Below are 60,948 nucleotides of genomic sequence, written 5' to 3' on the forward strand. Positions count from 1 at the left end.
TAGTTAAAATCTAACATTGAGTTCGTGGATTCAGGAAGTTAGCGGGGGAGTCACATGAATCTAAGCAATCAACAAAGATACCCAAGCCACACACACATTAAACGTCACCTTCGTTAAACGGCTGGTAGGGGTATTTTAATAAAACTTTAATTAAATTTAATACTTTATTTTAATTAAAGTATTGATACCCATACCAGCCGTCTTATGAATACATTTTTACTTCAAGTGGGTTTTCCATCATCATGGAACATCACTTTCGTTTGACGTCGGTTTCACGTAGTAAAGACTAAAATGGCTGCCAAACTCGAAACATTCTTTTGATTTCATATTAGTTTAAATTCGAAACTGAATCAGTCAATTTCTAATCACGACTTTCCACGTCAAGGTAGTAGGCGGTCAGCTCTGCTTTATATACAGAACATAAATAAGGATAAAACATGTTTTTCTAACATCTCTGTTACTTCACTGATTTTTAGATGTAAAGATACCATTATGTTAAGCTTAAAAATGTGTTCACTGAACAATTGAATAATTGTTTGCGTCATTAACAGTACAAAATTAGGATGTGTTAACGAAAATTAGCCTTGACTTCATAAAATAGAACTTAGAGACCAGCATTCCAAGACGAATGCAACATGTGTCTACAATTAATCCTAGCTTGTTCAACTTAGAAACCATGAAAACTGTGAAAACAGAAAAATTGAAAGCTGTCTATATCAATTCAGTGGATCCGCAAGAAGTTATTTTTTTCGCCGTATCCCATGTAAGTTGATTGGCTTTTACATGAATAATTCACGAAAGACCAGAAATGTGCAAAGTTACGCAAAATATCAGGTCATCCCATAAGTAATATCGGAAAATTTAATACAGAAAGTGCATCATCATTTCTGCCTTTGTAGAAGGCTTTAATGACTAAAATATGTAATAGGACATGCATAAAAATGTTTGGACAAATAAAAGAAACTAACCCAACTCCACTTTTTCAGATCGTTAATCAAATAAACCCTTATGTAGATGGATGTGTCTGAGGAGCACATTAGGCATATAATGTTTTATGAGTTTAAAAAAGGCAATAGTGCAGTAGAAACTACACGAAGCATTCAAGGTGTTTATGGCGTGGAGTCTCTCATAAAAGAAAATGTTGAAGGTGGTTTCAGAAGATCAGATCAGGTGACTATAGCTTTAGTGATGTGTCATGTTCAGGTCATCCTATTGAATTTAATGATGATTTACTGCTAGCTGCACTTGATGAAGATTGTGCTGTAACAGTTGATGAATTAGCACAGAAGCTTAATTCAACCCATTCAACAGTTCACCATCATCTGCAACAGCCTGAAAAGGTATCAAAACTTGGAAAAAAAATGGGTCCCCCATGATTTGACAAAAGCCAACCTTAGAAAAAGAGTGGACATTTGCACTTCTCTGCACTCTCATGAACGTCACTCACCTTTGTTGGACAGATTAGTGACTGGAGATGAAAAGTGGATATATTATAAATATGTTAAGCGCCGCAGACAATAGCTCAGTGCAGGTAAACTGGCTAAAGCTCAGCCAAAAATAGACCTCACCCTAAGCCCGGCATGGCCAGGTGGGTTAAGGCGTTCAACTCGTAATCTGAAAGTCGTGGGTTCGAATCACCGTCGCATTAAACATATTCGCCCTTTCAGCCGTGGGGCGTTATAATGTGTCAGTCAATCCCATTATTCGTTAGTAAAAAAGTAGCCCAAGAGTTGGCGGTAGGTGGTGACGACTAGCTGCCTTCCCTCTAGTCTTACACTGCTAAATTAGGGACGGCTAGCGCAGATAGCCCTCGTGTAGCTTTGCGCGAGATTCCAAAACAAACCTCCATCCCAGGAAAGTCTTGTTAAGCGTTTGGTGGGATATTGCTGGTATGACCCACTTTGAGTTGCTGCCACTCAATGTAACGAATACATCAGACTTCTACTATCAACAGTTAGAGCACTTCACTGTTGCACTGAGAGAAAAGAAGCCTGCTTTGATTAATCGTAAAGTTGTTATGTTACACCAGAATAAACCATTGCCCTATACAGCCAGGGTCACATTTGCAAAGACTGAAGAGCTAGACTGGGAAAAACTTCCACATCCTCCTTATTTTCCAGACCCTGCCCCATCTGATTATCATCTATTCCGAATTTTGCAGAACTATCTTGATGGAAAAGAGCTTAGAACACATGAAGATGTCAAAACTACCCTCTCTACATTATTTTCCTCCAAACCCCAAGAATTTCATAGAAGTGGCATTCAGAAGCTTGTGAATCGTTGGCAGGAAGTAATTAATGATGATGGAACATACATTATTAATTAAATATCATTAAAAGTGTTTGAAATCCTTTCTCTTTTTCTGAATCTAAAATCGGACATTAGTTAAAGGATGACCTGATACAATAATTCCAAAATTGCCTATACCTCTATTTAGGACTTGCAGATCGTATCTTTGTACGTAACACCGTGTACAGTGGTCAAAATATGGCCAATTAATTGTAAAAGAACCTTCAAATTACACTTTTTTTGTTGCATCTAGATCCAATTCCCCATAATTACTAAAAATGGGCAAGTCCACTATATTTATTTGTCAATATGTGAGATCGTGGAAAAGTATCTTTATCCCAAATTCCATAATCCCAAGTAAATTGGCCACAATATGGCCGAAGTATTGATCAAAATTACAGGGTAAATATACTTTTTTATAAGCTCTAACCCCCACCCTATATGTACTCAAACATGGCAAATGTAATGATTTTGTATATCACTATTTTAGGTGAAAGGAAAATTTTTATTTATACCGATCTCCACAGTAATTGCTGTAAATATTCTGCACAGGAGTCCAGAACATACATTTTTGGTACTTGGTCTCTAATCCAATAAAATACGTAAAAGGGCTTAAACGTAAAAACAAGTAATTGAAAAAGGCATCTGAGCATATCTTAACTAGGTATACTACTACCAAGATTCAAGTCAATCCACCGATAAATGAAGGAAGAGCAGTGGATTGAAAAATGTTTGGAAGAAGACTACACAATATGAAAATTGTATATCTCTCATCGTAAACATAATACCTCGAAAAAAAATTACATATTGAATAAAGGTTGCACGTGTATATGCAGAACGCTAGAGTTCCAGGTTTGTTCACTTATAATACGAAACTATTTAACGTTATTTCTATTATATAACGTGTAAGAAATTACGTACTTTATTTCGTCAATTGTTTGTTTATTTCTCATTTTCAATCACATTTTTCTAATTTCCTTTCAATGTCTCTCAGCTGCCAAGTTTGTTTGTTTTTTAATTATTATCATTATTTTCATGATAAATTTTTATAACTCGTTTACTTTTCTACACTCTGCACGCTATTTTACAACGACACGTGTTGACTATAAAGTTTAGACGGAACATTTATCACCTTAAAACTATGACATTCATTGTAGCGTTTCTGGTAAATTACAAGTTTGCTCGCTGTTGGCTCGTTGTCACTCCAGAATGCAGCTCCACAATCAAACATTATTCCCGTTAGGGGGAGGCGAGTTATTATTTCCAGGTTTGGTTTTTATGATATATTTCAGTAGCCTAAATCCTGATATTACGATAGTTTTTTTTCTTTTACTTTATAATTCCGTCGTTCCCAAAATTTATGTTTTTCTTATAAGTAGCAACAAAGTAATAAAATATAAAATAAACATTTTATTATTTTCTCTGAAATTATTTCATGAAATAAATAGTTTCTTGCATCTAGACTGTAAATACCAAGGCTCATGGTTTGCGTCCCGTTGTTGCACTTTGTGGTTCTGGGTGTGCTGTAAGAGTGACAATTCAGTTAGATACATTTTGGTAGTAGGTGCTGTTAACTAACTGCCATACCTAGAGTCTATCTGTTCAAAATTAGAGAATGCGTAGACAAACAGCCCTTGTGCGCGAAAGTTCTAAAAAAGTAGAAAATAAATCTATTTTATTTTAGGATTTATTAAGTGAAATTAAATAATTACTTTTGTTTAAAGTAGGAATATTTTTAATCAACGTTTCATTTATCCTTTATTATTTTTTTCATATTTAAAAGCCACGTTATTTCGATGCTGCTTTAGGATTTTTTAATGGATGAAATTTTCATCGTTTTTATTTCTATATTGCTTTTCTGTAATTTTAAAAATCAAAAGTTTTTTAAAGATTATAGCTCTTTTTGCTTTAAATAAATTACAATGTGTTATATCTTATAATAAAAACGGGTTACATAATACTAATAGTATATGTGTTTGTATATTAAAAGAACAAATGTTTCAAAATATTCTGGTATAGCGGTAACTCTACGGATTTACAACAGTAAAATGAGGGGTTCCATTCCTCTCGATGAAGTCAGTAGATAGTCCAATGTAGCATTACTGTAAGAAAATACAATTGTTCCTATTTTCCAAAACAAGAAGTAAATAATATTTGTTCGATAACATGAGACAGAATTGTTTTTTTTTTCATGTAGAAAAATATAAATATTAATTTTGCTTTAATTCTTTTGAAATAATTTTAACTGAATACTTACAGCTGAAATCATAGATATAAAATAGTTTTTATTTTAAAATTTCAGTAGCCGTGATCCTTATAAAGTAGGGGCAATGAAAGTACTGCACGATCTCACCTTACAGACATATTGTATTTATTAATTAGTTGTGGATTGTTTAACTTTCTATACTTTCCGTGCAATGAGAATCTGTATATTTAAATATATGTATGTATGACTGCTCTCAGAAAATGTAATTTCGTGTGTTCGACGCAAAAGTAAAATATTTGATGAGTAATAATATGCCTTGAATATAAAATATTTATTAGAAGGTCCTCAAGTATTGTTTTCTAAACTGAAAACAGAGAAAATATCACAAAGTTAATTGAAGTACTGTTGTTGTTACTGCTCTGTAGTTTAACTATACTAGAAAATATAAACGGTACACAGGACGATATAATAACCAAAAATGAACTTTTTTTTTCGAATAGAAACTTAAGTTACATCATTCATACAGTAGTAAATTCCTTACAATAGTTTATTAATCGATCTGATGTTGAATCCTTTCAATTAGAATCAATTATTTAACTCACTGATCAAAATGAACAACATTTCACTTAAATTGATCCCTCTAATAGGTTTTATCATTTGATAACATTCGAAATACGAATATAGATACCAAGATATATTTAACAAAATAAAAGTTATACTCTAAAACTCACAGAAGATTTACCTCGTATTTCAACTAGTAATTACATTAAATTTATTTTTGTTTGAGATGAAATCCAATAGAAAATGAAACTTATATGTGGAAATTTAATTTTGATAAAGCCAACATTTTATCTTCTCGAAATCATCTATTACATTAAATCACTTATTAAGATAGCTCCTCATTGGCTTTTGTTTTAATAGGTTCGACACCAAGACAACTTAGAGTACTTAGTTTTACTCATAAAACGTTTATGATCTTATTTCTACCGTTAACACAGTTACAGTGTTCATCGCGACAAAGATAGAACTTTATATGCGGTAGGTGGAGCACAGATATTCCATTATGTAGGTTTGTGCTTGACAAAAAATAAACTCAATCTTCTTAATATATTATTTTATATATTATAATATTTGTTTTTTATAATAACCAGGAAAGTCATAACGATGTACTTTGGGCTTCCTATTTCAAAGTGTCTAGTTGCAGTAGTTTATGACTGATCCCCTAGCTTCAAGGAACTATATCAGTGTATTTCTTTGTGATGCAATATTAAAGAATTTAAGGTAGCATACATATTAATTTCAATATAGTTGGTTCTATCTTCAGTTACAAATATTATTTTTATTTATGTATATTACATTATAATTCATTCAATTATACCATTTATTGATATTAGCCCTCGATGTCTCAAATATTACTAGATGTTATATATCCTAGTAGTCTAAATTATGAGTGTTTACAAGCGTTTCTGGTGACATACCTTCTATGGTCCTTAAGTCTTCTTTTTCATTGTATTATACCAGGGAATTGACTCTTAAATTATGTATGTAGATTCTGAGGCTTCAAATGCTCCAAATTTTTTCTTGCTCGGGATTCTCATGTCTTTGTAACCCTGTTCCCTCTAATGCTAAATCGCTAACTTTATTCTTCATCTTAAGTTCTTGAATGCTTGACAAACTTACTCTCTCTTGATCCTGATAGAGATTCCTTTACATTATCCCTCTGACCCTCTTTTGAAAATGCTAACACAGCTAATGAATAAAATTATGTAATGAAAAACGAATAACATAAGTTGGGAATAGCCTCCCGATTAAAGGTGTTGATGACTTTCTTGCTTTGGGTTTATCAATAGTTAACAACGTATTGTGTATCCACTTGTTATTAAAATAACTAATATAAATACGGTTTATTCGTGTGCTCTTGTGCAACATATTATTTTATGTTACTCATATTAAGCATGTTAAACGATTACGAATAGTGTGAGAGATACAATCGATCTCTAATATGGATTATGTCGTTGACTGTGTCTACAGCTTATTCAAAGTTTGATAATATTACTTGAGTACACAATAAATAATTGACAAAGAACATGCAGGACTCATGATGCATGCCTTCTGTATTGAGAGCACATAATACATAGCACTAGATACCAAAAAAGTCAATTTTGTAAGAGAACAGTGTGATAAGGTAGAACAAGCGGAAAAAATGGAGATATATCATTAAGGCACATCTTATTAACTTCATTGAAATGCCAGTTCTATTATGATACAGGTTAAAATGATAACAGTAACCAAATTTATTACATATAGAGAGAGTTAAGTACGTTATACTGAAACAATTTTGGAGATCTGCAGTGTCATCATAGTCTATGCCCTTACGTCCAATCATGCTTTGTCCGGACGACCATATAGGATAAGAGCGTTTCAGCAAATCTTCCATTGGAAAAGGTTCTCTCTTAAGGCTCTTATGTCCAAAGCGATCATTTCATCTCTATAGGTTTGTATAGACTATCTAACGGACGAGGACAATGGTTTTCCAGTGCCTTTTTCAACAATAAAATCGAACAGAAAACTGACTGCATTGGTATATCGTTGTTTGGAATAGTATGAATACCCTTTTTACTCTACAGATGCTTATGGATGCGATGGTTGAACGGATATGTCATGGAAACATACTATTGACTTGTTTCTCTTTTCCAAACGGAGATACTTCTTGAATATTTTCATACTATTGTCAGGAACACCTTTTTATTCGTAGATTCTTACCTGTTACAAGACGCTGCACTTTGCTTACTACAGCTAGTCTTTTTATAGGTATTTTTATGGATAGTCCAAATTCCCAGTTGATCTATATGTCTTTTGTCCAATGGCTGTAAGTATAAGGGATATACCCCCATGTTGAAAATTCTAAATTTCTAATGTGTGTAAATCTTTATAATCTAAGTGGATGAATATTTTTATCGTAAATTGATGTTATATACCCACTCAAAAGTGATCATTTTTTGGTGACATCACAATACCTACGCAACTCCAAACAATGTTAAAACATAGTTCTGATACATTCCGTTATCTCGCAAATTTATATTGGCCTTGACTGTCACACAGCTTGCTGACTTATATATATATATTCAAAATCGTTTTAATATAACGTACTTAATTCGCTATATACCTCTATAAGTCTTGTAGTTTACGATTGCTTTATAAAAGGATATGAACCTCACAAGACACTATCAGAAAAATCATAAGTAGTAAAGAAATCCCAAATGATTTTCATTGAAACACATACACCAGTACTATAAATTAGGATTGTACTGATCCATTTGATCTCTGGCTAGGTTCTTTCGTAAATAATTATCAACGATTTTGCATTTTTGAGTTATTCAAACACTTTAAAGATCTAAATGATAGGATATGCCAAAATTCCGAATGAACCGAGTTCATCTCACATATTTCAGAAATCTCTATTCTTCCCTGTATTTACATTGAAGACCACCTACAAACTTCCATGGTAATCTGGATAACGTGGAAAGTGATCAAGTTACTTTATCATCATAAGCTAAGTCGTTATTTAGTTCAATTTTTAACTGGTGGCTGAACTAGCGCTCTCTCTGCTTATGTGGTGGCCCAGATTCTAGAACATGTGGGCAGTTTAAATCAGCCGATCACTAGTCACTCTAATTCTTAGTCATCAGAATCGTCGGAATCATTTACAATTCCTAGCTTCTTTCCAAGGTTTCTCACTTTATATACGACCTCTTCCTGGACGAGATTGAAACACATGGCGATGAGAGCCATGCCTCCAAGCAGATATAGCGAACAGATGACCAGTTTCTCTTGTGATCCCGCAGTGTCCGAAACAACCGTGTCACCGGGTACTAGATCACCAAACCCGATAGTACTGAGAGTAACGAAACAGAAGTAAGCACCATCTAAGTAGTTCCATCCTTCCCAGATAGAAAATAGAAAAGCTCCCCCACATATGTACCCTGTAATTAAGGCAAGACACAGAATTATAGGTACATTGGCTCTCGGTTTCCCATTGTCCCCTTCTTCTGACAAATCATCTAGAATGGCTTCCATTTTAACTTCCTCGGCGATTGGCTGCTGAATCCCAAATTTACTAGGCAGAGACGTATCGAGAGAGCCGTGAGAATTAGGGGTGTTTTCTTGTAGTACAATGTGGTGAACACGGTAGTGTTCAACATGGCGATGACGGTGACGACTGTCCTCGGGCTTACATCCACACAACCTACGGTAGACGTACTTAAAAGACTTGGCTAAAAGATCTCCTATGTTTGTCAAATACAGGAACATTAAAGGGATTCCAACGATAGCATACAGAATGGTCACCACCTTTCCCCAGTTTGTCTTTGGTGCAATGTTCCCATAGCCTGTAACAAGGAATAAATTTGGTAAGTAACAGTAGTTCAACATTACATAATATGGTTTGCCATATCATTAGATACTATTATTTGCTTTCACTCATGAGATCCTAGAATTATATAATTAATTCAGCTTCTTCTAGTTGACATTCTGGTTGCTTGACCTGCTCCAGGAACAATGACACCAGTTTGCTGGTTCTTCAGTTCTCCTGAATAACTATAAAATTAATTCAGGTAAAGAAAACAAGTATTAACTTTTGCAAATAAATAAATATTTTTGTGCTAATCTTTACCGTAATTCTGATTTATAAATTACTTAACTAAAAATAGTAATAATAATTCCACTTCACTTACTTAATCTAGTTCACACCATAACAATAGATGTTAATGAATAATGATGATATAAATAGCGTCTAAACTACTACAACGTATTACGTTTGTCGTATACCATCCGACCGCTTCTCAATGGCATAGTCGGCATGGCCAGATGGGTTAAGGCGTTCGACACGTAATCTGAATTCGCGGGGTTCAAATCCCCGTCACACTAAACACTCTCGCCCTTTCACCCGTGGGGAAGTTATAATGTTATGGTCAATCCCACTATTCGTTGGTAAAAGAGTAGCCCAAGAGTTGGCGGTGAGTGCTGATGACTAGCTGCTTTCCTTCTAGTCTTACACTGCTAAATTAGGGACGGCTAGCGCAGATAGCTTCCGAGTAGCTTTACGCGAAATTCAAAAAACAAGAAACAACATGAATGGCACAGCAGTATGTCTGCGGCCTCCCACCTCTAGCAACCGATGCAGACCACGCATAGACTACTGTGTAGTTTTGTGCTTAATTTCCAACATACAAACCCCTTTGTCCTGGTGTTTGGTGAAAGGTCTTATTAATGTTGGACCTGATGGACCAGGTAAAAAAATATATTAAATCTACCTTGTCCGTTCTGTTTCGTTTTGTTAATTGTTATTAAAATGAGAGATGTAATTATGTATCTCAAATTAAATGAGCTCTATTATGATACACATTTACTTTTGAAAAGTTTAAATTTTATATCACAACAAAAAACCTCTGTCGCGTTTCAAGAGGAAATACAAATGTATACATAGCACAGGGATAGACATTTAAAGAGAAGAAATGTCCCCAGGTGTTTGATGCGAGCAGTAAGTGGACTGGGCACCCGGCCTATTAGTATCTTGAGCCGACCATGTATAGAAGAGCAATGCAATGAGCACTCGTTCACTTATGAAACTTCCTCTGACGTTTCAGGATAACAACTCCTAAAAAAAATACTGTTTGCAAACGGATATAACGATCCTTTTGCGTGACATCCTAAATTCAAGCTAGTTCGACTTCCATTATATTATAGAATTTCGGAAAACTTCAACAACATAGAACTTGGAGGAAGCAGACCAGCGGGGAGTGTAAAACCTTACTTTTATTACACTACAAGCTTTTAGCTCTTTACTCGGAACTCTCCGCTGATAGACTGCACCTAGCAACTATTATTCAGTGGAAAGATTCGATTATTGTTGCTTAGCAACATTTTAGCACAAAAGACGGTTCCTAGTTTCTAGTAATTTTACTGTCCAATCTTTTCTTATTGGTTGTTTTTTTCACAGAGTGCATTGAAATTTGATTTAAATTTATTTTAACCTGATATGGATTGGAAGGATTTAGTGAAAGTTGATTTTTAGACAAGTTGTAGATGTGTTTCACTTATAACATACAACACTATATTCTGCAAAAAACAAACAAACAAGAAAACAACTAAAGACGAGTTTTAGAAATCGTTTGCTTTTAATTGAAAGTCTAATTAGTGTGAAGCTTTGCAAGTTTCTATCTTTATTTGTTTTAGTATATTTTGTCTGATTCATGATACTAAGCATTTAAAAATTAGGTGAGTTTCAAAACGTAAAACACTGTAACTTTATTTAAGTAAATAACGTAACACTAAACAGCTTCAATTAGCTTGACTTAATGTTACCCCGAATATTGTCTACTGTTTCACTCCCGATTTTTTATTGTGAAGTGTCCTGATCTAGGCCTTTTTTATACTCAGGGTACCTACATTAAAGTTCTAGTAAATGCATTTCCGAGAATTAAAGCAGTCCAATTAACTTGACTAAATGTAATCGTGCACACTGTCTACCATTCATTGGTGCTTTTGTTGTATACTGTTCTAGTCTAGTGATTGTTATGTAACAAAACTTAAGGTAACTATTGTAAGGTTGTATCAAATAAGTAGCCAAAATCGGCAAGTACGAAAAGGAGCCTACTAAGGGTAACAAGGTCTGGCATGGCCAAGTGGTTAGGGCACACGACTCATAATCTGAGGGTTGCGGGTTGGAATCCCTGTAAACACGCTCGCCGTTTCAGTCTTTGGAGTGTTATAATTTGATGGCCAATCCCACTATTCGTTAATAAAAGAGTAGCCTAAGAGTTGGCGGTGAGCGGTAATAACTAACTGTCTTCTCTGTAGTCTTACACAACTAAATTAGGAACGGCTTGCGCAGATGGTTTTCGTGTAGCTTTGCGCAAAATTCCAAAAACAAAGAAACAACTGACGCTAACATATAGTGTCGTGCGTAGACCAGTAAGAAGTATATTAAAAAGCAGACAATTCGACAGTTTATATGTAAAAAGTATTATAAACCAGTGAAGTGTATTAAAAGCAACAATTCGACAGTTTATATGTAAAAGTATTATAAGCATGATCACACTTTAGAAATGTCTTTAGTTAAGAAGAAGGAGAAGACATTTTTCAGCGAGATACTGAGATGAAACATTAATGATTTCTGTATTTGCTTAGTGAATTATATTAGAAAAATCATATTTTTACATCTAAGCAGGCATAAAAACGTTCGCTAGGAAATTCTTATTTTCTTAGAAAGAGATAACAATAACAGTTGTAAATGTTGAGCCCCTCTCTGTCCCATAGTTAAAACACTTAATTATACAAACAGAGTTTATGCATTTATTGCTTTTATCATCGGTATTGCTCAAGTTAAACCTACAGTGCTTTATCCAACTATTCAGTCATGTATTTTCTTATTACCCATAAATTCAATGCATGTGTTTCACAAACTATACATGGACCGTTCTTTTGTAATATAAATAAAAATTTATTGAGATCTACTTTTTTATCTTTTATCCAACTCTTAAATCAATAAGTATCCCTGTAAAAATATCTGTCCAGTTACTTTCATAATCATGCTAATAAAACTACGAAAACTAGCTTTGTTACATCCTTCAGAATTCTCAGTGTTGTTGCGATGTAGCTGTCTCTCTGATTATTTAAAAGGAATAGGCAAGGAAATGTGGTTATCAACCAATGTTACATTTCAAAGGCACCGCAAACCATTACATGGAAGTAAATAGAGCGAACCTCCTAAAGATATTATAAAAAAGGTTGATAAACCCTGGGAAAGAGGAGTGGTCCTTATAATTTAGCACCACATCACTGGATTTACTTTAATTATATATACTGACTTATACAAATATATCTGTGTGGAACGTTGAACAGTAAGTTGAGTAGACTTAACTATAGCCTACACACATTTCTCAAGTCTTTTTATATGATCTAAAGCTTATGTAATTAACGATCATAGTTTAACATCAGAAACTGTGCAATAAATCAAAATGACCTAAGAACATATCACTGCATGTTGTCATTTGGCTTGCACTTTCTCTACTAACGACTACTTACTTCCCCCACCTCTTTCCAGCAACAATAAATATATATATAGATCACCATGAGACAATGGTAGCTGGACGACATGCTCTACAAACTGTCCTTTGATTGATGAGGGTGGAGCAGGTCTGTCTATGGTAATGGCACTCGTTATATTGGTCATACACAAACCCCGACGTTATATCACTGGTTGATGGTTAGACATTACATAAATCAGGAACTAAGCGAATCTGTTGGTGTTTGACGTGTCGTCATACACATATGTTTTCAATAGACGAGAACGCTTCTATACGTCATAAAGAAAAACTAGCTTCTAACTCTTCTGACAAAGTTCAAGTTAAAAACAAAAGCTTTTACTGTTCATTTCTTCAAAGGGAACAGAAGCGAACCATATTTTACGGAATGGTTACAATCATTTTGTTACGGCAATGGCAGATAAAATGTTTTTGTTTGTTCGCACAAACGCATACACAAGGACTGTTTGTGTTCGCCGTTCCTAATTTTCAACTGGGAGAACAAAATGAAGGCAGTTGCCAAACTCTCAAGCTATCAAATATCACATCGAATAGTGATATTTCACTACTACTCTTACAGTCCAAAATTTGGATCACGTTTTTGCGGCAAAATGATGCGAAACATTACAATGCAAAAACAGTAACTATTTGGCTACCCTCAGTGCTCAAGAGCAAGTGAAATGCATAGAACAATAGAACGAATATTCCGATTGTTCCTTTCATTTTTGCACTCAAGTATTTTAATCGTATCTGTGCCATGACTGTATTCCAAATTAAACAGGAATAAACTCAAAATATTATGTGTACAACACACCAAAAATATTTCAATCATTATATTTTTCCATTATTGCATTCCAAGTTAAGCAGGAATAAACACGAAATATTAGGTGTAGATACACTTAGAATTTAATAAACTAATCGAAAGTTGTTTTCTTATTCTTTATATGTGGTAATTACTTCCGAGTTTGTTAATTTTCCACAATGTTTGTTAAATGTAGACATCCGAAAACAATATATTAATATACGATACTACGTAAGATGAATCTTAAAACTTGGGAAATTAATGAAGTACATTAATGTTTTAATACACACTTATTTGTGTGTTATATGTGAGACCACTAAAATGTGTAACGGTCCCTTAGTGGTACACTGGTATGTCTGTGGATCTATAACGCTAGAAATCGGGTTTTGATACCAGAAATTGGTAGAGTAGAGATATCCCATTATGTAGCTTTGTGTTTAACTTCCAAAGAAACGACCAGTCCATGTAATGGCAACGAAATATTTGTCTTTGATTATCTGTTCTTCTGGATTCTGTGAATCATATCTTTGATTTTGAACAGAACATATGGGCCTTCCAAACACTAACTTAACTTTACACTTTCTTGTGCTGGGTATTGTTCAACCATAACGCATCATCATGTAGATATATAGTCTTATCAGTATGAACATCATAAGGACTTTTCATTTTATCATTAGCTGATTTAAGTCGCGTATTATCATCAATAGTGCTCCTTAGTCTCTCTGCTTATTCTGTGTAGGACTCTGCTGAGTAAGTATAGAAAAACATGGGGCTAGAAATTCTTTTACAAACATCAATAGTGATGGTGCGTTACCTGTAGTTTCATATGATGCCATTTAGTGACTCATATATGACAGTAGAGGATTTTTTAAGTGATTAAAAAGTGTATACTTTTATCTCACCACCATGCCGTTGGAATAAGAATGATTGACAGTTTTCCTGGTATATTTAATTTCAGTGATCTGACACGTTTCTGCTAACAAGGAAGATAATTCAAAGATCTGTCCATGATCTAGCGAAGTTCCATAAAAGTCCAAATCTTGGAACGATTGCACTGATGAGTTTTCTTTGCTAGAGCTTCTGCATCCTAATTAAATTGAGAAAAACATATGCTTCTGACCATTTGGTTAAATAATGCTTCAAAACCTTGAGTTATTTATCACCACAGTTAATGTGTATTCAGTCAGAAGTCTGAATACACCAACAGCAATTCTCTCAAACAATGCTTCAAAACATTACTGTTATAGCTGCGTGTTTCTGTTTTTATGGGCCGTTTCAATCATAGCATAATACACATCACTTACACCACTTCCATAGAGATCCTCAGCATCAAACCCAATAAAATCTTGCTCTTACTCTTTCCATTGTCTTCTTAACATCTAAGTATTCAGCTGCTAGAATCTCACTATGCGTAGTACATCTTTGTCTTTAGGTTATATGGAGTATCTTTAAGTCATGAGAATTTTGTTTTCTGCTCCTTTTATCCATTCAGTAATTGGTTTCAAACTTTTTTGCTTTAATATCTCTCAGTTAAGTGTAGGACCATATTAATTCTTCTTCATCGCTTTGAATTATACTCTATTGTATTTTTGATTGATGACCCGGCATGGCCAAGCATGTTTAGGCGTTCGACTCGTAATCCGAGAGTCGCAGGTTCGAATCCCGGTCGCACAAAACTTGCTCGCCCTTTCAGACGTGGGGCGTTATAATGTGACGGTAAAAGAGTAGCCCAAGATTTGGTGGTGGGTGGTGATGAAGAGCTGCTTTCCCTCTTGTCTTACACTGCTAAATTAAGGACGGCTAACGCAGATAGCTCTCAAGTAGCTTTTTGCAAAATTATAAACAAACAAACAAACAATTTGTGATTGACTTTCTTTACTATCGTTTGCTCTCTCTTTGTATGATGTTTACATTCTTCGCTAATACATCAGTACTTTTTTCGTTCCACTGAGGTCAACACACAATGTTAAAGTTATATTCTTGACGTTTATGGAGACATCCCATTATTTAACCTTCTGGTTTGAAAAAAAAATCACTAGACATTTCAATGCTGTATGATCTGACCATTAGTAAACATATGCCCAAAATATGCAATGATAAAAATGACTTAAGACTGGAACAATAGTCAGTAGCTATCTATGAATTATACAATATATCATTTCTCTAGTATTCATTTCTTTGCTATAGTAAGCAATCACATGTTCTTTCCCTTGTTACTCTTGTGATAAAATTGCTCTTAGCTCAAAATCACTCTTCTATGTATCTAAAATAAGTGGATCTTTGCGAGTTGGGTAATGTAATATAGGAGTAGAAGTTAATTTCTTTTTCAATTTTTTAAAAGCATCTTTATAATCAGCATTCTAATAAAACTTATTTCATTTTCTAAGTAATTTGTGTAAAAAACGCGTTATGTCAAAAAATGATTTTACAAAATTATGATAGTGAGAGCACAAACTGAGATACCCTCTTATTTCGTAGAGGTTCTTTGGTGTTGGTTAATTCTGAACAGATTCAGTCTCCGATGAATCTATAGACACGCCCTCTCTACTGACTTTGTATCCAAGGGACCTCATCTGATGACAAAAATTTTATACAATTCCATTTAATGCTCTCACTTCTAAACTGGTCCAGAGCTATCTTTAGCTCATGATAAGCGTTATCAAAAGTTTTCCAAGTACAATGTACGATATTTCAGGGTGGTTCATACACTCCACTAGTCATTGCAATGCATCAACCATCTTACATAATTCAAATGCAAAATACAACAAACTGATATAACCTGTTTCTTGTAGTAAATGACACCTACTTTGTATTTATTTGGTCGAGTTGCACTTACCAATATCCACTCTTTAGTTCTAATGTTCAAACTATTTTAAGCGAACTAAACATCTGAAGTATAATAAACCTTTATAATTGGTAAATATCATTCTTTATGACTTCATTAACCTTTCAAACGCCGAACTTGAACTTGTGAATACATCCTTAATCTTCACAAGTACAGTGAGAGATACCTTAGGCCTTTTACTCAGTTCTATCGCTCTTTGTTCTTACGTGCTTTCTATATATTTAAAGCTTCAGTCTGTTTTGCAAGTGAGAGTTTCCTGATTATCTGACACATTGAAACTGAATTTCAGTATTTGATGTAAAAGTAATGACTATGCAGTTTGTCATTTTGCAATGTGTCATCCAGACTTGACTCAAATTTTATGTTTGATTGTTTGCATGTTGATTCCTCACAATCATGATTCAAATAACCCTGTTTCTAAAAGTTACTTTTTTATGGAACATTTATGAGACGTTTTTGTTCTGTTATTAATTTTTCTTTCCAGTTCGTTGATCTTGCTGCTATAATGTTTTTTGTTGATTATTGATATCCTTAAACACTCCTTCAGTTTATATCATTACAGTCTTTCTAGTTAACTATTCTTGTTGTAGTAATCTCTCTGTACATCTCCAATAGTTTCATTCCTCGTTTCTTCAGTTACATTTATTTTTGTTATTACTTATTCTGTAAATGTTATATATCTTTTACTTCCTTCATTAAATTCATTGCACGATCTTCTAATTTTTGTTTCATTCTTCTTCATCCTCCTTTATTCTTCTGTCTCATCAACTACAATAAATGTTTGTTCTCGCTCTGTGTTGTTCTTTTTTTATGTGAAACAAAATAATCCCACTTCTGACACCAATATTTAAGCAAAATAAAAAAGGTTTTTCTGTTCATACGTGGATTCTTTTAAATTATTTGATAAAATTAATGTCAATTACAATTAACGTAACGATAAAAAAACTGGTTAATTCTTCAATAATATTTGCTAAGGCCAAGTTTACTTTGAGCACTGTGTTTCAATATACGATGCGAGATTAATAGTATGCCTAACTCACAAATAAGCTTAGTTAGAGAATTTCTTCGATAACAAAAACGATAAGTCTCGCTACTGACACTGAAATTAATCACTTATTAACTTTTCACTCAACTAAAGAATTTTCGTTGAATCGCAAAGCTAGCTCAATCAATAACCCACTAATATGTTAGCAATGATTTTTTTGTTTTTTGAATTTCGCGCAAAGCTACTCGAGGACTATCTGCGCTAGCCGTCCCTAATTTAGTGGTGTAAGACCAGAGGGAAGGCAGCTAGTCATCACCACCCACCGCTAACTCTTGGGCTACTCTTTTATCAGCGAATAGTAGGATTGACAGTCACATTATAACGCCTCCACGGCGAGCATGTTTGGTGCGACCGGGATTCGAACCCGCGACCCACCGATTACGAGTCGAACACTTTAACTCACCTGGCCATGCCGGGCCCAGTTAGCAATGAATTGACATGACAATGTTTTCTGATCACTCATGCTTATATCATACTTTTGTTTCTACATATTACATGAACTTTCTCGGTTCTTAATTTTCGTGTACTTCTTATACACTAACGTTATCATTCAAATAGACTTCAAACCATCTAAAATATAGCTTAAAAGAATAAAAACAAAATCCACTGATAAAGGAAATTCATAACAAAAATATCCTGGATATCCTCAAATATTCTCTTGAGGTCACCTCCCTTTCAAAATTTCTAAAAGTTTCCCTGAGGTTACACGGTGTATTGTGCTCACTTCAAGTATCGAAACCCAATTTTAGCTCTCCATAAGATATTCCTCTGTTTCAATCTAATTGCATTTTCCAAATCCTAATATGTCTATACACTGTATTCGTTAAAAGTTGTACCGTATATATTGTCTGATATGTTTGTTTGTTTTTTAATTTTGTGCGAAGCTACAGGAGGACTATCTGCACTAGCCGTCCACAATTTAGCAATGTAAGACTAATGGAAAGGCCGCTAGTCATCTCCAATCACCACCATCTCTTGGGCTACTCTTTTATCAACGAATAGTGGGATTGGCCGTCACATTATAAAGCCGTCACAGTTGAAAGGGCGAGCATGTTTGGTGTGACGAGAATTCGAACCCGCGACCCTCAGATTACGAGTCGAGCGCCTTAACCACCTGGCCATGCCGGGTCTTGTCAGACATGTCTCATATTCTTAAAGTGCTGTTGTTGTTCACACTTGCATCACACCTCATTACATACTTTTAGGCCTGGCATGGCCACGTGGGTTAAGGCGTTCGACTCGTAATTTGAGGGTCGCGAGTTCGAATCCCCGTTGCACCAAACATGCTTGCCCTTTCAGCTGTGGGGGTGTTAAAGTGACGGCAAATCCCATTATTCGTTGGTAAAAGAGTATTCCAAGAGTTGGAGGTGGTGGTGATGACTAGCTGCGTTCCCTCTAGTCTTGCACTGCTAAATTAGAGATGGCTAGCGCAGATAGCCCTTGCGTAGCTTTGCGCGAAATTCAAAAACAAAAACAAATATACTTTTATTACGTTTATACATGCTTCTGGGATAATACATTCAAAATGAATATTTATATTATTTGTTCATATAAACCTAATTTTAATTCACAGCATATAGTTTACAGAAAGACTGTTTATTGACCATAAAAATCCATTTAGTAACTGTAATGCTTCTTACGTATCTTTTGTTATTTCAAATATATAACTAAAAGTAAAATTTCAAGAAATTCAGCAAATGCTCTATTAAAGTGAATTCTGTCTTTTCTTGGGACTCTTTTACGCTACTTGTATTTTTGTTCTGTTAAAGTATTATTTCATTACACAAATAATTTTTTGGGGTGATTGATTAGCCATTTAACTTTTAATTCTTAAGAAACGAATTTATTTCCGCAGTATTAATATCATTCTTATAAATATCAACAAGTTCCTCTGAGAACCTAGGACAAGGAATAATTATTCTAAAGTAACTTAAACTAATTGATTGATTACGAAGAATCCACTTTCTATTAAATAAAGTTTGGAAACAGATTGAATGAGTAGCGAAAATTACAAATGTACAACGTTTAGACAAGCCAAACCTGAGAATAACAAAAGCTTTTCAAGACGTTGTATATTTGTTATGAAGCTTCTTTCACAACCATTTCGAGCTGTATCCAATCTTTATTTAAACCTATTTCTGTTTCTTAGTTTTCCAACTACAAAAGGAATTTATACATTCTTCGAGAACAAAATAGCTGCACTGTATCCATTGTTTAAAATTCCAATGTGTATTTTCATAATTTGTGTATTGTAGTTTTAAATCTCTATCGTGAGTAGTCCTAACGGTTAGAGTACCAGACTGCGGAGTAAAAGGGCATTGGATAGAACCGTGAGGCTATTGAACATGCTAAATACGTAGTGAGGCTATTGAACATACTAAATACGTACGTGAGGCTATTGAACATGCTAAATACGTACGTGAGGCTATTGAACATGCTAAATACGTTTAATTATGGGCGCCTTAAAGTCAATTCAATTAGCTCCCCAATGGCACAGCGGCATGTCTTCGGACTTAACAACGCCAAAAAATGTCCCTTTCGAAGCTTCGTGTTTAACTACAAACAAACAATCCTGTTATTTGGTTCAAAGAGTCAAATAAAACATTTGTGGTAATAAGTGCTCGTTAATGGCTTCGTTTGATAGTTCCCAACAAGAAACGATTCTACTGAACACTAGATGTCTCTTACTTGTTTCTTTAGTCCATGTGTCGCACTAAATATAGATCTGTTTGAAAATTCCAGATTTTCTGTTATATGTTATGTCTAAACTTGGCATGCCCTGGTGATTCGAATAATCGACACCCAATATGCGGGTCGCAAGATTGGAACCTCTCACCGAACCCGCTCGTTCCTTGAGCTTTGAGCGTGTTATAATGTAAAAGTACATTTCACTATTCATTTATAAAGAGCTAGCTGTGAATGGTATTAAATAGTTATCTTTCCTGTATTCTATCACTTCAAATTGTTTCGTTTGCTTGTTTTTAAATTTCGCGCAAAGCTACACTGCGCTAGCCGTCCCTAATTTAGCAGTGTAAGACTAGAGGGAAGGCAGCTAGTCATCACCATCCACCGCCAACTCTTGGACTACTCTTTTACCAACGAATAATGGAATTTACCGTCACTTAAACACCCCCACGGCTGAAATAGCGAACATGTTTGGTATGACAAAGATTCAAACCCGCGGTCCTAGGGTTACGAGTCGAGTACCTTAACAATCTGGCCATGATGGGCCTATCACTTTAAAACTTGGAATGGCTAGCGCAAAATTCAACAACAGACAGACTTCAAATAGTTGTGTTTCTGACCTCTTCTTAAGTTTTTATATCGTTTTTTTACCTTTTTCTCCATTATTTCATTTTCAAAAATGTTCAGTATTTTTAATTAATTTCACTTCTTAATTACTTATTAGTCTAAGAATGGGATATTTCCGTGAAAAGTGTTTCGAAAATCATAGAAGTTATCTTAAAGGACTGGCCACCATTTTGAAGCATATAAAAAGTAATCATTTTTATACTGTCATAATAACAAATTCAATAGGACAAGCTAAACTCTCATATTATTTTAATGTGATAAAAACATCAGTCCCTTAAGGTGTAACGTGTGTATAACGGATGAAAATCATACAGGATGCCATTACAATATAACATTTTACTGTGTAATTTAAGTCCTATGCTTAGAGACTTGTTCTTGGAAAATTAAGAAATCTATCTTGATTTAATAAATTTCTCACAAAGAGATTTAATTATATCTTTGTTATGTACATTGCCTTTTTAATACTAGAATTGCTTTAGCTTGTAATGTATTTTTAAAATAGAAATCGGTAACTAATCCTCCTTTCTTATGCTTGCTACGACTAAATATTATGTTCCAGCTTGGATCTTCTTAAGTTATATAAAATATCTTTAGTGTTTGAGCTCCTTTTCAAACAGCATGTGACAAAATTGTAAGTGATACTTTTACGTTAACTTTAACCAAAATCAGTGTTCAGTGAGACGTGATTAAACACTCATAAAGCATACGCATTGCAAACAGTGATTCTTGGAACGTCTGGAAACTAAGAAATGCATTAATGCAGCCTGTTATTAGTACTAGTCAGCATAAGGTTTAATCCATGCAATTATCTGGCCAAAAAGAACAAAAGAAAACTTAAGAAAGAATGAAATACATGAAGTTTTGGTTTGCTAAAAACTGGGCAATAACCAGCTCAGCGACAGGACAAATCGGCGACAGTACGTTATATCGAAAAACAGGTTATCGACCAGACATAGCCAAAAACTCCATTTGTCGACAGCAGTTTGTTTTGTTTTGAATTTCGCAAAAAGCTACTCGAAGGCTGTCTGCGCTAGTCGACCCTAATTTAGGAGTGTAAGACTAGAGGGAAGGCAGCTAGTCATTACCACCCACCGCCAACTCTTGAGCTACTCTTTTACTAATGAATAGTAGGGTTGGCCGTAACATTATAACGTCCCCACGACTGAAAGGGCGAGCATGTTTGATGTGACGAGGATTTGAACCCGTGATCTTCGGATTACGAGTCGAATGCCTTAATCACCTGGCCATGCTGGGCCCATCAACAGCAGATTGTCAACAATTGTGTTGTGGAGATGGATTTTTTATAATTTTTAAGTTTACTTAGGGGAATATACGCATGTCTAGATGTACCTGTATCAGGTTTACAACGTATATGGGTAATTTGGTGCATTTTGAATAGATAAATACAAAATACAATTATTTCGTACAAACGAAACACTTTATCAATGGAACAAAATTAACATCCGCTCTCCTGAGATAGAGTAGAATCTGTGCATTGTTATAAAATTCTTTAGTGTGTAACCACATTCCATATTCGTTTATTCCTTTTTACAGTCCTTTTACACAAGTTTTGTTAGATGTTTCGCTGGTCAGTATTTACCTGGGTTATAACAGCTTCAGTGTCGTGCTGATCCTTCTGCATTTCGTTCAATAATGAAAACATCAACACTCTTCTATTGTTCACCATTTTGTTAAATATGTTATGTCATTCCTCTACAACATTTTTAGTCCTAATAATAATTTATACAGTAAAAAACAAACTACTGTCTTACCAAAACGTTGATCTAATTATTTACTTTCGATAGCCATAAACACTCGCCAAGACCTGGTATGGCCAGGTGGTTAAGGCATTCGACTCGTAATCTAAGAGTCGCAGGTTCGCATCCCGTCACACCAAACATGTTCGCCACTTCAACCTTTGGGGCGTTATTATGAGACGGTCAGTTCCACTATTCGTTTGTAAAAGAGTAGCCCAAATGTTGGCGGTGGGTGGTGATGACTAGCTGCCTTCACTCTAGTCTTAGTTTGCTAAATTAAGGACGGCTAGTGCAGACGACTCTCGAGTAGCTTTGCGCAAAATTAAAAAAACAAAACAAAAAAGAAGCGCTCACCTAGCTTACTATCGGTATATTCAAAACATTGGTATGTCAACGAATCTCTCGACAAGTGATAATATTGTCAGCAAACGGTTTGTCGTCGACTAGTAATAGTGCCGACGAATTGAATGTCGTCGAATTGGCTATCGCCCACTTGACCCTGAACCGAAGTTTCTGCTGTGAAAATATTCCATCAAAAATTGTCTTTTTGGTCAAAGTTCACGCAAAGGTACTCGAGAGCTATCTGCACCAGCCATCACTAAATGTGTAGTGACAAACTAGAGGGAAGACAGCTACTCAACATCACCCACCACTGAACATTAGGCTACTCTTTGTCAACAAATGGTGGGATTGAATGCCACATTACAATGTTCCAAAGGCTGAAAGGGTTAGCAGGTTCTGTAGCAGATTGGAAACCTATTCATCACGTTATACCGTCCCCCTCGCACCTACAGTTTACTCTCAAATACGTATCGAAATCATTGAACAATGCTTAAGCTTTAGACAGCAATAAGTATGAATAATATAAGACAGCAATATAAAAAAAAAAAGTATGATACAGATTTATTACGTTACACTTTATTAGAGCAGTGGTTGTCAACCTTTCTACCACTTAAATAAACCAAAGTACCACTATGTCAAATACCCATACAATGCAAAGATATTCAGATGTATTATTGAGTAAACCATTTATTACCAATATTATTAGGGTTTTTCACAACCATTCTTTGTATACCATCAGATGAGAGTTGCTGTATTTTAGGGCATCTTTTGAGTCAACTAAGATATTTATCTCTAAAAGAATACTTCATTAACAAAGCTCTCGTATGTCTGATATATTTGTTAATAATGTATTCATATAAAGCTTGAGCTGATTTCAGTGGTATCTTGATCCTTATCTCTGAAACTGACAGTTTGCACCAGTATATAAAACTTAAGGAACATAATTAAATAAAAATATAGCTTATATCTAAACAAATAATTATACACAACTCAAACTCTGCTATTCCGTACATTATAATTCATTGGTATATATATATATATACACTTATACTGGTGTCGGCCCGACATGGCCAGATGGTTAACCCACTCGACTCTTAATATGAGGGTCGCGGATTTGAATCCCCGTTACACCAAACATGCTTGCTGTTCAAGCCGTGAGGGCGTTATTAAGTGATGGTCTATCTCACAATTCGTTGGTAAAAGAGTAGCCCAAGAGTTGACGGTAGGTGGTGATGACTAGCTGCCTTTCCTCTAGTATTACACTGCTAAATTAGGGACAGCTAGCGCAGATAGTCCTTGAGTTGCTTTGTGCGAAATTAAAAACAAAAAAAAACAAATATATTGTTGTCTTTCTTTCGATATACTTTCTCTGACTGGTTATTGACTGGCTGATCCTGTTTCCTGTTTTATATTCGACGGTCATGTAATTGATCGGTTTCCTTTATCAGTTATTGACCGACTGTGTGAACATCATTTGTGTTTTTTTTACGTATAGCTAAGACATTATTTTTAATGTCGAACTTGGTAAGTATGTATTGCAAATTTATTCGTTGTAAAACTTTCAGACTATTGTTTCTGAATAATAATTAAGGATATACAGCCAGAGTGAAAAACATTGTTTACATAACAATACCCCTGGTGGGTAGAACACCTATAACCCATTGTATAGCTTTGTGCTTACTTTAAACAAGCAAACAACCAATATACAACTCCAGTTAAAGATATGCCTATTTTGTCAGGTTCATTTTCAAACTGCTGATTACATCTAATGATCGGCTATCAGTTTTCAGTTGTAATCAAACGTAGGAAATTTTAATGCGATCATTATTATGTGTGTCAAAGTTCCTGTTGTAAATGCCACATCCTCGAATCGTAAAATGAATTTCATATTTCAGTAATTAACATTTACTTTCTTCTCTCTATGATATTTTATAAGGCTTTAGCTTTTTTAAGGTTCAGCATTACCACTAAATTTCACTCAGAATAAAACTAATAGCGAATACATGGATGATTTTTAAAAGGTTGTAATAATAATGAGTTTGTTTTTTCTATGTGTTTTTACATACAAAATAACTGATACTACTGTAATACATAAATACCCTCTCCTACAGTATATAATTAATTCTTCTAAATGTTTTACATTTTTCCAGACTTTGGGCTCAGATCATGTTAAAACTGTTCGAGGTTGTATGCCAATTTAACCCTAGCTATTACTTTCTGCAGTAGGATTCAGTTAAGGACGCTGTTTATTGTTCCATGTAACAGTTGTATATTGTGTCCTATACTATTTTATTTACGTGGGACTGCTCTAGAACTATCAAATGAAACTTTTCTCCATAAAATCAATTTTTATTTTAGTGTATTGCCAAATTGGGGCGTTATAATGTTGCGGTCAATCCCACTATTCGTTGGTAAAAGAGTAGCCCAAGAGTTGGCGGTGGGTGGTGATGACTTGCTGCCTTCCCTCTAGTCTTACACTGCTAAATTAGGGACGGCTAGCACAGATAGCCCTCGAGTAGCTTTGTGCGAAATTCCAAAAACCAATCTTCCAAAGAAAACAATCTTTTTTATTTTTCTTTCAACTTCACATCTTATCTTGCCACTTTCATTCCACCTGCAGTAAATCACTGCATCTGTTCTCCCACAGTGCATGCATGGCTCATCCAGAGAATGCCAAGCTACTATAAAAACCATCACTAGATGTCTGAATTGTATAATAAAGATAAAATGGTTAACATAATCGTAAAATTTTACATAAGTAATCATCGATATCAACTATTGGCAGTGACAAAACCATACTGTAATATATAATAGTAAAATATCCTGCTGTTTGTTTGTGTGTTTATATAACCGCTATAGCTCCAAGAAAAATAACATATAGACCTGGAACTTTGCATGCATACTAAGGGGATCCTGAGGGTGTGCACCTGAGTATATTTTATTAGATTTGACTCAAAATGATTTTGGCCAAATGTTTGCTCTATAGTCCTTAAGCTTCATAGTTCTACTTCCTGAAAATTTATAGAAAAGTTTGCTTGTTTTTCTTCTAATTCTCAGTTACTGAATGAACAAAATCTGCAGGTTTTCCTTCTAAAAAGAAAAAGGGAACGAAAACTATAAATCAGAAAATTAAAAAAGTTGAATTCAACTAAATTTGGAAAAAATATGAATCAGAGAATTTTTAAGAATTCGGAGAATGGAAATAATTCAAATAAAAACAGGAAAAACGAATCTAAGAAACTAAATGAAAGCTATTTGTTTTGTTTTTTAAAGTTGAATTGAATTATAATAGATGCTGGAAATGCCAACAAACAAATCAATTAAAGAAATGGCGCATTGGGTTAGCTATAGAAGTAATTAAGATGGTGGAGACGCTTAACTGGTACATTGAGGCCTTTATAAATCATGAATCCCAGAGCGGAGTGTAGATATTTTATGTTACTGTAAAAATAATGAGAAATATACAGGACCAAAATTGAATTATAATCTAAATTCCTATCAGAAGTTTACAGTGCCAAAATCTTATTATATTTGGAAGTTTACAATGAATAAATAATATTATAATGTAATATAATATCGGAAGTTTACAGTGACAAAATCATATTATAATGTAACATATTTTAACCTGTGCAGTACCAAAACCTTATTATAAGATTAGCTGGTAACAAAACTAATATTAAAGCGATATTAAATAATCTCAACGTAAATAAGCATTAAAATCAAAATCTTTAAAGTAAAAAATCCCTAAAATCCATAAACACTGGATGTGCAAAATAACTAACAGTGTTTTCCTTTATGCTGCGTATTAGGTATATCATTCCATGAAATTCATATGTGTGTGCTTACTTTTCTTCTTCGCTGTATTCCACTTTGATACTTACGGTTAGCGAAGCGTCGATAAACAAACTATAGCAGATCAGAGAAAGTATATGTGGAATCAGCTATATCAGCCTTGTCTTTTGTTTACATGAATGACTTAGTTTACAAGATGTCCTTACACCAAGTGACGTGTTTGAAAAGGCTTGAATTTCACTGTTTTTATAACAGAGGGCAAAGCAAACGAATCGGATTTTTTTTTTTTCTGTCAAGGATCTTATACCTCTGTTTACTGTCAAGACTGTTGGAAAGGAAGCGAAACGAAACACAGTGTTGCTTTATCTGGGTTACACACCACGTGAGAGGAGATTTTTTTTATAATAGGAGATAAATTGTTAGTTACAGATTTTGGATATATTCCAGATGCATGGGTAAATAAAACTTCTTATCTTTGATCACGCAACAAATGGAAATGAGATTAGCGAATTATATCGTCATAAGATAAACATTTCAGATGCTTGGTCCACAAGAATTATTCAATGTTTTTAACAAATTGTTAATCAAATTGTTGAACTTATACATTGATAAATACAAAACTTTAAGGTTCTTTGGATTAGGCATCTGTTTGAAAGACAACAAAAACACAACCTTGCCTCAAAATGTTAAATCCTGAAAATGATCAATAAAAATGTTACATGCGTTGCAGATAAATACGTATTTTGAGCCACGGCGTAATGGACTATTTTACCTCACATAATAATCACATACTCATAATTTTCGTAATGCTTCTAGTTGTAAGTTTTAGTTCCCCTTCTTTTCGGCTCGGCATGGCCAATTGGTTAAGGCACTCGACTCGTAATCCGAGGGTCGCGTGTTCGGATCCCCATCGCACTAAACATGCTCGCCCTTTCAGCCGTGGAGGCGTTATGATGCGACGTTGAATAGTGGTAAAAGAGCAGCTCAAGAGTAGGCGGTGGGTGGTGATGACTAGCTGCTTCCCTCTAGTCTTACACTGCTAAATTAGGGACTGCTAGCGTAGATATCCCTAGTGTAGCTTTGAGCGAAATTCAAACTAAATGTTTATTTTAACTAAAACTATTCACGTTTTTTATATTTCTCTCTATAAAACTTTATAATAGAAATTCTTTAAACTTTTGTTTTGAAACCAACAGTGTAAACAGTCGATGTATAATAAGTTTTTCATTTAGCACTAAATGTAAGTTTACAACAGTTATTCGAAGATTTCAAGCGAAACTTGACTACGTTTCATTGATTTAATTATCCATATCAACATCTTGATGGTCCAACCTACATTCCACAAAAGAAATAAATCAGGTCAGATTAGAGTAGATCATTTGGTGAACAATTCAGTCTTCTCTCTTGTTCACATTGATGTTTATGGTATTCCTGTTCTTGTCTACGAGTGTGCAGTGTGCTTACTGGAACAAACAAAACAAAAACCATTTCGCAGAGAAGACCCAAATGCATGTCACATTCTTTTGCAAGTACCCATCAATTCTGATTTCACATATTTTACGCTTATGCGAAATGCAAAGAGTAAACTCTCACGTCTAGGAGAAAAACGATTATTTTTACTTATTTATCCACTTATCACTGTAATGTTTTATAACGTATGTGGGCATCATTTTTAAAATATAATTTTTGTTAAAATATTATAATATGATGACGCACTATTTACCGATTGCGCCATATTTGTCATTTGAATAGAATATTATAATCAAATAACGTCCTATTGAGTATATAGAGGGTTACATTCATCGATGGGTGAATTGTTTGTATTTGCTTTTTATGAAGAAAAAACTTAAATATGATTAGTATTCTTTGATATTAGTATCGTCAGTTCTCGAGAACAAGGAACGAGCCGACTATGAGTTGGTTGTATCTCCACGTTGGCCATCAGTTGCTGGGCTGTAGCTGTCGCCAAGGCTAAGATCTATACACCTTCCAGTTAAAAGTTAACGCAAGCCAAACAAAACATTCTTCACCGTGAGACGTCGTACAAGTTCAGAAATTACTTTAATCACTTGATTGTTTCTTATCTTAAACTCCCAGTGGCATAGTGGAATATCTACAATTTTACAACGCTAGAATCAGGTTTCTATACACGTGGTGAGCAGAACACAGACAGTCTTTGTGCTTAAAGTCTAAACAAAAAATCATATTTAATTGTTATTGATCAAATCAATGTGTTCCTCCCATGTATACTTATAAGTTGTATTTTCAAGATTTTTTGTTTTGTAAAACTATATTTTTCCCCACATACGTCATACACTTCCTGATTCACCAAAGTGTAATAAATATTATTTTATGAAAAATATTAAATATGGCTTAGTATTCCGTGGTTATAAAAATGATCTCCACACTTTGGAGAAGTAAATGCATTTAAGAGTGATAATCAAATCTCAATATAACATAATGTTTAGGGAAAACAAGAGACCTGTTGGTCCATCTCAATCGTCCGTTTCATCCTCTATTATAAGTTTAAAAAAAAACAAACCTAAAATTAACCTTTATCATTCATATTTATCAAGCTTTCTCTTAAACTCATTTAACTTTACTTCCTTTTCACCATCGGTATTTAACACATTCCAAAGACCAATCACTCTGTTAGAAAATAAAAACAAAATGGCCTAAACGATAACAATGAGTACAAATGACTAACTCATTTTTATTTAGATTATAAAGTAAAACAAGGAACGGCTAAGCGCAGATAGCCATTTATCGTGTAGGTTTGTCCAAAAGTTTAAAAAACAATCGAGCGATTAAATTATAGTTTCAGATCTATTATAAGTGCCGTAAGGCATAACTTGCGGTTGTAATAAACTCAATTCCAGCACGGAATTAGCATTTCGCTGTTTAATGCAGTTCGTGCAAAAGTGTTGTGTGAAACTTCTTCACAAACTCTATGGAATCCTTCAGTGTTGTTGAGGTAGTTTCCTTTTTAATTATGGTTCCATATACTCCAAATTAGTAGTGTAAGACTAGGATAAGAGCAGCTAGTCATTACCACCCACTGCCAACTCTTGGGCTACTCCTTTACCAACGGATAGTGGAATAGACCATCACTTAATAACGCCGCTATGGCTGAAATAGCGAGCATGTTTGGTGTGACATGGATTAGAATTCGCGATTCTCAGATTACGAGTCGAGTGCCCTAACCACCTGGCCATGCCGATAAAAAGACTACTTTTTTATCAAAACCTTCAGCGAATTAAATTGAGCTATATCTCAGGTACTGGCAAAAGTATTTTGTTGGTTTTCTCACTTTATAACTTACTCTATTGCTAATGGGTGAAATAAAAACAAATTAACCTGCAAATGATGTGAATAAACAGGATGATTATAAAGTTGCGCAATTTAATGCGTGATATCTCATGAACGATATGGCATAGGAAGATTAAATATGACAGCGATGTTGAGATTACCATGAGGATGCAAATGTCACTGTTGTCACTTGTTGCCGCAAGAGGTTCAGCAACTGTTCAAAATGTGTTATTACAGCAATAGCGTACATCTCATCTAATAATATTGCGTAGATTGAGAGTCAAACACCCTAACCACCTAGCGGCCATGCCGGGCCACCTATTTAAAAACGAATAGCCATCAGTCTCAGCCGTTGCGGTACCGATCGATACGCATCTTGTACGAAACGACAGTGCTTGCTGTCGCAACAAATAAATTCATCCTTTTTGAAATTATTAAAACTTTCTATATATTAAACGGATGATGAGCTGCTTTGGGCATATAATTAGATTTGAGGGTACGTTGGCAGAGAGATATTAATAAGTAATAAAATCGAATGAAGTATATGTGTGCCCAATGACTGATGTTGCTGGCGCACTTAAAACATAATTATTGGCCGAAATTCCTAGTAAGTTTGCTTGGTGGTCTTGGAGACACGTTGAAGCAATATCACTAACTTTTGTCTAGACAGAATCCTCGGCTACAATTCTACAATAATCTACATGTTTTGCCCCAACGCATTTAAAGTTTTAAAATGCCTAAAGTAAAGCTCGTTTCTTCAATTCAACCGACTAACAAAGTCAAAAGAAAGAAGACAGTCCAAAGACAATACCTCGAAATTCATAATAAAACTAACTTCATTTACCATCACAATTATTTTCAGGGCCATAAACTTCACAAAGTAGGAATATGTCTTTAAAAACTAGATTTTTTCGCATGTTTCAATCTATAAGGATCTATTAGCAAGAACATTTTAAAATATACAAAGTCAAAATTCTAATCAAGCAATTCTTAAAGCTGTTTTCTTGAAATACTAGAAATATGTTAGTTATCCTCCATATACGTATTCTTATTATTTTATAATCATTTTTTAGGAAACAGGTTCATAAAACATTTATTTAGATATAATTTTAGAAAAAAAATAATCATTATTTCTTGTCATATGACGAGCATTTAGCTTGTGTCTTAATATGGTTCGTTTATAATCACAAGCTCATTATTAATTGTGTATAAATAACTTCTCTATTCAGACGTAGTTTTATTATTGTGATTAATATTTTTATTCTAAACTGCTAAATTAAATAGAAAATATCCCGGATTTCTCTATGGCCCAAAATATACTCTTCAAAAAAAAAAACGCAAAAGGGATATATTTTTTATTTTAAAGAGAAATATATGTAAGAACGTTACAAGCTCAGTGTATGTGATGTTACAAGTGTTAAGGCACTGATTGTCAGACCAAAATGACAATAAAAGTTGTGCACTTTGAAAACAGAGGAAAACAACGGATTTTTCGCCAAAGCGCATTCGTGTCCAATAAATATGTTTGAGAGATGTGCATGTTCTGCAAGTGCAACATGTACAAAATCCCTATAAAAGTGACGGGTTCTTGGTTTCCATAGCTCAGTGTTAAGCCACCGACACGCAATACAATTACACCAAGACTGACTGAAGCACAACGCAACAACGCCATTGGTCGCTTGGAAGCAGGCGAATCTCGATCAGATGTTGCCAGAGCTGTGAATGTCCACCCAAGCTCCATCACAAGGCTATGGAATCGTCACCAACAACATGGAAAAACTCGTGACCGTCCACGATCTGGCAGACTTCGTGTGACCACGCCCGCACAAGATCGCTACATCCGGTTACGTCACCTTCGGGATAGAACCACCACTGCGACGTCTACTGCCTCAACCATACCAGAGCTGCGTAGGATTTCCGATCAGACCGTACGCAACCGTTGACGAGATTCTTAGGCCCCATGTGCAACCCATCATGGTGAACGTCAAATACGTTTTTCAACATGACAACGCCGTCCTCACACAGCCCGACTCACCACTGTCTTCTTGAGACACCACAACATCAACGTTCTTCCCTGGCCCTCCAAATCACCAGATGTAAACCCCATCGAGCATCTTTGGGACGAGTTGGACCGACGTCTGCGACGGTGACAACCTCAACCGCGGACTCTACCTCACCTTGCAGCAGCTTTGCAGGCTGAGTGAACAGCCATTCCACGGGATGTGATTCGTCATCTCATCGCTTCCATGGACAGAAGATGCCAAGCAGTTATTGATGCTCACGGGGGGCATACTCGTTATTGACGTTGAGTGACGTTAAACTTCAACTAGTGAGCGTGGACTTCGCCTTTGCAGACTTTGAACGTTCAGCAGTGAATGTGCAAAGTTTCACACATGTCATACAGAACTACTCGGAATAAACTTGTTAACGATTTGTCTCAAATTTTGCCTTTTGCGTTTCTTTTTTTGAAGAGTATATTTGTTTGTGTGTTATATCATTCGAGTTGTCAAGATCATATTTTATAATTCTCTTTCTGCCCAAAATTAAAATTGTAGGTGACACCCAAGTGGTTCGCCGTTGTTAAAATATATTGGTTGAAAAGGGAATAATTTACGTGAATTGATAAAATTGCAAAGGGAGAAAGACAACTATGTTCCCCAGTGGCACAGTGGTATGTCTGTGGACGTACACTACTAGAAACCGGGTTTCGATACCCGTGATGAGTAGAACACAGATATATCTTTGTAAAGCTATCTCTGTGCTTGTCACGATATAAAATATTGTTTGTTTTGTGACTGAATATTTTATTATTTTTAGGTTCCTTTCTAAGAGAGGAAAAACAGACGAATATTGAAAGTTATGTAGAAAATATAGTGAACAGATGATATGATAATAAGTATATACATAGTTTGAGATGAGCGAAAAACAGCAAAGGAAGAAGTGCAGACGAGAAAGTAACGTTACGATAAGGAGCTCAGACAAAGTAAAGTTAACTGCCGTGGGAGAGAAAAGCCTAACCGTTAATGTAGGCCTAACGATTAATATGTTAGAAGGAAACTAACAATACAACAAAAACAGGTAAGAAGAATATTTATTTCGCCAAAGAGAGTTCTAACATAACTGAACTAGCCTCGGTGAAATTCGACAAGTAGGCAGACAATTATTAGAAATACAAAAGAAAATGAGTTTAAAACTATAGGATACAACTGTGGTAACTCAACGATGAAGTACGTAAATTATACTGGATAGTTTGATGATAGCAATAGTAGTTCGGCTTCTCAACTGAAATTGTAAAGCAATTTAATAGGCCTAAAGGGATTTTTTTACATAAGGAAAATAACTATATACATTAATGTATAGTGTTTATGAATACGCCTATAATCTCTATAGTATGTAGAGTGAGCTGTACGTACGTTTAACTTGTTGTGAATATATATATACATTATTTTGAAAACGAGTGAAGAGGGTGATGTTCATTCATCGTTGAATTTATCATCTAGTACAAATACCTACTACAGAAGAATGCAACTCACAACAACAACACAGTATATATTTACAATATTAAGAAATATAACTAAAACCCTTTTTATTCTGACAACTGAAAATATAAATGTAATTTTAAATTCCTAAGCGCTTAGTAACAGACAACATAAACAAATATACAAAATAACCACACCCGAAAATACTTAAAACCTCGAAACCGTGAAATAAATGAAATAGTGTTGGACACAGTTACTGGTAGGCCTAGTTAAATAGTAGCCGCGATTTAAATTCTAAACAATTAGACTTACTTGGATAGTGTACATATAGCAATGATACAAGCCAAATATTGAAAACTTCATTGATCAGATGTATGAAATAAGTTATTGTTTAAATGGTAATAATCGTACTTCATTGAACAGGTTTATAAACTGATCTTTATATTGCATTTGTAGTAATCAAACAAATATTAATTAAAGAAATATCATAAACTTAATATTTCAGGTTTACAGATTGACATTAATGAACCATCTATAGAAATTAAACAAATATCATTATCTAAATATATTAGGTTTTTAGACTGATCAAAACATAACACCTACTACAATATTTTACTCAAATATTAAATTACTACATTAAATGAAACTGTGGCAATTGATGTAAATACAGTAATTTCTCTGAAAGGGAACCAAAAGCCGTCTGGAACTGTCGTCTGTTTTAACCAACTGCACCAGTATACAGTAGTGTGTTGTCTATCACTGAGTCAGTAGAGTTTAAAATAACATTACATGAGGGATGCTTAGCGTTGCAACTCGTACTGTCGTGACGTTAGCAAAACATGCGCATGCCATGAATCATGAGAAAAATTATGCATTCTACAGGCTAGAACACAGCATGACAATACAAGCAAGAAATAAAATTATCTTATATTCTTGATTTTAGGATCTTATGCAAGTGTGTGTTTCTTATAGCAAAGTCACATCAGGTTATCTGCCGTGTCCGCCGAGGGGAATCAAACTGCTTATTTTAGCGTTGTAAATCCGAAAACTTACTGCTGTACTATCGGGGGACCTTTACGCACTTCCTTCTAACTACTTATACGTATCTAACGAAAGTAACTGAATAGATTTAAAGATTGGCTTGTATAAAGCGTGTATCGTAATCAAACATATCTCAACTAAATCTGACGTATTTATAGACTAATATACATACTGCACTTATATTGAATTAAAATATAACTAAGTGTTCCTAGTTTTAAATGTAGTTGAAAGCAATGTCTTTTCCCAACTAAAAGGGATTTTGTTCTATTCCAATAAAAGAAAATGAATTGGTATTCAAACGAAACTACTAAATAATATTTCCATCAAAAGCTTGGATTTGTTCAGTTGTATATTACTTAAATAGGATGTATATATTAAAAACAAAAATAACAGAATTACACCAGAAAACGAACATTTTCACATAAGGATTTAAAATATCAGGCGACGACACTATTTTACCGCTGAAAGTAGATCTGATCTAATGCACGCGCTCATATAACTCGTCATACTAACAGGACAAGTTTTATTACGATAATGCAACGGTTTTCTACATCCAACCGTTATTAGCCTTAATAGCAGCGTCGTGTTATGTAATCAGAATTAATGTATAAAGGCAATTTTGTTAAAAGCATTAATTTTTTTATTATTAATTCAATTTTATCCTTGTATAGATCAACCCCTCTGTATGTTATGCTTATACAGCTTACGGAAAAGCGGTACCTATGATTACTGTAATTTTATGCCCCCAGGAGTTTTCCGTCAATGGATGAGAGGAAATTCTTAGACCTTATAACGCTATAATTTAGGTTTCAATACCCGTGAGATTAGAGCACAACTAGTACATTATGTAGCTTTACGCTTAAAACAAACAAATCCATAATGGCTCAGCTGTAAATCTGAGAGATTATAATGCTAAAATCACGTTTTGATACAGAGCAGAGAATAGTAGCTCATTATGTAACTTTGTTCTTGACAACGAACAAATAGATGTCATTTTACACAATATTACGTAGTAATGGGAGAATAAGCAACCTCGCAGGATTAATAAGTAGTGATATTGAAGAGATTATTATGGAAGACATACGATTTAATTAAGATTACACTTTAGTTATTATACACTGTATAGCTAAACGTAAGTGTAACTACTTCTACAAAATCCATTAGTTTGGGCCTGACGCAAAATCAGTTTTTTTCTTGTAAGGCTTTGTACAAAATACTGTAAAATTAAACAAATTATGTGTTTACCTAAATTACCTAGTATTTGATATACTCGTAATATCTGTGATTGTTTCTTTTAATTATTCCAAGCCTGCATAATTTGTTACTTGAACAGATAAGCATGACAGACTTGATGTCAACAAAACAATAACATGAAATTGTAAATAAAAGTTGTCAGAAGGATATGTTTTATTTAAAAAGTGGTTTTCAGTGCAATCGTTTCAAGTTATTGCCACATCACGTTTCAGTAACGTACGTTTGTGTCATTAATGTGTTGTGTACTTCCAATAGGAAGTCAGTGTGGCATCTCTCGTTGGATCATTCTATATATGAGAGGTTATGGAATAGATGAATACCATCACTCATAACATATTACCAGTGTGACCCGCAAATAACACATAGTGATGATTATTAAACGTTAAAATTATGTGGCGAAAATTTGTATGCTCCTCTGATTCCTCCTATAACACATAATTCCATATTATTACATTCCTGTTGACAAGACATTAATACCCAAAGGTTGATATGAGTAGCGAAATTTACATTGTTTATGTACGTTAAAGTACGTTATATCTATCTATTCGTTTTTCTCTGACATGGGAAGTATCCGTAGTTAGGAGTCAAACACCGACTTAGGAAAGCAGTTGGTTTAGTTGTGGGCAATATCACGAAATTTTTGTGATTATAAATTAAGCTATAATATCAGACAATACGTGTTGGCATTTCAAATAAAAGCTAATTACTAAATAAGTTTTGAAGTGTCATAGATCATGTGGCTTTTTATTAACATGTTTTTTTTTCACATGAACATATTTAAAATAATCTTTGAATAACCAAACGTTTAGTTAAAAATAATTTGGGCATTAAAGAAGCCGATTTGATTCATAAATAAACTTTGAGACACATCATGAGCAGGTACTTTTATAGGATTCATGCAATTAATACACAAATCTCCATTTTATAAGTAAACATGAAAAACATCTCATTATTAAAAAATGAATGTACTCGGGTAGTAAAAAGTTACAGTTAAAAAATTCATACATACAAGAGTAAGGCTTTTTTATTTTGGTTGATTATACAACTAATGGGTTAATTTTAAGGTTGATTTGTATGCTACAAAATTATCATAATATGGGGTTAACATGCTCATTTATTATGATATTTTTAAGCGCGCTGAGTTTGTAAAGTCAGGCATTTCAATTCAATAGCGACATTTTGACGACTGTTGAATAGTGGATGAAGTTTCGAAGTAGGAATAAGAGGTTTTTATCTAGTTCACATTGCGTTGACGTAAAGTCGAGCTCCACACTGCGAATGTGGAGCCAAGAGTGCGTTATAACAGTAACAATCAAATTTAGGAACCGTAGCGTATATAATCCATGTGTAATTTTGAGTAAATATCACAAATAAATAAATAATTGACATATTTTTGAAAATTTTACACGCAATTGTCTTAGTAAATTTTTGATGTATTATTTTTAACTGGTAAGTTTAGAGGTGAATATGATAGGAATTGTATGGAAAAACAAAAAGTACAATAAATATTAATTTCCACGACCTTCCTTTACTAAACTTGTACGTAAATAACAAAGAAGCACGATATATTTTCGTAAACACAAGAAGTAACATGTTATAACATTATGTTATTTGCTTCATAGTATAAAATTTTAATCTAAACTCTGAACATACATATCCATATTTGAACTAAAGGGCAATGTCAGTGATCCCTAGATTTTAAGCACAGCCGTCCCCAGTGTTGAACTATTCACCAGAAGAGACATAGTCGTAACAAGGGTTTCATCTGGCTTTTAGATTGGGCTGCTCTTCTACCAACGAATAGTGGGATTGACCTTAACATTCTAACGCCCCCACGGCTGAAAAGGCAAGCATGTTTGGTGCGACGGGGATGCGAACACGCGACTCTCAGATTACGAGTCGCACGCCTTAACCCACCTGGCTATACCGGGCCATCTGGCTTCTTGAACCAAATAACAGGATTGACTGACACTTTTATAACGTATCCACAACTAAACGTGCGAGGCATATTCAGGAGAATCACGTCTCAACCACGGACCCTTCGATAAGCAGCCCGTGGAAAGTTTATCTACTTTTCCCTGTAGATAAAAAAAATGTGCTTCGTTGTTTAGTATTCGTCATTTTGAAAGTGATGTGTAATTTTTTATGCTCATTTTCTAGTAGATATTTCTACCGAAGTCCTTTTATAGCTGCGTTAACCCTGCAAAAAATTTTCTTGGAACGAAGAAACGCGTCGTGTGTCATATGAGTATCCTGGCAACAAGAACAGATGTTCAGTGTTTATGGATTGAAGTGTTAAGTTGAGATATGTTTATAGAGATCGGGGAGCAACGACAGGGGTCTAATTTCTTTTCAGATTTAGTATTCCTAGATAGTGGTGCGGATGATGGCTTAAGCACATAGAGTTATACAAAAACAATGGCTTAAATTATTCTTCTGTGGTGGTATAATTTTTATTCTCTACAACTACAAATATACCTTTATCACATTTTCTGAATTTTATATTTGCACTCAGTATAAAATTGGATTCCATTATTCTTAAAAGCCTAATAAATCCTGTATTAAATAAAACCTAACGAAAATGTTTGGTTTAGGCTTGTTTTAAACTTCGCGCAAAGCTACTCGATGGCTATCTGCGCTAGCCGTTCCTGACGCTATCCGTAATGAGGAAGACATAAGAGCCTTTAGGGGTGACATAGGGCGAATGTCGGATCTGAGTGCTGAACTCACATGTAAGGTCTAAGGATATGTGTGCCAGGTTGGTGACAATTGGTTCACCAATTCGCTAGATATAAGGTAGAACACACACATATTACACACTGGTTTGACTTATCATTGTCTCCCATCATTGTTTCTTAAATAAGAATACTTTGTTCATTTTTCCACCAGTCACAATGAAGTAATTATTAATTTGTGCAACAGCACTCGCAGTTGTATATTTCCAAGATGGTTAATTTAGCATATATCTAGAAAAGGAAGGCGCATCTCAGTCTCCACAGGTTTAGATCTTAACATTTGACATATAGTGTTTGTGTTTGAATTTGGCACAAAGCTACACAAGGGCTTTCTACGCTAGCTGTCCCTAAATTAGCAGTGTAAGACTAGGATGAAGGCAGCTAGTCATTACCACCCACTGCCAACTCTTGGGCTACTCTTTTACCAACGAATAGTGGGATAGATTATCACTTAATAACACCCCCACGGCTGTAAAAGTGAGCATGTTTGGGTGACGTGGATTCGAACCTGCGACCCTCAGATTACGAGTCGAGCGACCTGACCACTTGGTCATGCCGAGCCCAAGATATAGTGAAACCAACATAGCATGTGCCATAGCCTTACTCACGCTACATACAATATACGTTTCCACTTAACAACTGTATCATGTAACAATTCTTCATGTAAGAAATGCATAATTCATAACGTTGTGTGTTGTACCCAGTACAAACATGATACTTAAAACTCACAATATTGATAGTAAGACATCGGAAATTATAAAACTGATCTATTATGTCATTCTAGGAAATCACTTCCAGAATTTAATATTGTAGAGCTTTCGTTCTTCCTCTCTTCTTGAAAGGAAACAAAAATATAGGCTCGTGCATTCGACTCTCTCCAAGTCAAACGTTATTCCTATGTTAAAAATGAAATGGAAACGCCATATCTCAGGCGCTTTCGAAAGATGGATCTTTCGAAGTTTGTAATTATATATTTTAAGCTGTTGTCCTTCACAGTGACTCATAATCTTAATTTCCAAAACGAGAGAGGGCTGAACACTCCTAAAATCTGATTGTGAGTTTAGAAGTCCCGTGTTAATAATTTTGATAGTTAAAAATACGGCAATACATTATGTAGTTACTATTAAGCGTTTGTCATCTGTGTGTCTCCCATATAAATAAAATAGGTTTAACTTCAAGGAAAAAATTTAATTGCCTTGTTAGAAAATAAAAGGAGTTATCAAACTTGCTGACACAGGTCCTGAAATTTCATAATAGATATAGTAGGAAACCCTTCAGTGGCTCAGCGACGAATCTTAGGATTTATTATGCTAAAAAACCGAGGTTCGACATCTGGATTTTACAGTTGCACTTTAAAAAATGATAGGAGTTAAAGTTAACATGAAGTCATGTTATCAAAATAATGTTTATTTTTGTCGTTTTCTCAAGGGCCCAGCAGGTCCAGGTGGTTAGGGAATTGGCTTGTAATCCGAAGGTCGCAGGTTCGAATCCTCATCGCATCGCGCGAAATTCAAACAAAACCAAAAATAATTGTTTGTTTTTTGATCCATTCATATAGAGTTTTGGTGGATCTTTTTTCAGCTTATTCAGTCTGCTGAATACTATGACTTGGGTTTTTGGAATATTAACTTTGATTCTGTATTTCTGGCAGTATTCTTCGATGTTATTTAGGACTGGTTGTAGGTTCGTTGCTGCTATTGACGGAGTGGGGGCACTTTTCCAGACTGCTACATCGTCAGCGAACTGTGATGCATAACCTAAATTTAGGTCCGACAGAGGCATATTACTCACGTACATGATAAATAATATAGGGCTAACAACCCCTCCCTGCGGGACTCCTGCTTCGGGTGAAAAGGACCCTGAGTGGGCCCCATTTACATTTACTTTACACATTCTGTTATCCAGGAAGTTGGACAGCCAGCGAATAATTTCCTGGGGTAATGCCATTTCAAGCAATCTATGTCTTAAGCCGTTATGCCACACTGTGTCAAATGCTTTCTCAATGTCGAGAAAGCAAGCTACAGTGCATTCTTAGAATTTAGGCTCGTTCCCCTCGAATTCTACGTGCGAGTTGGATGTCTTTCGGCATGATGGTCACTCTCTTTGCGTGAATGGCACACAGGTTAGTGTCTTCGAAGAGACCCACCAAGTACGCCTCACTGGCCTCCTGAAGAGCCATGACAGCAGAGCTCTGGAATCTAAGGTCAGTCTTGAAGTCCTGGGCAATTTCTCTCACCAGTCTCTGGAAAGGTAATTTTCGAATGAGCAGCTCAGTTGACTTCTGGTATCGACGGATTTCACGGAGGGCTACTGTTCCTGGCCTGTAACGATGAGGTTTCTTTACACCTCCTGTTGCTGGAGCGCTCTTTCGGGCAGCTTTAGTGGCCAGTTGTTTTCTTGGTGCTTTTCCGCCCGTGGATTTTCTTGCAGTTTGTTTCGTGCGAGCCATAATTTCGTTTTGTCCGTGCTATATTACAAACGTACGTAGAACTACAATCCTACTACACTCTTCGACTTCCGTGCTAAGAATGATCATCGTTCCAGTTTGACTGTGTGGGTATTTGGGTATTGATGTTGTTAAATACCCAGGAGGGTCAGGTACATTTGACCTCTTCCTCCTTCAGAAATCTGAATAACAGTAAGTTAGCTGTAAGGATCAGAAATTAAATAACTTGTATATCAATGCGTCTAAGCTGGTTGTAAAATAAGCAGAGATATTGAGTGTTATAATTTAATATAACAAAAGTTTAACTGTTAAGTGATTCGGTTCTATCAAATTTCTGGTTGGGTACCCTCGTTCTTTGTAGTGTTTTCGGCCGTTATCCAAGATATAGTGAATCAGAAAAATAACAATAAAAAATGGAATTTAGGCTACGCTAAAAAATTATCTCACCAGAACTTGTTGGTTTGTTTGTTTTGGAATTTCGCGCAAAGCTACACGAGGACTATCTGCGCTAGCCGTCCCTAATTTAGCAGTGTAAGACTAGAGGGAAGGCAGCTAGTCATCACCACCCACCACCAACGCTTGGGCTACTCTTTTACCAACGAATAGTGAGATTGACAGTCACATTATAACGCCCCCACGGCTGGGAGGACGAGCATGTTTGGCGCGACTCGGGAGCGAACCCGCGACCTTCAGATTACAAAGCGTACGCCTTAATGCGCTAGACCATGCCAGGCCCCGAACTTCTTGGAAAGTGGATTAATTTGAAGCTGTATGAGTTGATAAGAAGAGTACTTTACCCTTCTGCGATAAAATCACATAAATTTTATTTTTAGTTAGAGGAAACAAGAATTTAAGAAATTTACTTTGATGAGCGAGAAAGCTAGTTCAGGGCTTTCTTTTTTCCCTACAAATATCATGATTTTACAATACTTATAGCCTTACCGATAGTAGTAATGACAGTAAGTGAATAGAGAAAAGCTCCTGAGAATGACCACTGATGACTAGCCTCCGCATTCTTACCGTCGTAACCATCCCTGACCGCCGCTATTAGAACCGACTGGAATTCCCTGATTTCAGAGGTTACCGATTGGGTCCAGTTTTCACGGTAGAGCACGTTGTAATTGTTCGTGATATCCCATATGCGTTTCACTATCTTTTCCCTCATGGCGGTCACTTCCCCCGCCTTTTCTTCCTCGTAAGGAGCCTCCAACGCCTGAAACGCGAAAGCGCCTAAGATGCTGTAACCGACCACTAGACCACACAAACCAACATGCGAGAACATGAAGGCCGTGAACTTGCGGCAGCACGTCTTACATTTGTTGACTGGTTGCCGTTTCTTCGTAGGATGATGTCCTTCTCTCCTACTTCTGCGAGAAGACCTTTTTCTCTCTATTGGCATCACAATGACCGGTCTAAAAGCAACTTAATTTAGTCTTCTGTGAGTCCTTTTTAACAGATAAGGTGGAAATCGACATTTTTTACCAACGCAGACAGAATACTTAAGGAGCTCATTAACAAGACACTCACTGTACTCCAGCCTTCAGAGAACAAACCACATGGTCTGTGATAGCAGACAAACATCGTTCCGAAGTGTCGTCAACGTGATTGCCGTCGTTGCTGCCGCCATCTGTTGACTAAATATGTAGTATAATATTGCCATTATTTAATCTGTATGCATCTTAACACAGTGCCTCTTAGACTGCAGGGAAAAGCAAAATACTAAAAACATCCATGAAGAACATGACACTTAATTAACGCATGTTTAAGTAAACTGTTTATTGCAAATTAATTTTTAATTTTCTGTTTAGAAACACGGCTGTTGAGTTGAAGATCTTTCCATCACAGCCTTAACATTGGTCAGGTGGGAGAAAATATTTAATTTTTATCTTTTAGATTTTGTATTTTTCTGAAAAAAACTGATTACGAGAAATTCTGAAAGATGTGAGTTATTATCCTTAGAAACATATGGAAATTATGCTTCTATAACAAAACTATAACAATTTTTTATAATGATTAAATTTTTTATGACATCAATAATGTTGTTTTAAATGATGGAGGTCAGCATTGCGGTTTAACACGAGCTTATGGGAACCAGGATTTGTCTTGCAAAGAAATGCAAAATTTTTCTCCATCTCTCAAATTATTTCATTGGAAAAGGAAGTTTCAGAATATTATATCGTACACGGTGTAATACCTGCCCCTGTCCGGAAGGATCGAGTTTGGAGTTGAAAGTTGGTAGTCCTGTAATTCGGGGTTCGAGTTAGCCTATGATATTAAACAACAAGCGAAGTATAAGATTCATTATACATAAATATTGTTATTAGAAAATTACTTATTGTTAGCACATTTTCAAATGTATTGATTTAAGATAAATGACTCTTAGATACAAATTCACATTTTTGCTTTAAGCCCCTATAAAGCTTTGATGTTTATACTTCGACGTTTCATAGTTTACATAGTTGTTTTTATTTCTACAATCGACCAAACACTAATATGTAATTAAGCAAAAGAAAACTAAATTTACTCCTATGCAGTTTCACTATGGTCAATCATCGATGAGTTTACAGATTTACAACGATAAAATCGGAGGTTTGATGCCTCGCAGCAGATAGAGAGCATATAGCACATTGTGAAACCTTGCATTAAAAATAATAATAACAATCTTTAAATACTTATGATTGTTTGGATTTATTTATAAAACAACCATATATGGTTTTTATATGTTACCAGTATTTTATTATTAGAAGATATTGTTATTATCCTTCCATACCATAATTTCCTAGAATATCCTAAGAATATAAATAATTAAAAGTTATGTTTGTGGATTGATGGTTGCTTATTGAATTTTTGCGCGTAGTTACTCGAGAACCATGTTCACTAGCCATCCCAATTTTGAAGTGATAAATTAATGGAAGGCAGCTAAACAACACCATCTACCGCCATTTATTTTCCTACTTTTTACTAACGAAAAGTGGGATTCATCATCATTTCTAACTTCCCAACAGCAAGGAAGGCAAACATGTTCGGTGACGAAAGTTGAGCCCACGACTCACATATTGCGAATCCAGTATCATAACCACTAAGCCACGCCAGGCCACTATATGTGTAAACACATAATGTTTTCTTTTTAGAATGTACACATCATAGCTTTGATTTTTCTGCATTTTTCTCTTGTACCAGTTAATCCAACAAACTTCAAAATGCTTCTCAAGATGTGAGAACAAAAGGCTGCAAAAAATGAACCATTTGATTAACAGTTACAGAATACTAATTAGTATGTCGTGCAATACAGAGCATCTTTATAAATATAATAGTATTGTCTGTTTATGTAACTACTTCGCAGGATTTGGGTAGATCTTCACCCAAATTGGTATATAGGCTCATTTTCAGTTTTGTGGTTTTTGCCACTACTTCGTGTTCTCCGCTGGTACAGCAGTAAGTCTACGAATTTACAACGCTAAAATCAGGGGCTAGATTCCCCTCAGTGGGCTCAGCAGACAGCCCGATGTGAGTTTGCTGTAAAAAAACACACATACGCCACTACTTTGCCCTCTGTTGATCGATTTTCACCAAATTAGGCATGAAGTTTTATTGGGTCCATGTGGAAATACATGCAAATGTGTTGTTTCACATTTACTGTTTTGTAGTTTGTATGGGCGTTTTGTTTTTTTTAACTTAGTCGTAAATTTACATAACCTCTGTTCCTGGGACAATTACTCACTTAGTTACTAATATAATTTATTTGAAATCATATAAGAATGACTATTATTTTGTTTTGCGTCATCTATTGAACATTAGAGGAAGCTAAAAATCAGAAGGTCTTCAGATGTTTACTTATCATATATCCATGCAATATCTTATTTAACACTAATATAATTTTTTCATTGCCCAATGAATTAAGAAAAAATTAAAAGGAATAAAATATTCTCATGGCTTGCTTTAATTGTGAAGTCACTATTATTTTGCAGTTATATAAGTTTATCGCCAAAGCATATTTGATGACAGGAAATAGTTCAAAAGTAGGGTAAATCCTTACAAAAACAACTTAAAACTGTTCATAATGACATAAAATGAAGAAATTTTGGTCAGTATGTTTGTTATTTATATATTAGTGTAGGCCAGAGAACCGTAAGTTTGAATATTTATTTGAATACTGTAACAACTCTTTTAGACGTAGTAGGACGAAATGTTGGTCATATTATTATTACATAATGAAACAGTTCAGTGAGATTTAGTAGGAACAAACGTTGGTCAAATTAACGTATAATGATGAAATAGCCCTGTGAGATATTAAAGATCAAGTGTAGGACATATTCATATAGAATGATGAAACAGCTCTGTCAGATTTAGTAGGAATAAATGTTGGCCATATTTATATAGAATGATGAAACAGCTCTGTAAGATGTAGTAGGAATAAATGTTGGAAATATTCATATAGAATGATGAAACAGCTCTGTAAGATGTAGTAGGAATAAATGTTGGAAATATTCATATAGAATGATGAAACAGCTCTGTAAGATGTAGTAGGAATAAATGTTGGACATATTCATATAGAATGATGAAACAGCTCTGTAAGCTGTAGTAGGAATAAATGTTGGACATATTCATATAGAATGATGGAACAGCTCTGTCAGATTTAGTGGAACTGAATGTTGGATAATGTATGTGACTTTGTTCTTACTTTATGTCAACGAATCTGATGTTACTAGAACAAAAGTCTGAGGAAACTGAGTAAATGTGAGCTCACGACTTGAATTTATTACTAATTCTTACTTGGTCTGATATTTCTTGTCGTATCCACTTTATGTGGCATCACACTTCCCTCTAAAACCGTCAGTGGATACATTAGATAACCCAATGTGGTTTAACTATAAAAGTCTACTATCTAAAATCAAAACTGAAATTTTTTATTGATTAGAAAAACACGACACCTTAGATACACATATCATCACGGCTTTCAAATACCAATAAACAGCTTAAAATCACATTCAAAAACATTTCATGTATTTATTCGTTATATAAATAAAGGGATGGCGGATAATATTAATAGTACAACACTATAATAGTGACACAATGTGACACAATTCATTACAATTCGTTTTCCTTTAACTTCCTGTTGTTGACTTATCATAGTACTCGGAATATTTCAGTGGTACTATGAATCAGTCAATAACCACATCAAAGCAATTAAGAAATGTTAAACACATTTGAGGAGTGTTTACACAAACAATATATAATTACAATGATAAGCCTATAGTTTGTTGGGTTACTGTGAGGCTACTCTGTATCTCTGGGCGAAACCTTTTAAAAGTTATTTCATTTAGCATTTTAAAATATCATCCTAACTTATATGCAGCAGAAAAACACTTTGTAAACCGTTTCATCTTACACAGGACTGCTGAAAGTTAAGCCTTTACAGATGAGTCATATGCAAAAGTACAGCCGAATATTACATACCTATACGAAACTCTTGACAAATCACAGCTAGCGTATCTCTCTGCACAACGATATGAGATTTAGTTTGAATTTAGCGCAAAGGTACACAAGGGCTATCTCCGCTAACTGTTCCTAATTTAGTAGTGAAATACTAGAAGGAATACAGGTAGACATCACTACCAACCGCCAACTCTTAGGCTACTCTTTTAACAACGAATAGTGAGATTGACCATAACATTATAACGCCCTCACAGCTGAAAGGACAAGTATGCTTGGTACGACGGGGGCTCGAACCCGCGAACCTCACAATAAGAGTCGATGGCCCTTACCACATGGTCATGCAGGGTTACCCACTGAAATATACACACGAAAGTGTTTTACGTCACAAGATATAGGCTTCATTTACTGTATCATCGCCCTCCGCTGTTACAGCGGTAAGTCTCCGGATTTACAACGCTAAAATCAGGAGTTCGATTCCTCTCGGTGGGCTCAGCAGATGGCCCGATGTGGCTTTACTACAAGAAAAACACAAATACATACTGTATTATTCGTAGGATATTTTTTTAAAAATTCAAACTACCACACTCCTAACGATAATTTTAAAAAAGCAGGGGGTAAAGGTTATATTAATATGCATTCTATTCATTTCCTAGTTTGTTATGCCCTCAACCTACTGGAAGTTAATTGAAGAGCAACTAAAGAAGTTCATAAACTTTATTTGGGGTTCGATTCCCCTTGGTGGGCTCAGCAGATAGTTCGATGTAGCTTTGCTGCAAGAAAAAACAAGCAAACAAACTTTATTTTCTTAATTTTAAATTCGGAAGCGTGAAATTAATTATGAGTGACGTTGGTGTAGCACTGTTTTATCATGACAGCGACAAACCAATGAATTAATTTAATAAAAAAATATCAACATATTTGTTTCCATAAACGTAAATAAAATCACGACCCATATTTTCAGTAACTCCATTAGCTTTATAATTCGCTATCACAGCTTAGTTAGGAGATGTATTCGCGAGATATTGAACTAACACCTTATACAAACTCAAGATACGTATTTGTTGACGTATGAATATGCGAGTAAAGTATCAGTTATAGGTGAGTTTAAGAATCACCGTAAAAAATAACGAGTATTCTAATAAATAACGTAAATTCCAAAGTACAAACCTTTCTGCCTAAAATCATGAAACATCAGTCAACTTCTCTCATAACTGTCATCATTATAAGACACTGAAGGACTGATGACTTCCAGATAACCTGTCTAGTGACGACATCATAATAACTGAAAGGTTTGGATATCTTTATCCAACCTCAACATTTTCGCAAAGCACCATCTTGAGTTGGTACAATAAAAGGAAGCAGATTAGCTTTATGAGCAGTAACATTTGTTTATAGATATCGTGAAAACTAGTAACGATTGTAAGATTTATGAACTACCTGTACGTAAATTGGTGTTATCCATTAATCTACGAGTTGTAACAGCTTTCGTCAAAGATTAAAGAAACTTAGCACGAGTAACAAGCCAGACTGTAACATCTTTTATGCATTGTGTGTATCTTAACTGTCCGATACTTGTATCACTCTACTTGCTATATCTTATCAAGAAAGATAGAGTAATAAGATATAAGAAAACGACGCTAACCAGTTTTATAACGTGCAGAGGTTTTCCTTACAAAGAGGAGAATTCACTTATAGTATGTAAAATAAAATAAAGAAAATTACCACGGTTTACAAAATATATATGTGAGAGAGATTCTAGTTGTATCAGCTTTAATACGAATAACGTTTCAATAAACAGTATAGCATGCTTCGAACTGAATAGAAAACATTAACAAGACCTACCTAAATTTTTCAGATTCAAACTAAGGGCAGTAAGCTGTTGTTGTTTGTTAGTAAACACAAAACCACACAAAGGGCTATCTATGGTATAAAACCTGGTTACTAACAGTATAAGTCCGCAGACATGCTGCTGGGAGGCAGACCAAAAGTTGAACTATGCACATGAAAACCTGGTTACTAGTAGTATAAGTCTGCAGACATGCTACTAACCAGAAGTTGAGCTATGCAGATGAAAACCTGGTTACTAGTAGTATAAGTCCGCAGACGTGCTAGTGGTAGGCAGGCCAGAAGGTGAAATATGTAGATGAAAACGTTTTTAACAATAGCATCAGGTGAAATTCATCCAGTGATACTCTTCGGGCCAAAGCAGTTGAGAAATAAACTTTTTGTGGTGTTAAACTGGTTAATAGAGTATAAATTATTCGCGAGAATCAGAGAACCATGGTGAGTTCCAAACACCTGGTCTTTACAAAGAGGTATCTGAAGAAGAGACAAAAGCAGGTAAAACTGAGTTATATATTCATAGAAGAGAAGGTGAGAAAAAGAAGAGATAGAACGCTCGTATTATACCTATATTAAAACAGCCTTAACAAAGAATCAGTTCTCCACGGTCTTTAACGTAGTACTTGTGTTTACTAAAATTTATTATTATATATTGTCATAGTATGTGCTTTAACATGAACAATAATTCCTTTTTTCGATTTTAGTGAAGAAAGAAGATCTATAATAGTTATATGAACTAATGTTCTTGTTTCTTAATCTATCTTTCCACAGGTTTTTCTTACTTTATAGTCTGAGTTAGATCGTAAATTAAATCCAACAGCAGACTTCAATAATACTTCGACCTTAAAGTATATCGAAAATTCAATTATAACTATTTACATGAACATAAAAGGCTTAGAGCAAGAAAGATTTCTCTAACTGCTAACAGTTGTTAAATTTGTTTGAAATTTCAAGATATTTCCCTATAAATAATTTTATTATTTTACGTTTCAGTTTCAATACGTATTTCCAGGAAATTATGCTTCAATAGATAAAAAAATTTTAAATCACGAACAGCGATGTCTAAATGGTACGATTACGTGTTGACGGCTATAACTTATAATTCTTTTGTTTTAAATATTAATATCAGAAAGTATATTTCAGCTACAATATTAGAGTGATTTGTATTAACCCATTCCAATGGTATAGATTGTATCTGACTTTTTAACGAAGTTTCATATATATATTTTAAGTAAATAATCATTCGGAGGTCGTGACAAAAGCAACGCCATCTGGTCCAATTTTATAATTCATGTGCTTTTTTGTAAATACACAAAACCTATTTACTGTAAAAGTCCCTACGTTGCTGAACATAAACATACACTTGAATAAAATAAATTTCAGTAAACTAGGAAATATACTACAGGCAATCTAGTCTGACTCTAAGCCAATGGTTCTTGACCTTGTTGGAGGTACTGAACCCCGGAAGTTTCGTACTTGCATTCACTGAACCCTTCGTAATTGGAAAAATAAAATATGATATTTTCAAATTTAAAATATAAGTAGATATTTTATTAGTGCACAAAATGAGCCATGCATCAGTTGCACACAATATCACTGTGTTCAAAGAACAAAACGAACAAAACATGAATTTCACACAAAAACATAACTCAATGAATATTTACTGCAAATCAATGTGACTTTTGCTGTTGCCTTTCAAAGACAAGTTCAGAAATGTGCGGCTTCACCTTGGCAAGTGCCACTGTCATATCATTTTCGTAACAAAATCTGTTCCTTTTCTTTGTTTTTATGTCTACTATCCTTGAAAAGGATTGCTCGCAAAGATACGTTGTAACAAACGGTATGAGTATCTCAAGAGCTTTCTTAGCAATAAGAGGGTGCGCTACGATTTGGTAACACCAAAACGTTGAGAGCGTTGTTGTTCTGAAAAGTTGCTGTTGAACCTGACTCTGCTGAAGTTCAATGATTTCGTCGAGGTATTCATCATTGACATCTGCTGTCGCAACACTAAACGTGAACGGCTGTCTCACCCATGCTAGATATGACTCTCTGGTGGGGAAGTATCCGTCGATAGACTTTGCGAGCTCATCTAAGTGCATGGCAATTGCTTGCTTCAGTTCCCCGGGTACAGAAATGTCTCTGGTTTTAGACACATCTTTGATCTTACTTACATAGTCGTCCAGCAGGGGAAAGTTTGCGAAGTTATCATTCTCTGTTCGTCGTTTCCATAACCGTAGCTTTTTTGAAAAGCCTTCAAGTTTTCTTCCGCTTCGATGATGTTGACTCTACCGCCCTGCATCTGTTGATTGAGATGATTGAGAGCATTGAAGATATCGGCCATGTACGCCAAAATGAGAATGAACTCAGATTTTTCAAAGCAATCTGCATGACAGTTTTGGTGCTCTTGCAAAAACAGGGCTAATTCCACACACATGGCAAAAGCACGATTCAGCACCTTTCCCCGGGATAACCACCGAACGTTAGAATGGTACAGAAGTACCTCGTATTCAGAGCCCATTTCATTACACAGCTCCTTGAAGATGCGGTACTTCAGGGCACTATTTCGCACAAAGTTCACACATTCCACTACAATTTTTAATATTTCTACCAGTTTTGAAGGCAAGGTTTGTGTTGTCAACGCATGCCTGTGCAGAACACAGTGTGTTACAATAATGTGAGGTGCATCGGCTTTCACCAGCGCACCAAAACCAGAATTTCGTCCCAGCGTGACTGGAGATCCGTCTGAACAAACTGCAGAAACCATATCCCACGAAAGATCGTTGTCTCTGAAGAAGTCATCCACAAGTTTCTTCACGTCGGCTGCCTTAGTTGTTGTTGTAAGAGGCTTACAAGATAAAAAAAAAAATCTTCTTATATCTTGTCGTTCTTCACATAGCGCACAAATATAACAAGCTGGCTTACATTGGAAACGTCGGTGGTCTCGTCGAGTTGAAGGCTGAATTTTACTGGGCTTGAAATCAGATCTGCAACTACTTGAGCCAAGATGTCATCGCTCATGTCATCTATTCTGCTGCTGATGGTGTCATTTGAAAGAGGAATTTGGGATAACTTATTTTCAGCAGCTTTTTCCAGCATGATTGTTGCCATCTTCAATGCAGCTGGTTTTACGAGTGCTTCACCAATAATGTGTGGTTTGCCCTGCTTCGCGATCAAGTACGCAACTTCGTATGATGCTGTGAGGATCGGTTTGTCGATGGGTACAAAGCCGAGAACAGGCAAAGTAGCCTTTTCATCGAACCTGGCTCTCTTTACCTTGAATTCAGCAAGCGTTTTGTTCTTATATTTCCCATCTCCATGCAGCTTTAGGGAGTGTTCTCTTAGTTTTGCTGGTGCTAGACTAGAATTACCCAACTTGGCATTGCAAATCATGCATTGAGGACGCTGACTCCCATCATGTTCCGTTATACACGTGAATTCATATTGTACGTATTCGTCTGACCACTTTCTGTTTTTGCTCGACATAGCTAGTATGAAGGGATTGGAAATTAGAAAAAAATCACAAATGACACACGATTACTACAGTCACAAGTCGACTGCTAAGCGCACGAAGTTTCCAGCAGCGCAGATATAAAGGCCAAGTGATGTGACGTGATCAGCCGCAGCCAATGATAGCCAAGTGGAGCATAACGTCACGAATCATACGAGTGGGATGAACGGAATGGACAAAGACACAGTGTGTGTGTCTTGACCTCCGCCGAACTCCTGAGACTGATTCACCGAACCCTTATGGTTCGATTGAACCCAGGTTAAGAACCACTGCTCTAAGCCATACACTTTTAGCAAAATAGCTTATCGATCCATCATTATCACACAAGGTTGTTACGGGCTGTTGTTATATAGTTTTAACAAATGAAAATAACAATAAAACACGAAATTAAAAGTCATAGTAAAAGTAATATGTATTGATCGATTATGGTTTGTTATTGTTTATTATATTGCAATTTGAAAATAATAATTAAACATAAAAATATAAACTGCAATTATCTGAATACATGTATTGAACTTATAAAAAAATTCGGTCTATCAAACAGTAACACCAAGTCTAATCAGTAAAATAATTATTTTACATATGAATTAATCTCGTTCAGATTAACTCTCTCTTGTTTATAGGTGATAAAACCTTCATCTCCAAATCTTGTATTTATTAAGTTTACTACCATTAACGCCTTACTAGTTCATGTTTTTATTCTATAAACCTAGACTAGAATAAGCTTACGTGTTATAACAGCCCTGATTTTTTTATATCGGGTAAGCGACTACACGTATTGCATTTTATTTTGTACTATCGGTGTTTACCTTATAATTTAATAAATTTCAATTTATTTTTAAAAGTTAAATCTCCTATTTTAATGAATAACTTGTAGTTGGAGGCTTCATTACAAATATTTATTTTTAACATTGATTATCCTGCATGTTATGTAGACGAAATTATTTTAGTTTATACATATATGACGCATATTTAGTTCCGGAATAAGAGTAAATAGTGCGCATTATTCAAGAACAAAGCATTTTTAGTTCCGGAATAAGAGACAGTTTGGAGTTATGATAATAAGAGGTTATGAAATTTACCTAAATATATTTTCATGTATTTGTGGTAAGTTTTCTGTAAAGAAACAAAAGGCAAAACATTACATAATTTGTCAAAAACGCATATTACGCGTATTCTTGTATAAAACTTGGGGAACCAAGACAAATCATGTGTTCCGCACAAAGTTTGCACCAGTTTTATCAAGAGTTGAAGCAACAGACTAAAAGTAAGAAAAAATATTTGCCATTTGGAATTCCAGTTGTCTGGCGTGGGCGTAGAAACCTCCGAGGTGACTACTATTTTTGATTATGTGAAGTGCAAAGCCACAACACTCGAAATAAAAAGAAAATTTTTATCCTAATCTACAAGTTAATATAGAACTCGTGCTCATGGACCTCATGTACCTGTACCTACCCAACCGGAAACTCTTGATACAGTTTCGTCTGATTCTGAATTTGGTGTCAGTAGAAATGATGACAGGGACTATTTTCAACCTGAAACGTTTGGTGAACCATAACTTTTCAAGGTGAACTCAATGATTTGATGAGAGATTTGGGCCTTACAAAGGATTCTTTACAGATTTGGGGCTCCAATCTTTAGGCTAGAATTTACTTTTACAAAGGACATCATCTTACTGGTACAGAACTCATGAGAAAGAGTTTATACCATACTTTTCGAAAGAAGATTCATTGGTTTACTCTATCACTATTGTTGAATTAATACCAATACTAGGAGATGCAGTCTATGAACCAATTGTTCATTCATTCCTCCAAACTAACTTTAAAATGTAACATATATGCATCTGTTCATATTGCTTATTCAATTCACTTGAACGAAACATGCGAAAATCTCCAGTTTCATCTCAATAAGGTCAAACACAAAAAACATGAGTGACTAATTAAATGTTATTTGTATTTTGTAGGGTAAACAATCCGGTTATTCAAAGTTCCATGTTTTCTGTGTGAATGGAACAGCAGAGCACGAAAACTAGTACTGGATAAAGAAGTAATGGCCTCACAGAGTCAGCCTAATACCAAGATCGAAAAACATTAAACGTGAATGTTTGATTGACACAAAGAAAATTTTAATATCTCCACTTCACATAAAACTTGGCTTAATGAAGCAGTTTGTAAAGGCCTTATACAGAAATGACTAGAAACCCACTTGAGTGCTGGTTTGGATATTAAAGTTTTAATACTCATACCAGCTGTCTTGAGAAAACCGAGATAGCTTCTGTTTCAAATATCTAAGTAGACAGTTTCCAGCTTTTTCAGAAGCAAAACTTAAAGAAAGGATTCTCGTTGAGCTTAAAATTAGGAAATTGACTTCGAATGACTAGTTCAAAAAAACAACAAGGAAAGTTGAGAAATAAACGTGAATTACCTTTAAATATGTTATTGACAATTATTAAGGAAACAACATGAACCCAAATTATAAAAATATTGTCAGTAACAAGCTCGATAACCTTAAAGAGTTTAGTTGTAATATGAACTTAATAGTTCATTTCTTACACTCACATACTGCTTAGTTCTGTGAAAATTTCTGTACAGTCAGCAAAGAACCGGGGAAAGTGTTCCATCAGATAGTAAGTATCAGGGAAGGTATAACATTTGCATAATGGGTGATTACTGCGAGTTATTCAAACGAGATGCTCCAGACTCAATACAGATCGAATGTTTTAAGGTTAAAACACATAGATTTTACAGAATTAATAACGATGCATATTCGTTTGACATCAATGTTCTTCCCTTGTTCTTAGTTTGTATCTTGTTAAGAAACATAATGCCAAAAAATGTTTATTGTGATAAACTAAATAACAATTTGTTCTAAGTAAATTTTTTCCGGATTTATAAAAATTTCTTAGAGAAAAAATAATATAATTTTCGAAATCTGCGTGGCTAAATTGTGGAAAATCAATTATTATAATTAAAACATCTTTTATTGAGTCTAAATTTACAGGCCTGTGTTGCTGGAAGATTAGAATTGCATTTACACTGCTAAATTATATGCAGCGCCATCTATTGAAACGAATGTCAAGTACCTATTTATTTCTCCCTATTAACTGCAACAAAACACTATTATATTTAGCTTCTTGAATTTAGTAAAATATCTTTTTTCATATATTTCATTTATTTATCTTTCGGAATCTCTTTTTATAACCACAACTGTTGGATAAATACGAGTATCAAGCAGATCTAACATGATCAACTTTATGAAAAACTGAAAGTAATATAATTATTTTCTTTTTACACATCTTGTTAAGAGAAGACTAGCTGAAACAACTATTCTCTTTACTAACTTCATTGGAAATATTTTTCCTTTGGAAAGCAATAACAAGCATAATCAATGAGTATATCCTCAATGTTCATATGCTAGTCCTCAAAAGACTGATTTATCTCACCCTAAACTTTTTATCACAAATCCTCGGATTTGTTTTATAAGATGATCAATGTTCTCAAAGACAGTTACTGGAAAATAAATTAAAAAGTGAAATAATAAAATCAGTTTTTCCTTTACATGAGGTACCCATTTAATTTACGAACAATGCGACGTAATTAGGTATAACATAAGTCTCGTACGCAAACATGTCTCACTGTTAAAGAGGAAACGTTGTACAAAAATAAATCTATTAACCCCTAAATAACTGATTAAAACTCCATCAAGTCATTTAAATGTAACACATTTTTTTCAAACATGTTTATATTACAGTATTTTCACTTTTGTGAAATATAAATATAAATGTGAAAATAAGAAAAAAACGACTAGTTAACTAAAGTACATATCAGTTAATTCAGAAATATTTTTAAATGCTGTACATCGTAAATTATACTCTTTTTCTTACAATTTTGAACAATTATGTGCAGATGGCGCTACCTTCAAAGTAAAGAAAGTTTTTCTTTGGCGTGTTGTGTTACGTATGATGACACGAGCAAAGGCTTTCCGAGATTTACTACAGAATAGAGATAAACTGTATTATTAAGATAAGCTTAATTATTCACTCTAGGCCGACAAGTTTTACGCGGATTGTTTTTTCTTATCGTAGAAAAATCAGTTATAATATATAAGCACTTAGAAACTATTTCAAATATTTTTTTCTTTATACAATATAAAACAATGTTTTTCACAACTCCTAAGCTACTGTCTATAATCTAACAGCAGGATTTGATCATTATTCTTATAATGACCCACCCCGTGGCACAGTGGTATGTCTGTGGCCTTATACTAATAGAAACTGAGTTTCGATTTGTGTCGCTTTCAGAATAATAACAAAACAAGCTCTTGTAATGCCACCACGGCGCCAAAGTGCGGAGTGTGATTTTGCTTCAACTTGGAGAGAACCATGAACCCTCAGATTCGTACTTAATAACTAGCACATACTCGGCCAAAAACTGAAGATAAAACTAATAATTTAGCCCATGTGTTATGCGCAACCAAACTGGATGAATGATATTTGATATACAAAAAGGGATTGGCAGACACACAAACAGATGAATAGATGTTTAGTGACCCGCTTTTCTTTTTCTTGCTAGATTATTTGTTTTACTTTCTTTCATAACAGCAATTTCTTGTTGTTGTTTTTTAACAATTCTAACTTACGTGTCTCTTGGGGAGCAAGTGTCTTGTAGTGAGCACATGTGTCAGCTGTCGTTCAATTCATCTGTTATCAGCTACTTAGCGTCCTTCAAGTGACTGACTTGACAAAATTGTATGCAAGTGACAAGTCATATCTAGCACGTGCCCGTACCTACCTCAAAGCGACGGTAGTATATGGTTACTGATGCATAGTCAAATAGAGTTTCAAAATAGTTGTTTACGTGAAACCTTGAAATTTCAAAACCAGTACTTTAAATGAGAAAATAAAAAAACAATGAAATTTTAAAAGCATATGTAACTAAAGCGTTTTCAATAACCCAAACCTTCTTTCTTCAATCCATTTTATCTTGGATTTATAGCTTTCTGACCCTAGTCCAGTTTATTTCGTGTCCAGAGATTTTTGACTCCTTCACCGTCACACCAAATATGCTCTCCTTTTCAGCCGTGGAAGAGTTATAAAGCGATGGCCTATCCCACTATTTGTTAGTAAAAAAGTAATCCAAAAGTTGGCGGTGGGTGATGATAACTAGCTACCTTCCCTCTAGTTTTACACTGGGACGGCTAGCGCAGTTAGCCTTCATGTAGCTTTGCGCGAATTTCGAAAAATAAACAATACTTTGACTCCACTCGAAAATATTTTGTATCCGAATAATCCATGGCTCGCTGAACAAAGTCTAATGTATTCTGCGTCCAAAGATCTTTTTCCCCAATTCAGTTTATTCTGTGTTCAGAATCTTTTGACCCCATTCGAATGTGTTTTGTATCGAAAGACGCCTGACCCTGATGTATAATATTCTTGTTCCAGTCCAGTTTATTCTGTTTTTCAAGACCCTTGAATCCTAGTCTGAATACTTACTTTAGTTCGAATCCCCGTCGCGTCAAACATGCTCACCCTTTCAGCCGTGTGGGCGTTATTATGTAATGTTCAATCCCACTATTCGTTGGTAAAGAGTATCCCAAGAGTGGTTTGTTTGTTTGTTTTGTTTTTTTGGAATTTCGCACAAAGCTACTCGAGGGCTATCTGTGCTAGCCGTCCCTAATTTTGCAGTGTAAGACTAGAGAGAAGGCAGCTAGTCATCACCACCCACCGCCAACTCTTGAACTACTCTTTTACCAACGAATAGTGGGATTGACCGTCAAATTATACGCCCCCACGGCTGGGAGGGCGAGCATGTTTAGCGCGACGCGGGCGCGAACCCGCAACCCTCGGATTACGAGTCGCACGCCTTACGCGCTTGGCCATGCCAGGCCCAACCCAAGAGTGGCAGTAGGTGGTCATGACTAGCTGCCTTCCCTATAGTCTTACACCGCTAAATTAGCGAACGCCAGCACAGATAGCCCTCGTATAGCTTTGTGCGGAATCCAAAACAAAACAAACCAACTTAATTTAGTCCTGTGTTAATATAGTTCCGTTAGGGATTGCTCAAATCAACAAACTGTTATTTCTAAGGACTGTGAGATACCCTCAGATTTCATTGTTTGGCATCTAATAAACAATTTATCTCAAATAACTTAACATTCACATCGTTTGAAATATGCTAAACTATATAAGAATTTTCACTCATCCAATTAGAATTAATAAAAAAAAATTAAATGTACATTTAAACACATGTTATAATCAGGAGTTCAGTCCTATACATTTAACAGTTTTATCACCGGCTGAACTCAGCCTGAAGAGCTTGGTAGACGTCTTACAGATATGCCAATCATTATGATTTGAGCGTAATCATTACGATTTTGGTGTATACATTACGACTATACGCTCATACAAACAAATATTACGACTCCCAAATTATTATATATTATATAGGCGATTACAATAAAGTGATAAATTGTTCCCCCAGGGCTTGAAAGGGGTAAAAAGAAAATTTATAGTGAGATACCAATAAATTTTAATAATAAATAAAAGACATAGTCCAAATGGCTACTTGCGATAATCATGTTTGCGCTTGAAATAATAAAAAATATTTGTATCTCCGATGTCTACCAATAGTTTGAGTGCGGTGCTTCTCCATACTGGGTACGTGGAGGAATCCATATTTACGTCATCAGTGCTTGTCAGTCAATCAGCGCTCGCGTAGATGGGTATTTCTCGTTTTCTAAGCGGCATAGAAACAACAATGCGATCGTTCACTAGATGGAAAAAAAGAAACCTCGTTCACCAGATTGTCTTGTTTTTGGCAAATCTAAAAGGACTAAAACTGTGAATCAAAAATTTAGAAAAGTGTATAGTGCAAAATATCTGGTCATTGCATCAAAAGTCAGTGACAGTCATGCGTTTTGTACAGTTTGTCACATCGATTTTTCTGTGGCGCATGGCGGGATAAACGATTGTTCCAGACATACAAAATCGGCATCTCACTAACAAAAGGCTGAGGCGAAAACAAAAAACGATGCAGATAATGACATTTATGAGTAAGAATTCAAAACTATTACAATAAGTGTCATAAACATGATATAAACTAGTCCTCACACAAAGGCTTTTTCTGCTTACTGTTTGTGCATATTTAATGTTGTTTTACCGGTATGTTTATTACTCTGAACTAAATAAAAGACAATTTCAAAATAATTTTTTTAAATTTATTTATTAAATACACAAAACACAGTCATAAATGAGCAATCTATAGCAGTAATAAATAATATTAGTTATAATAATAATATAATAATAAACAGCTTAGAGACATTGGTCAGGCCTAGTAGCCGCAAATGATAAAGGGCTCTGTCTATAATCATTACGCTCAGTCATTTGAAATAGTTGGCATCTCTGGTCTTACTGTAATATATTCTTTGTTGAGCTGTTTTTTTTTTGTTGTTTTTTTGTATATCATATTTATGATTTCTGTAGTTATCATCCCATCAGACAATGGCCGATCATTTGTAAGCAGGAACTGTATCTTTTGTATTTCAAACAAAGCTACACGAGAGCCATCTGCACCTAATTTTGTAGTGGTAGACTAGAGAGAATGCAGCTAGTCATCACTATCCACAGTCAACTCTTCGGATACTCTTTTGGCAACGAATAGTGGCATTAATTGTCATGTCATAACGCCCAAACGGCTGAAAGGGCGAGCATGTTTGAAAATGTGTTTCTATAGTTTTAATCGCCAGGTTAAATCGTTTATGACATATTTGCTGTCGTTGGTTTAGCAGTACAGTACGACAAAAACGTTGTTTTTTTACTGAATGGTAAAACTACTTAAATACGTGTTGTAGTTGTTGTTTTCTAATGAAACAAATCTTTTTTTACTAACAATAAGAATAATTTCTTTTTAAATACGCTCTTTCAAAACACACCTTAAATCAGACCCATTTCTTGAATATATTACTATTCTGCCTCTTATTTTATCGTTTGGCAGCATTTTACCATGTTAACTACATACAATATTATGCTTCACAGCATACATGATGAACATTAACCGGAAAATAATATAAAATGTTGTTTTTCGGATGACTAGGAATCTGAGATTGTGTAATATTTATATATAATTCATCAAAACAACTAGAACAGACCACACAACGCGGCCCGCCATGACCAGGTAGTTAAGGCACTCAGCCTGTAATCGGAGGATCGCAGGTTCGAATCCCCGTCACACCAAATACCCTCACCCTTTTAGGTGCGGAGGCGTTATAATGTGACGATCAGTTCCATTATTCGTCGGTAAAAGAGTAGCCCAAGCGTTGGCGGTGGGTGGTGACGACAAGCTAGCTATCTTCCCTCTAGTCTTACACTGCTAAAGTAGGGACGACGAGCGGGGATAGCTCTCGAGTAGCTTTGCGCGGAATTCAAACCAGACCACATCATGCATGCACATTTCGGACAAAATACAAAATCTTCGTCTAGTCTTAGTAAGGGGCAGCTTTAGGCTAGAACTTTTGCCTTCGTCTGTTTTTCAAACGTCTTTCTACTGGTTTGCTGTAATTAAATGCGAAGTGTCCGAAAAGCGTAGACACCGACAAAAATCAGTCTCTCACGGTAGAAAATCACAATACCTCGCTACTTCCCTTCCTGTGTTTTCTTATGCTTAAGAAACTATGAATTGTCGCCAATAAACCAATAACGTTCTATAATGTGTTTGTTTTTCTTATAGCAAATCCACATCGGGCTATCTGCTCAGCCCACCGAGGGGAATCGAACCGCAGATTTTAGCGTTGTAAATCTGGAGACATACCGCTGTACTTGCGGGTGGAAAACGCTACCGTCAGATGCTTGTATTGTAATTCAACGCTAATTTCAAAAGAGCTTCTGAATTAAATCTTTAAAACACGGAAGCTTACGATGAGAAGCACAGCGATTGAAGTTAAACTGTCATCACGTGATTAAAGAAATTTTACTTAATCGTGTAAATACGAAAAAAATGTATATATATAGTATAGATCGTTACCAATGTCAACTGCTCTGTTTCCTTTTAAACTGGCAGTAGTTGTTGGACCGATGTTTTGTTAAGTTTATTTTGTTTGTTATTAAGCTGAAAGCTACACAATGTGCTAACTGTGCTGTAGCTATAGCGGATATCTAAACTCATTTATAATGTTATAAATTATCACACTTCTCACTAAACCACTAGGGGGCGTTAAGGATAACCACAAAATATGAGTCAAATATAAAGTTTTACTATTCCAATAAGAAAGAAATTGCATAATGTATAACTATGCAGAGATATTTCAAAATTGAGTGTACAGACAAAACAAGACTCATTCAACTTGTTACTACAGCTAATTAGGGACATCTACCGCTGACTGTACTTGTGTAGATTTGCGCGATTATCCGAAACAAACAAGGAATGTTAAT

At 35.0% G+C, this 60,948-nt stretch overlaps 1 protein-coding gene across 1 annotated transcript; it reads right to left on the reverse strand.

Annotated features, from left to right (window-relative positions):
• Window positions 1-4,961: 4,961 nt before the first annotated feature.
• On the reverse strand, window positions 4,962-42,303 carry LOC143236972 (TWiK family of potassium channels protein 7-like). The gene is made up of 2 exons (XM_076475723.1): window positions 41,681-42,303; window positions 4,962-8,883 (listed from the first exon to the last, which is right to left on the reverse strand). The coding sequence occupies exons 1-2, from the start codon at window positions 42,135-42,137 to the stop codon at window positions 8,174-8,176; spliced, it is 1,167 nt and encodes a 388-aa protein (XP_076331838.1). The 5' UTR covers window positions 42,138-42,303; the 3' UTR covers window positions 4,962-8,173.
• Between the last annotated feature and the right edge of the window lie 18,645 nt (window positions 42,304-60,948).

The sequence above is a fragment of the Tachypleus tridentatus genome, chromosome 13 (assembly GCF_004210375.1).
Source record: "Tachypleus tridentatus isolate NWPU-2018 chromosome 13, ASM421037v1, whole genome shotgun sequence".
Lineage (NCBI taxonomy): Eukaryota > Metazoa > Arthropoda > Merostomata > Xiphosura > Limulidae > Tachypleus > Tachypleus tridentatus.

Bases quoted from the DNA above. Each gene is read 5' to 3' on its own strand.
- LOC143236972 (XM_076475723.1), bottom strand. From the start codon at position 42,137: ATGCCAATAGAGAGAAAAAGGTCTTCTCGCAGAAGTAGGAGAGAAGGA. The intron at 8,884-41,680 runs GTAAGGCTATAA...TCCTTGTTACAG, and splicing joins TACTGTCATTACTACTATCG to GCTATGGGAACATTGCACCA.